Here is a 72,089-nt window from a genome sequence, read left to right as displayed (position 1 = left end):
ATTATTTGAAGCACTAAAGTGGTGTATTGATGATGACAACATTGGAAAAGGATTGATTGAACAAGTTATAATCAAGATAGAGAAAATACAAATTTGGCATACTGAGGAGAACTTTCATTCCTGAGGACAAAAAATTATGAGAAAGATTAAGGTGCCTCAAAGCATCCAATTCAGAAAACCACATGGGAATGTTCCCATGAATTTGAGTATTTGAAAGGTCTAGATATTCCAAGTTCTTCTGATATTGTTAATGTAAATAAGATTCTTAGAACTAATATTAGTAAACAATATCAAAAGTTGATTGTTATTGGAAATGTCTAAAGATGTTAGACTTTGAATTCTCAACAACATGTCTAAATCCAAAACTCCACTCAGATTGTTGGACCCCAATGCTAAATGTTTAAGATTGAGTTGCCTATAAATAGAATCAGAGACTCCACCTTCCAAGCTTAGACAGATATGATATTTCCATCGGAACATCTCCTGTGATCAAAGAAGAGGAAAGATCCAGAGCCCTCAAGTCTTTAAACGTTCCAAAATGAGGGTGAAAATTCAGATGAAAAAACATAGTTATGAGAAAGATTCAAGGTTTGAAGGTGAGAAAGGGAAAAAAGGGTGCTGTTGGGATGAAGAATTCCAGTAAGCCAACTGCAGCTGAGGTCAAGCCCCACGACATAACCTTCTCCTTCCTTGTCGCATTGCACGCCATCCCATGAACAGCAATCATTGGTTTGGTTCCATGTCTCTGTCTTTGGATAAGCTTGCTTCTTAAGCTCATCATTGCAAAAACTTGATGCAGATTCATCCAAGGAAAAGGCTTTCTTGAACTCCCAAAGGGCAAGGCTTTGTTTGGGATCACATAGATGATGAGAGTTGGCAAGAGAATGGAAAAGAAAGGTAAGGAAGATACCGCCGACTTGATAGACCATCATCAGCAATGCCATTTCCCTTTTTGAGCATCAAACACAAAGGTGTTGTAGGACTTTTGATGGGTTCGAAAAAAGGTTGAACTTAAAATACTATCGTAAACAAGATGGTTGGGGGCTTTTAATTCTTCACCAAATAACTGAAGTGTCATCCATTACAATTAATGGACTGAGTACTGGAATTTGAATTTTCGACGATGATTAAAAATAAACATTATGCTAATACTTAATCAAACCTATTGGAAGCAAGAACAAATTGATACCAAAAAGTATTCCAAATTGATACCAAAAGTATTCCAAATTGATACCAAAAGTATTCTATATTACCTACGAAAGTAAATAGGTAAACGATTCTAGGGCTTGAACATTTTGTCAAAAAGGAAAAAAGAAACTTAATTATGCTAATTAATTATATGTACATAATCAAACAACATTGTGGAAGTTAGGAATATATTTGGATGGTTTTAACTAGCTACATACATGCTTAATGTGAAACTTTGATTGCATAACAATCCTCTTTTCAAGGGACTCAAAGGTTTGATTGTGTAACAATCCTCTTTTCAAGGGACTCAAGCCACAAATTGTCTTATACTAACATAACTTAAAGTAACTCATTTTATGTGGAAATGTTTCATTAAAAAAAAAAAAAAACATAGTCTTGGTCTTGTTTTTCTAGAAGGTTTTCAATAAAATATTAAAATTGAAAATAACACAAAGTAAACAAAATGTCCCAACGAGAGACTTGGAACTACACATCGCGATTCCGTAGATAAGTCTTGGAGAGAGACTTGAGACTACACAGGAAACTTCCAAGATCAGTGCTTTTATTGAGCGTAGGAACAAGTCAAAGGTAGAAGTGGTGACATCATGGACCAATCCTGAAAGAGGACTTGCCTCTAATATATGTGGTAATGACCCTAGGCCCTAAAGAGTATGTGAAATGAAAGAGAACCACTCGAAGCTTTGAGGTCTTTCCAAAAGCTTAGATTTAGGCCCAAACTTTCTAGAATCCATAGAAAAGCAATGGAAACTTACCAAGATAACAATGCAATTAGAGCCTAGAAGTAGGATTTACTCACCTCTTTTTGCATTTCCCTTTTCAGGTAAGTGATGCTACTGGTCGAGGTAGTAGAGTGCTCGTGAGTTGAGCTGTCATAGATGAGTGTCAACATGGAGAGTCAATTTTAATCTGTATTTTTATGGATTGTCATTTGTACACATGTTATATCTCATTCTTGTTTTCCATTTGTAAATAACTTGAATGACATTTGTTTTGTAATGTTTTCATTTTTTATTTCGACTGGCGTTGTTTGACTTTAATTCTACAAAACTTTATAGTATTTCACTTTGTTTGCTATCATTTGTTTACTATTGTCTTATCTTTTTAGACTCGGTTCGAGATTTGAAGCCTAAAAAATTGAGTCGTAACAGATAAGCTAAGAACCAAAAGTTAAGGACTTAAACCAAATATTTTTCTCAAAATTCATGATCTTTAAAATAATCTACTAAATGACCTTTGATGCGAGGTCGCTGGTGAAAGTATATTGTAAAATGATATAAAATCCACGAGAATAAGTGCAAGTATACAAATAAACTATTGATGACAAGTATACACGAACCTTTCAATAACCATTCAGTATCATTGCAATAGAACTAGAGCATTAAAGAAAATTTACTTGCTATCTTTTTCCTTTCAAATAAGAGAACAACTAATGTAAATAAAAAATAACAACTCTTTAATAAACTAAAATCACACCGTCAACATGCTTAAACTACATAAAGCTAGTTTAGGTCTCTATGCACACTGATTTCAACCGAGGAATCAACAACTTAATCGTGTAAAATTATAGAATAAGAAAAAAAGGGTAAAAGATTAGAGTTATAAATTTTATTTGGGATATTGTGAATATATGTACTTGCATTATGTTTTAAACTCTCTTAATTCCTTTTATTTTAAAATGCAAATTTTAAATATGATCCATTTAGTCAAGTTAAATCATACTTGAATAAGGGGCTTTAAATATGATCCATAAAATAATGATATACTTTTAGATACTGTATTTAACTTCTAATTATCCAAGCCCGTTGGATATAGACATTAGAGTCTCCATTATCCTTATCTTAACAACCTAACCTAGTATGTTTATTAACAAGTCTTTAATGTCTAATGTTAAATCTCTATATATATTTTTAGATACTGTATTTAAATTCGTTGAAAATTTAAAGAGGAGCCCATTAATGCAATTGAAGAAATTAAAGTCCTCAACCGTTTATAATAGAATTAAATTCAACTAGCTATTGTTCAATTATCATATATGATCAAATGCCAACATGAACTTAAATAAGCTTCTTGTTGTACATAGTTTAAGCAGTTAATCTATATAGTTTTTACCCAATATTAAAAATTTGAATATAATTTTCTTCACCCATATTGTTCAATTAAAAAAAAAAAAAAAAAAAACAAAAAAATTCAAAAAATTCAAAAAATTCATACTAGCTTGTGAAAATTTCTATTTATTGTGTCATTGTTGGATAAGGAAATTAGTCCCAACAATTTAGGATGGAATTAATTCAACCAACTCTTTAAATTTTCAAACCCTAAGAAAAATGATACCTAGACAAAATATAATAAATATAATAAAAATAAAAAATAAGGAGAAGATAAGCGTTGAAACATAATTATTTGGATACCTTAAATTATTAATTGTCCATAACATCGTAATAAAAACTAATATAGGAAGAATATAACATGTTTTTAATAATTGTATCGAAAACTGCGTAAATGTATACACAATTTAGATTATTTATTTATATGTTTAATAAAATATTAGGTGAGTTCAAAACATAATGCTATGCAACATGAACACTACATAAAATTTCGTACATCATTTCCAAAACGAATGAAAAATCAAAATACATGTTCACATGTTCAGTTTGATCTTTTAAGAGTGAATGGATTCTGGTCGATACTCTTTCAATCGAATACATGTACGCCTTGGGTTGATACTCCTCTATGGTTACTAATCTCCTAAGCACTTCCTCCCCTAAACTAGTAGTATCAATTATCTGAAAAACAAATGTAGGAAGGGGTGAATATCAAATTATACTTTGTAAACAATCTACTTGTAAGCTCTCATTGCATCCTACATATATCGGGAGACCATAGACTTTACTCTTGGCTCTAGGTGAACAACTCTTTCCACTCACAGACTTAGGTAGCTAGCTTAGCCTATGCAGCAGTCGATAAGCATCTGGAGTTGAGGCGCTACCTTATAGAACTCACTCTCTGGTGGGGACAGTATGGTGGTGCTAGTTTGCTCATCGTTTGTGGGAGGTCAGCTGATGAGCTCGTCCCACAAAACCATATAGTCACTCAAAAGTCAAGGTGCAACCCCCATGCCTGCCAACTCCAACGACTATCCACATGATCCACACTATCCAATAGGACAAAATTTCCAATAGAACTATCAGGTCACACAGACAACGGTACTCATACAATAGTAGAAAGGGAAGTGGATGCTCCACAGACACCGCATCAATTACTATCGGCCTAGGAGGCTATATTTGTCTTCCTAGGTTGTCGTGGTGGTCTTTTAAGTCCCTAGAGCGGCTTGGCGACTCTGACTTGGATTCATGTCTCTAGGTTTCTCTATTGGCTCTTTGTCTCTAGTTTGGTCAGAGACACTAGGGATTGGACCCACTTGTCCTCGTTCACGTTTCTAAGATGCTTGAAAAATTAAAGGCATTTCATCCTAGATCATATCTAGCTAAACTAACTCTAACATCGTAGTCTTATTCCATTACAACTAATGACACTTAGGGGGAGATCACACAAATAGTAACCTTGAATTAATGTACATTAAATCATGCATACAGTCTTACATGCTCAACACGACGATAACATCCATCAAGCACTTAGACCGTAGATCACAAATTTCTCATTATCCTTTCTATCATAATCATGTATACAGCAGTAGTAACAATCCATACATCTTTTAGGCACAGTTCAATTATACCTATACATGCTAAAACTCCACCTAAGGATGGTTATGCGTGCATATCCAAGCGATTCCTACAAGTATTACTTGTCCAAAATATTTGCGGTTCTTTACATAACTTTTTGGGTGTCTTTCCGAGTTCATTTGCTTGCTAAAAAAGTCACAAATTTTTTTAGAAATTCTCTAGAGGATCGAAGTTCAAACAAAAATAAGATTAGCATTAGAATCAAAACGGAAAACTTATAAATGGAGGTTGGAGGTTGAACAACATAGAAAAAAGGGGACTCAAGCACCACACGAGTGCAAGAGCAATTTTGCGAATGTTTTCACACGCACGGATGAGAAGTACAATCGCGGGTCAACAAGTCAGATGCTAGTTTGGGTCAGGCATTGGATTGGCAGGTTGTTTGAAGTGAGTTCGCACGCATTGTTGTCTGTACGATCTTGAATAATGGAGTGGACAATATCATACCATTGTGGAGAGTCGTGTTCGTCTAACATCTTCTTCCATGCCATGGAAATGCTAGATTTTTTTATGAGTTTTATTCTAAAGAGCTTGAATTTTTTTTTTTAAAAAAAAAAATTGGTCCTTTTTTGGTCATTTTTCTTCCGGAGAAATTTCTTACCTATAAGGGGGATTTAAAATTTAGAAATTTCCTTAAAAATTTAAAAACTAATCTTTGTACCGTTTATACTTACGTTTTCATTTCTAAGATTTATCCAAAAACCTCAGCCCATATAATTCATTACTAGAGCATTGAAAACATCTTTATTTAGGTATTCACTATATTAAGCAATCCTTATAGCCCTAGATAGGCAATGCTTAAGAAAATTTATTTTGAAAAATTTTTACAATAAAGAATTCCACCCAAGCAATCATGACAATCATAGCCAGTAGATCGAAAGAAAATAGCAGGTGTAACGACCCAAATTTTTTAATTAAAAAATAAAATTTTCAACTATCAAGTGGGAAAAATCTTTTAAAACAACTTACTATAAACTTTTCCACTACTTAAATGTTCATGAAATTGATTTGAAATTGAAAAGTAGTAATGAATAGATAACAAAATTGAAAATTAAAAATAAAAATTTAAAAAAAAAAAAAAAAAAAAAAAAACCTCTACTATCAAATTAAGAAAATCAACCGATTTAAGTGTCTTACCGGCTATCGTCATCCGTACATAAGTGTCTTACCTGTATTTAAAAATATTCAGAGAGTAGCCTAATTATTGAGGTCAGAAAATGCAATCATGTTCATGGTGGGATCTATTTTTTTCGTAAACTTTTTGTTGGAGACTATTTTCTAGTTCAAGTACGATGGATGTGAGCACTTCTCTACCAACCGTCCACACACGCACACATGAACCTAATCTGGTAGGCTTCTCTAAAAACATGTAAATCACTAATAACAACTCTTTAATAAATTAAAATCACACCGTCAACATGCTTAAACTACATAAAACTCTCCCGCCTCACCTACAAGGTTTAACTCTCCATACAAACTGGTTTAAACAGAGAAATCAACATCTTAATCATGTGAAAGATCGAGAGTTATCAAGTTTTGTTGTTGTCCTTCCATGAAGGTGTCCCTCCTTTCAGCTCTCTCATCCACCTTTTTGCCTTAATCTGTCATTCTTGTTCTCCTTTTCCTTCTCCTCTCAATAGCTACTAAATTAGGGTTCTTCTTCCTCCTCTCTCTGGTTTTTACAATAGCATAACCCTGTGTTTTTCATTTTTTGGGTAATCTTTCCCTTTTATATTATTCATTGCGGTGCTAAAAAGGAGTAAGTCGTCCACCTAGAAAGTTCCTAATTGGGTAGTCAATGACCCACATGGTTTGCTGATTTGGATTATAATTTCCATGTCATTCCCGAAAAATTTTCTTTTCGAATTTATAAAGCATCAAGATCAGCAATTTGTACAAACATGTAATCACTAACAGCATTATTTCTAGATTTGCTACATCATCATGGTTCAACATAAATGTTTTGAAAATTTACCAAATAACTCAATTAAATGTACAACTAAACTCAATTTATGCAAATTGATTTTCTTTTCACGTTAAACCATAATGAACTATTTCATGCTTACTAATTAGAATAAATGGAGCCATTAATGAGAAAACAATGAGTATGAGTACAAAATTAACTACAAAAAAAAAACTTGGTATAGCTCTAGTTTTGGAGAGTTCTGCTTATGAAATTTTAATGGATAGTCTAGTATCACATAATAAGGATTTATGTGAAGTTTGATAGACATAGGAGCATGTTTAGAGCTTAAACCAAGGAAATTGATAAAATGATCAAAATGTTCCTACTATGTTCATAAGTTATCTCATGGTCTAAATGAACTTTAAATGATTAAAAGTTTTATATGATGTCTATTTGTAAGGATATGAATGACTATACAAGTAATCGAAGCAAGTTTGGAGCCTAAAACAAGATTGGGGTGAAAAAAAAAAGATCAAAATACCAAAAATTTTATAATGTTCCAAATGATATGGAATTTTATATTAGACTCATTTATAATAACATGAATGACAATAAGTTATTTCAAAAGTATTACAATATGTTTGGGTATAATACCAAGATTTAGATGGAAAAGGATCGAAATGCCTATAATGAACATTTTTATGAGAATTCATGGTTTTTATGAAGTTTTTGTAAGTCATTTTTTTAACCGGTTCCCGACTTAAACTTTATTTTGGATATTGTGAATATATATACTTGCTTTATGTTTTAAACTCTCTTAATTCCTTTATTGTAAAATGTACTTTTATCTCGTTGAGTCAGCCCATCCTAATCCATGTTCCAAACAAGCTTTAAAATTGGACGGTGACAGAAATCATAATTGAGATAGTAACGGTTTATATTTAGTTAAAGTTAAATCATACTTGAATAAGGAGCTTTAAATATGAGCTATAAAATAATGATAAGTCAAAAATGAATGAGTTCAACAAGGCTATACATTTTTTAGAATCATTATTTTTATTATTTAGTTCAAAATATTTGATAAACAACTTAAATTCTAATGATCGTATAATATAGTATCTATTTAAATCTGTTGAAAATTAAAAAAGGAGCTCATTAGTGCGATTGAAGAAATTTCCATTGTTGGGTAAAGAAATTAAAGTCCTCAACGGCTTATCATTAGAATTAAATTCAACTAGTTCTTGCCCAATCATCATATATGATCAAATGTCAATATGAACTTAAATAATAATTCTGATCGCCCAACTTCCTGCTGTACATAGTTGAAACAGTTAACCTATACATTTTTTTTATACTATATTAGAAAATTGAATATAATTTTCTTCACCTATATTGTTGAATTAAAAAAAAAACGTTCATAGAAGTTTGTGAAAAACAGTTCATTTCTATGACTCAGTTGAAATTTTCAAATAGAAGACCATTTATTATAATGAATGATATTGACATCCTTTGATAAGGAAATTAGTCCCAACAATTTATGATGCTATTAAATTCAACCAACTCTTTGAATTTTTCATACCCTAAGAAAAATGGTATCCTCACAAAAAAAAAAAGAAATAATAGAAAGAAGATAAGTGTTGAAAAATAATTATTTGAATATCTTAAATTATTAATTGTCCCTAATATAGAAGGAATAAAACATGTTTTTAATAATCATATGAGAAAACGGCGTAAATGTATACACAATTTAGATTATTTATTTATGTATTTAATAGAATATTAGGTAAGAATCCAATTTAAGATAAGCATGTGTAAAGCAATTAAGGAAAGTTAAGATCGATGGACAAGAAATAAAAAACCAAGTGTCAAACTCCTCATACGAGGTTGAGACCAAAACATAATGCTATGCAACATGAATGTACGTTAAAAACATAGGAGAACTACCATAAAATTTCCTATGATTTTAAATTATTCCATGTCATTTCTAGAACCAATGAAAAATCGAATACATGTACATATGTTTAGTTTGATCTTTTGAGAGGGAATGTGCCACGACCAAATTTTCGAGGCTTCAAAATTTGGATCGTAAATAAAAGGACGAAAGCGAAAGAAATTAAAAGAGAGGTAGAACAAAAGATAAAAATACGGCTCAATTAAAATAGAAAAACTCCACCTTAGGGTTACAAACATAAAAGGAAAGACTCCAAAACAACTTAAAATGGCACCGGAACAACCCCTTTTGTGACCGCACAACTATTTAACGCTCCTCCACCTTGACCGGCAGCCTGTGAACACTTGAAAAAGATAGGAAAATAGGGATGAGTATAAACATTATATCCAATAAACCACCTACTTGTAGGCTGTCACTAGGCTTAATAGATTCCCACCGACTTCTCATTGTCTCTAAGATGTCTGGTTCTCGTCTTATCCCCTTGGGGCTAGCTGCTTGGAGCTTCTTTGATTCTCTATTCTTTCATTTAAGCCCTAAGAGTTCCCTTATGTCGAGCTGTGAATCCCACGAAGCTATGACATTGTTCATACACTTGCCGCCGCGTAAGAGTGCTCCTAAGGAGGTTCGTATGTTGTGGTGGTCCTTTAGATTTCTAAGGGAAATGTTAGGTCTATATTTAGTGACTTGTCACTTTAACCACAAGTCCATAGACTTATCATAAGTGTGGGTCATGGAAATTAACTAAATGTGCACAGAACTATCATCTAACATCGGGTGTTGAGCAGCGATTTTGAGTTGGACCAGTCGGTTGCTTCGCTAGGTCTCGAATCAGAGCGGGTCTGTACACGGGTTTGTGGGTCGGGTCTGTTAAACGAACACGACTCTCCACAATGGTATGATATTGTCCACTTTGAGCATAAGCTCTTATGGCTTTGCTTTGGGCTTCCCCAAAAAGCCTCGTACCAATGAAGTTAGTATTCCTCACTTATAAACCCATGATCATTTCCTAAATTAGCCGATGTGGGACTTCCATCATCCAACAGGGTCAACCGCGTGTCACGAAAAGGACGAAGCTGCATTGCTCCCGTAAGGCTCCACCCAAAGTCGACGTGTGTCCCTCTCTGGCTGAGACACGTTTCTCCTATCGTCGGTGGACACGTGGCTAGTCGGAAAACCCAAGAACTCACCTCATGGACCTAAATTAGATTAGCATTGGAATGCGGACGAAAAACTGACCAACAGAGCTTGAATAACATAGAAAAAGGGGACGCACGCACCACACATGCGTGCAACAGCAATTTTACGAATGTTTTTACACGCACGGATGAGAAGTACAATCGCGGGTCAACAATTCAGATTCTAGTTTGGGTCTGGCGTTGGATTCGCGGGTCGTGTGCGAATCTTGGATCGAGTATTGAGTAGGTCGGGTCGACCTGCAGCACGCATTGTTGTCTGAAGTTGAACTCACATCTCCCCTGTTCGCTCAAGATGTGTTAATCCCAGGCCAGATGTGCGCTGCCACTAGCCGCTCAACACACATCTCCTCTTCTTCCTCCCTACAATGGAAATGCTACATTTTTTATAAATTTTTTTTTTTTTTTTATGATTTTTCTGATTTTTTTTTTTTTTTTTTTTTCTCTAGTTCTTTACATTATCATAACTTTTTATTCTTAACTCAAAAGATTTGAATAAAAAACTCAAAAGATTTGGTTCATTCACGAGTGTTGTAGAGTTTTTATCCATCGCAGTAGAGTTTAACCACCAAGTTCGGGATGGATTGGTGCAGTTCCTCTATGCCTAGGACACCAGAATATCGAACCATGAACGAAAAAGGCACGAGAGAAAAACATTGGCTAGTGATTGTGAGGCCCCAATTCTTGACTAGAGAGGACACTAAAGGCCTCTCCCCTTCTATCCCTTGATAGATAGGGAGGGAGGGCAGAGTTTTTTTTGCTTTTTTCATGTTGTCAAGGGTTGAACAATGGTTGTTCGTGTTGTCAAAAAGTTAACAATGAAAAATAGATGGCGAGTGCCTAATCGAATTGATCGGGTCATGTAGGAACAAGGTTCAAGTCTATCAGTCTGTTAGGATGTCTCAGCTGCATACATCACTCCACTTCCAATTGACACTCGTGAACGAACCACCATAGAACATGAGACTTCTCGAAACTCTTGTTTACGTATTGAATCTTAGCCACATTTCTCCATAGAACATGTGAGGAATCACACATAGGGAAGCATATCAAAATTTCATGTTTCTAACTCTCAAGATTACTTGATTCTTGGCAGAAAAGATCACCTCAACCAGCCTGATTGAACCTCCTCAGCAAGGCACAGACTCTTGTTGCACAAATCCGAACCAGAATTGTTACCTATGGAGATTTAAGAAAATAAATAAATAAAATAAAAAAAGAGAGAAAATGAAGAAAAGCGGAATGACATCCATGCAAGTTGGAAAAGATGACCGTACAGTCAACGGTTAGTTTCTTGACCTATATTTCTTTTTTAACGAACTTGAAGCTCCTTGGAGTCCATTATTCTAATCATTTTCATCTGTTTTATTTTTTTAACTTTGACAAATTTTAGAGAAATTAAAATTTTTGAAGACATGAACCAAGCTCGGTCAACAAATAAGTAAATAACCAAATAAAGCAAGCTTTAAGGAACATCTACACGAGTCAATTAGGACCATGGACAAATAATTAGAAAGCATGTATAGAAGCCTAGTTAAACTAGTTTCATAATAGTTTAGCATTAGCACAATACTTAGTTTTACCGCTTTCGCAAACTCTAATAGAGTTAATATGTTTATAAGTTTTCCAACCAGACTTGGTTGCTTTACTGCCCCTTCTACGAGCATGTAGAGTATGATGTATATGCTCTGAAATACTGTTATGAGCATATTAGACCACTGCTCTGAAATACATGTTATGAGTAATAGTAAGTCTTATTTCATGAGAAAATAAGGTTAGTATCAAAACTAGAACGAAAAACAGTCGAACAAACGAAAAAGTAAAATTCACGCATATCACATGCATCTACAAGTTTATGGAGAGAGTCTTACATGCGAACTCGCAATCGGATTCCCTTGCATGTCACGCATGCAATAATGATGTACTCACGAGTTGACCCTTCAGTTTGGGTCAGCGGCTCAAGTTGGTTCAACATCAATGGGTCAAGGTGCGTGGTTTGCAGTTCAAACGAACGATTCAGGTTGAGCCGCAGATCAGTTCACTCTATTGATCAACACGCACTAATTAAATGTCAACATGTATCCTTCGCTCGGCCAAACGCTTAGTGCCCCTCCTTGCCAGACACATGTCCCAATCGTAGCGGACATGTGTTTGAGGAAGTGTCTTAGAATTTTACTTAGTTTTCAATTTTTTTGTATTTTCTTTGGATTTTTGTATTTTTTTTCTATGTAACTCAATGAAATTATAGTTCCTCTAACAAAGTTATACAATTTTAATCCCTCGTGTAAAAACTGTTTTCATTCTATTTAGAATTAATAGGATAAAAAATTGACATAACTATGGTTAGAACTCTGACTAAATTTTTTTAATTTAATTCTTCGGAAATCTTACCTATGTGGAGAAAAACGAAACTAAAAAGTTGAAATCTTCCTCTTATTCTTCCTTGTTTCTTTATGGTTTGGACGATTCAAATATCGGATTGAATCCTCATGATTTTGAGTAAGTTTTGTGAAGGAAGTTTGACTAAAATCGAACTCGAGGTGGTCAAAGAATGTCCCATGGTAGCCCTCTTTACCAACTTTCCTTTCTCTCCCCTTCCCTTTTCTTTTTGTCTTTTCCTTTTGTTCCTTATTAATCCCCTAATTAGACATTCACTAGATAGCTAATTAGTTTAGGGGACCAAAATTACCAAAATACCTCTCCAAGGGTAATTTCGGTATTTTGTAAGTATGTTTTCTGAAATTTGGCCTCTAAGTTCTCAATAAAATACCGAAGTTAGATTTTTAAACAATAAAACAAGAAATTATTTATTGTTTGGGCACGAGCATTATAGGTCGGGGATATGACTTACGGTGATGACTTCTTTAGGCAACGACTCTCCTTTCTATGGAAGTGAATCCTTGGAGGGTTGATTGAGAGCATTGTGAGAGACTTGAGGAAATGGTAGGATATGTGGTTAAGGATAGATTTTAAGGAAGAGGGTAAAGTGTTGTAAGGGAGTGGAACCATTTCTGATTTTTTAAGGTTGTTAGAGAAAGATTGGGACCTCATTGTTCAATCCCAAAACCATTAGGTAAGATAGCCACTCATCTACTTTTATAAGAAATGAATATCATCTACTAAAATTATGTTACCAACTCTTTGGTCAAATCCCATGTTGGGCTTGTAATAGAACTTCGATAACTAGTAGGACACGACCCATTCCTCGTGGTTGAGCTATCTTCTGGTTTGAAAACCAATGGCCTTTCTTCGTCGAAGTTTTTATGAAAAAAAGTTGAATCATGTCATTTTCATTCAGATAAGTCCTCTCAAATAGTAGTTCGTGAGATCGAATAGCATAATATCATCATGTGAAATATTAATTTTTTTCGATTAACAAATTTAGTTATTTTGTGAGGAAAATTAAATATATATCATTATAGTTATAGAGGTGTTAAAAAAATGATGAGTTAAAAAAAAAAACCATTAACCCAACCAAACTTACTTAGATTAGGTTTGATTCAAATAAATAAAAATTTTATGATTGAGTTGGTTCATAAATTCCCCTAAAACTAGATTAGGTTGAATGGAATAATTTATTATTAATTTTTAAATATATATTTTTATTTACAATACAATAGTATATACATTTATTTATTTACTTTTATTTAATTTCATAATTATTTTTTATTATTTATTCTCGGGTCACACTTAAAAATAACTTTTAACCCTTTGAAAGATAAATTTTTAAAATATACATTGAAATTGAGTTGCAAATTTTAAGTACATGTTTGAAAATAAATAAATTAATATTTTACGAACTAATATATTACTTATTAAAAATAATTTGGAATAAATAACTTGAACCACTCGAATTAAGCCAATCCAAAAAAATTATGATTGAGTAGAGATGGGTTTATTGTTTAATAAGGGTGGCTTGAGATAATATATATATATATATAGATATAAATTTTCATTACCCAACTCAACTCAAACTTGGATCCTACTAATTCTCTATCGCCCACTTCATCCGAGCATAATCTGAATCTATACCAGTTTTCATATAAGGTCTCGAATGGTGTCATCCTAAAGTTTGCCTAGAAACTGTTATTGTACAAAAATTTCATCAGGTGTAGATTTGAATCCTAGGTTCCTTTGAAATCTAGTACGCAAGCACGTAGCATGTTCTCTAGAATATGATTTAAACCTCCGTTTGACTATCCATTTGAGGGTGGAAAGAAGTGCTGAAGTCAAGGCGAGTGCCCAACACTTTCTGGAGGCTATGCCAAAATGTCGACGTAAAGCGTTGGTCTCGATCCGACACTACCGACACGGGAACTCCATGTAACCTCACTATCTCTTTTGCATACAGCTAAACCCAATTATCGACTGTATATGTTGCTTTTCCTTGTAGGAAATGTGCCGACTTTGTCAATCTATCGACAATTACCCAAATTACCGTATAGCCTTCAGCGTTCTGGGTAGTTCTACTATGAAGTCCATGACTATATTTTCCTACGTCCACTCAAGTATATTCAAGGGTTGTAACATCCCCACCGTCTTTTTTTTCTGGGAATTTTTACTTGTTGACATTCTAAGCACTTGCTCACAAACTTTGCTACGTCTTTCTTCAAACTTCGCCACCACAAGCATTGTTTTAAATCTTGGTACATCTGTACCACTTGGATGTATACAAAATGGCGAGTTATCAGCCTCCGTCAATATCTCTTTCCTTAACTTCTCTATTGCTGGGACACATCAGTTCGTCATCTGAGGATTTTGAGAATCCGTCCACTCGACCCTCTCCTACCTGGCTCATAGTCTTATGTAGGCTAAGGTTCTCTTGTTGGGAATCAATAATGGTTTGTCTAAGAGTGGGTTGTACTGTGAGTCGAGCCATCTGTGCTATGACTCCTTCAGTCACTACAGCTATGTTAGCTTGCTCAAAATCTTTTTGTACTCGTACTTCGCTACTAATGAGGGTCGACTAGTGTGTTGCCTTTCAACTTAGGGCATCAACAACCATGTTTGCCTTTCTAGGTGGTATTGGATGTCTATATTATAATCCTTCACCAGTTCCAACCACCGTTGTTGCCTCATGTTCAACTCTTTCTAGGGGAATAAATATGTCAAACTCTTATGGTCAGTGTAAATTTGGGTTTTCTCTCCATACAGGTAGTGTCGCCAAATTTTTAATGGGAACACTACTGCGGCCAACTCTAGGTCGTGTGTGGGATAGTTCTTCTCGTATTTCTTTAATTAACGGAGAGTTTATGCAACAATCTTGTCATATTGCATCAACATACACCCTAGTCCTTTCTTAGAAGCATCATTGTAGATCACGTACCCCTATGAACTCTCTGGTACCGTGAGCATTGGGGCTGTTACCAACCTTTGTTTTAGGTCTTGGAAGCTTGCATTTTTAGGACATTCTATTTTTTTTTTTCTTGAATACAGAATGAATTAGAGACTCCAAAGATAACGAAAAACTCACGTTTTCTATTTTTGACCGGTTCACTCGAACTCCGATTAAACTCTGGTTTTCGTCCTGGAATCCTTCAAGAAACCTGTGTGAATCCTTTTTAGTTATGCACGTCAAAACTCTAGTTCTATCATTCAAGGAACTCCTCAAATCTAGGTAAAATCGAAACGACAAGTCGAGAACCTTACCTTGTTCGTTATCAGATTTTCTTATCGGAATGGGCGAATCCACCACACAAACTCTTCCTTGACATGTTTTTTTTCTAGGTTCCCTCGTGATGTCCCGAACATTTTCTTCTCCGGAATAAATCTGGAAAGCTTGAGTTTTTTAAACATAAAATCGACTTAAAGGAGAAATTCAAACCTGTTAGGTCTAGGTGTTACAGTATTCATGTCATTCACAATGTTCTTTTTACAAACTTAAAGATCATGTATATATAATTAATTAGTATAATTAAGTTTCTTTTCATTTAGTACAACATGTTCAAGCCCTACTTAAAGATTATGTATATATAATTAATTAGTATAATTAAGTTTCTTTTCATTTAGTACTACATGTTCAAGCCCTCAACGTAGAATTTGTTAGATAAAAGCTTCGATTTTATTCACACGTTTCCTTACATTTCGTTAGTTGTTTTTGGATTTGGATATCTGAATTAACTCTCACCGTTTGATGGAAGAGCGTATTTTTTGCTGGCAATTTGGCCGGTTGGGCACGCCACTACTGCTAAATTTAGGATAGGTTAGTTATTTAAATATGTCAAATCAAATAACAACCATTAGGTCTTCAGCACAAATATTTTTCTCTCCCTTTCTTTCTCGTTATTTTGTTGTTCGAGGAAGTTTTCCTTCGGCCGTTTTTTACTCCGACGTTTTTCTCTAAATTGACAGAATTCAACCATTGGTATCAGAGCCTGGTTTAATCCACCGATGGTATATCATTGCAGAGGAGCTGATTTTTTCAATAGCTAAGTTGAATAGCTCAAGTGGTTAGAGCGTCAACTTAATAACACACAGGTCTTTAGGGTCAAGTAGAAGAAAATGCAAAGTGCGAAAATATACACATTGTGGGGTGGGGTCCACTTGGGCAATACAAAAGGAGCTCTCGGAGATTCGTTTTAAGGACGACGAATCCATCAATGACTTTTTTCAATGCGGATCATGGGGCTCGCCAACAACATCAGCGAGACAGAAATCGTGAAGAAGATGAAGATGCTGCAGGTCGCCCCCGATCACCTCGAGCAAGTCGCGATTTCAATCAAGACATTACTTGACGTGAACAACCTAACGGTGGAAGAGGTGACCGGAAGATTGCGTAACGTCGAGCAGCATATTACAGTCGTGCCCCCAGAGATGCTGGCATCTCTCTCCACATTAGGGAGACGTGGCACGCTGTCGAGCTGGAGGAAGGAGAAACGATCGAGTACCGGGAGGATCATATTACGGTCGTGCCAACATCTCTCTCCACCAAGTGCACTACGCAATCGCTCGGGAGGGTATCAAATCTCGTCGGGTTGGTGTGCAGCGAGTGTAGGAATCCAACATCGAGCAGCTACGAAAGGAGCTCTCGGAGATTTGTTTTAAGGACGGCGAATCCATCAATGACTTTTTTCGATGCGAATCACGGGGCTCACAAACAGCATCACCACTCTCGAGGGGAGCATTAGCGAGACAGAAATCGTGAAGAAGATGCTGCAGGTCGCCCCCGATCACCTCGAGCAAGTTGCAATTTCAATCGAGACATTACTTGACGTGAAAGACCTAACGATGGAAGAGGTGACTGGAAGACTGCGTAACGTCGAGCAGCGAAAGAATAATGCCGCTTTAGTTGTCGACAAGGGAGTCGTCTACTCCTCACTGAGGAGGAATGACTTGCACGCCTAAAGCTCCTGACAACACTAGCGAGAGCAACGGGTCCTCCAGCTGCAAAGGCGGTAAGAAGCCATGGAAATCTCGCGGGCGCACGCGCGGAAAAGAGGGGGATCAAAAGAAGGAGTCGACCGATGGCGGGCCAATCCAGTGCTCGAACTACGGGAAGAAGGACCACCTGAGCAAGAATTGCTAGAGCAAGCTCTGGAACAAAGAGAAGGCCCATGTGGCTCGATCCGAGGAGGAAGAGCCGACTCTTTTCATGGTAAGTTCATCAATCTTATCCGACATCCTCAATTTTGATTCCAAATCCTCGGAGGTGGAGGTAATCGACGACAGCGTAACTGCTCCTCCAGTGAGCGTCAAACCCAAGGAAGAGCTCCAGTTGGGCGTAACAAAGGCACCTGCTGGGGAGCCAATTCAACTGAAGGAGGAGCGAGTATTTGTTCAGATCGGCGAGAGGGGCCGAGCAGCATGAACACCAGCGATGGGTCCTTAACACAGGGGCAACAATCCATATGACCAGGGCTAGATACACGTTCTCCGAGCTCGACTCAGGGATCCGCGGGATGGTGAAATTCGGCGACGGCTCCATTGTCGAGATCGAAGGGCGTGGCACCATCTTGTTCGTCGGCAAGGGAAGCTGACCGGCGTCTACTTCATCCCTAGGCTCAAGGCTAACTTTGTGAGCTTTGGTCAACTCGATGAGGCCAGCTGCTTCATTTCCATCGAGAGCGGGCTACTCAAAATATGCGATGATCGACGACGGTTGCTCATGCAAGTTCGGTGCAGGACAAACCGTCTTTACATCCTGGAGCTGGAGATAGAGCAACCGGTCAGCCTCTCGGCTAGGACCGAAGAAGTATCTTGGAGGTGGCACGTAAGGTATGGGCACCTGAACTTTCCTGCTCTACAAAAATTACACAAGGAGGAGATGGTGCACGATTTGCCAGCAATTGAAAGCGTGAATAAGCTGTGCGACGGGTGTCTCATCGGCAAGCAGAGGTACACCCCCTTCTCGTCTTAGGCATCCTACTGCGCCGGTGAGCCATTAAAGCTCGTGCACGACGATATCTGCGAGCCCATCAAGCCAGCGACCCTAGGCGGCAAGACCGTCTTTCTCTTGCTGGTCGATGACAAAAGCCACTTCATGTGGCTGATCCTGCTGCAAGCGAGAATTGAGGCGATAGAGGCAATTAAGCGTGAGCAAAAATCGAATGCGGTAAGAAGATGTGAATGCTGTGCATGGACCGAGGTAGAGAATTCACCTCAGCGAGCTTCGGTAAGTACTATGACGAGCTCGGCATGCAGCGACAATGACGGCAATCTAGCCCTAGCAGAATGGGGTGGTGAAACGCCGAAATCAGACCATCATCAGGACAGCAAGGTCATTGCTGATGAAGGTCGGGATGCCTAGGAGGTTCTAGGGAGAGGCGGTAATGACGGTAATCTACGAGAGGCGGTAATGACGGCAATCTACCTCCTCAATCATTCACCAACGCGAAGCCTCGACGGAAAGACGCCACATGAGGCCTGGTGGCGAAGGGCATCATCCAGAAGCAAGGAGTGGATTTCGAGGAGGTATTCGCGCCGGTCGCAAAGCTGGAATCTGTCCGCCAATGGCTGGCAATCGTGGCACATCATTCCTGGGAGGTCCACCACATGAACGTGAAATCCGCGTTCTTGAACAGAGAGCTGAAGGAGACCGTCTATGTCCGACAACCACCGAACTTCCTGGACAACGACAACCCTGACAAGATATTGCGCTTGCACAAGGCACTCTATGGGCTTCGGCAAGCACCACGAGCCTGGAATGCGAAGCTCGACAGTACCCTACTGTCGCTGAAGTTCAAGCATTGTGCCTCTAAGCATGGCATGTACATGCACGACCACGACTGATCATGGGAGTGTACGTCGACGACCTCATAATCATTGGAGGCGACATGGAAGTCCACGGAAGATTCAAGAGGGAGATGTCAAAGAAATTCAAGATGAGCGATCTCGGCGTCGAAGTGCAACAGAGTACTACCGGTATCACCATCTGCCAAAGTGCGTACGCGAAGAAGCTGCTCGGCACAACTGGGCTTGTGGACAACAACCCTACAAGGACGCCAATGGAGGCCCGACTCCAGCTAAGGAAGGCCGGCACTACGACGGCAGTCAACGCCACCAATTATCGTAACATTGTCGGGAGCCTGCGCTATCTGGTAAACACACGCCCTGATCTTGCTTACTCAGTTGGATACGTGAGTAGATTCATGGAAGCACCTAAGGAGGAGCATCTTGCGGCTGTCAAGCGCATCCTGCGCTATGTGGCTGGAACCAGAGGCTGGGGTGTGAGATACTACGCAGGGAGAGGAAAGAAGAAGCTTGAGTTGGTCGGCTACAGTGATAGTGACATGGCCGATGACGTTGATGATCGTAAGAGCACCAACAGGATAATTTACTTCCTCTCAGACGGTGCAATCTGCTGGCAATCAACAAAACAAAAGGTAGTTGCTTTGTCTTCCTGCGAAGCAGAATACATCGCCGCTTCGACGGCATCAACATAGGGGGTCTGGCTTGCGTGACTGATGGAAGAACTCATCGGAAGAGAAGACGATCCACCAATGCTATACGTGGACTACAAAGCTACGATCTCCTAATAAAAAATTCAGTTTTGCACGACCAGAGCAAGCACATAGAAATCAGATTCCACTACATCCAAGAATGTGCAGATCAGGGGCTCATCAAGATTGATTTAATCCAAACAGAAGAACAGTTTGGAGACATTTTCACCAAGTCCTTGACACGGGTAAAATTTGAAGAATTACGCTAAAAGATCGGAGTTCAAATAATAAGGTAGAGATACCATAGCTTTTAAGAGGAGGTTGTTAGATAAAAGCTCGGGTTTTATTCACAGGTTTTCTTAAATTTAGTTAGTTGTTTTTGGCTTTCGAATATCTCAATTAACGCTCCGGTTGAATGGAGTAGCCTATCTTTTGCTAGCCATTTTGTACTTTGTGCACAATGTTTGTGCCGCTACTCTAAATTTAGGATAGGTTAGTTATTTAAACAAGACAAACTAAATGAAATACCAACCATCGGTCCTTTCACCCAAATATTTCTCTCCTCTCTTTTAAGTTATTTTCTTCTTCGAAGAATTTTCCTTCGGCAGTTTTTTACTCCGTTACGTTTTCCTCTCAATTACCAGAAGTCAACTGAATTTCTGACATATTTACTTTCGTATGTAGTATAGGATACTTTTGATATCAATTTGTTTTGGCTTCCAATACCTTCAATGAACTTTTAGTTTGTTCACTAATAATTTGCCAATGTTTATTAATCACCGTTGAAAATTCAAATTCTACTACTCTGTCCATTAATTGTGATTGATGACATTTCAGATATTTGGTGAAGAATTAAAAGCCCTCAACCATCTTGTTTATGATAGAATTTTAAGTTCAACCTTTTTTCGAACCCATCAAAAGTCCTACAACACCTTTGTCTTTGATACTCAAAAAGGGAAATGGCATTGCTGATGATGCTCTATCAAGTCGGCGGCATCTTCCTCATCTTTCTTTTCAATTCTCTTGCCAACTCTCATCATCTATGTGATCCCAAACAAAGCCTTGCCCTTTGGGAGTTCAAGAAAGCCTTTTCCTTGAATGAATCTGCATCAAGTAGTTGCAATGATGAGCTTAAGAAGCAAGCTTATGCAAAGACAGAGACATGGAACCAAACCAATGATTGCTGTTCATGGGATGGCGTGAAATGCGACGAGGAAGGAGAAGGTCATGTCGTGGGGCTTGACCTCAGCTGCAGTCGGCTTCTTGGAGTTCTTCATCCCAACAGCTCCCTTTTTTCCCTTTCTCACCTTCAAACCTTGAATCTTTCTCATAACTCTATTTTATCTGAATTTTCACCCTCATTTGGAACGTTTAAAGACTTGAGGGCTTTGGATCTTTCCTGGTCTTACCTCATAGGAGATGTTCCAATAGAAATATCATACTTGTCTAAGCTTGTTTCTCTTGACCTATCCGGGAATTATCTCAGTTTCTCAGACATAGTTATGAATCAGCTTGTTCATAATCTAACTAATCTAAGGGATCTTGCACTTTCTCATGTATTCCTCCATGACATCACACCCACTTCTTTCATCAACATTTCTCTTTCTTTAGCTTCTCTTTCTCTTTCTTCATGTGGGTTGAGAGGGAATTTTCCACCGTATATTTTCAGTCTTCCAAATTTGCGTGTGTTACAACTTGATTATAATTATGAATTGAAGGGGCGTTTGCCCATGTCTAATTTGAGTGAATCACTTCAAATCTTGAGTCTTAGTTCGACTAATTTTTCAGGAGAGATCCCTTATTCCATTGGTAATGCAAAGTCCTTGATATCTTTAGACCTTTCATTCTCCAATTTCACGGGTGGACTTCCAAAATCAATAGGAAACCTTACCCAACTCACTAACATTGATCTCTCTGTAAATAAGTTCAATGGTCAACTGCCCAATACATGGAACAAACTTCAAAAGCTAACTAATTTCAGAATTCATATGAATTCTTTCATGGGTCACCTACCCAATTCTCTTTTCAACCTCACCCACCTCTCCAACATGACATTTTCATCTAACTTATTTTCGGGTCATTTACCCACAAATGTTGATTCAGATGCACTTTCAAATCTAATTCATTTGAACTTGGAACGCAACTCACTCACTGGTGCCATACCCTCTTGGCTGTATGCATTACCTCGTTTAAACTACTTGGATCTCTCTCATAATCATTTCTCTTCTTTGATGAGGGATTTCAGATCCAACTCCTTGGAGTTTCTTGATTTAAGTAACAACAACTTGCATGGTGGAGTCTCTGATTCTATTTATAGGCAACTCAATCTTACATATTTAGCATTGGGGTCCAACAATCTGAGTGGAGTTTTGGATTTAGACATGTTGTTGAGAATTCGAAGTCTAACATCTTTAGACATTTCCAATAACAATCAACTTTTGATAGAGTCTACTAGTATTAGTTCTATGAATCTTGTTCGAGTTGAAATGGGTTCTTGTAAATTGGGAAAATTTCCCTACTTTTTGAGATATCAGAAGAACTTGGACTATCTAGACCTTTCAAATACTCGAATTCATGGGAACATTCCCAAGTGGTTTTCTGAATTGGGTGCTTTGAGGCACCTTAATCTTTCTCATAACTTGTTGTCCTCAGGAATGCAGGTTCTCCTCAATTTGCCAAATTTGAAAATTCTCTGTCTTGATTCTAACTTGTTCAATCTATCCTTTCCAATGTTGCCATCATCAATACAACAATTTAGTGCTTCAAATAATCAACTCAGTGGAAATATCCATCCTTCAATTTGCAAAGCCACCAACCTTAGTTTCCTGGATTTGTCAAATAATAGGTTGAATGGTGCAATCCCATCTTGTTTCTCTAACCTCACTATCCTTGGGTTGTTGGAGTTGAAAAGGAATAATTTTTCTGGTTCTATTCCCATGCTATTACCAAAGATTGTAATCTACGTTGCTTCAGAAAATCAGTTCACGGGAGAAATCCCTTCTTCAATCTGCAACGCCACCGTCCTTAAGGTCCTTAGTCTATCCAACAATCACTTGAGTGGTATAATTCCGCCATGTCTCGCCAACTTGTATCCTCTTGAAGTGTTGGATTTGAAAAACAACCATTTTTCTGGTAATGTTCCAATGATTTTTCCAATAGGAAGTGAATTGAGAAGCCTTGATTTGAACGACAATCAAATAGAAGGAGAATTGCCACCATCCCTGCTAAACTGCAACAATCTTCAAGTCTTGGATCTTGGGAATAACATCATAACAGGTTACCTTTGGTTATTGCTATGATAAATTTAATTTTTAATCCAAATTTTAATATTTTATTGGTTCTCTTATCAGGTCTGTTCCCCCATTGGCTAGAAGCTGCATCAAGTTTGCGAGTTCTTATCCTACGATCCAATCGATTTTATGGTCCAATCAACAACTCCATGAACAAAGACTCTTTTCCAAATCTACGTATCATTGATTTATCTCGCAATCATTTCAGTGGGTTGCTTCCATCAAACTTATTCAAAAACATGAGAGCCATGAAGGAAGTTGAAGTGGGCAACCAAAAACCCAACTCTTCTTCGCTTGAATCTGACATACTCCCTTTCTATAAGGACTCAGTGGTGGTATCAATAAAAGGGTCTGATCTAAAATTGGAAAGCATTCTATTGATATTCAAGGCTATCGATTTCTCATGTAATGAATTTAGTGGAGAGATACCAGAGGCGATTGGAAGGCTCTTGTCCTTGAAAGGTCTCAACTTTTCTCATAATAAGCTTAGAGGTATGATTCCCATAACTTTTGGGAATCTAAAAAATCTCGAATGGTTGGATCTTTCTTCAAATGAACTGTTGGGTAAAATTCCACCTCAGTTGGCTGCTCTTACATTTCTCTCCCGTTTGAACCTCTCACACAATCATCTTTCTGGGCCAATCCCTCAAGGGAATCAGTTTGCAACTTTTGAAAGTTCTTCGTATGTTGGGAATCTTGGGCTTTGTGGGTTTCCTCTACCAAATTGCTACTCACAAAAGGCCCATGAATCTCAAATGGCACATGAAGAAAGTGAGAGTTTGGACAAAGGGTTTTGGTTGAAAGTTGTGTTCATGGGATATGGATGTGGAATGGTGTTTGGAGTATTTGTTGGGTATCTTGTTTTTCGAATTGGAAAACCTTTATGGATTGTGGCGATGGTTGAAGGAAGAAGAGCTTCAAAGAAACCAAGGCCAAAGAGGAAGAATTATTGGCCTAAGAAAACAAATGAATAGGCATGTCTTTCATATTTAAGCTTGTGTACCGTCCATTATTCTCTTTCTAATTACATTATTATAATCACATTTGACATAATCTATACATCATCTTAAAATTCATTTCAAATATTAAAGTTTTTCCATTAATTTTAGTGTTGAAGCTTAATGATATTTTGACGATATCTTAGCTAAGTTATTTTTTTCTTTTGGGTCAAATTTTGATGTTTAACCAGTGGCATTTGTCACAGTCATCCTAAATTATTCTACTGAACTAAGTATAAGTTTTACACCTAATTATTAAGAGTTCGAATCTTAAACAGTGACGAAAAAATGATGACTTAAGAAAATAAAATAAATACAAAAACAAGGGAAATATTCAATCTTACTATAGTGTTATTTAGTAAATAGAGATTTATTTAAATTTATCTTTACCTTATTATGATTTAGATTTAGTTAACTTTCTCCTTTTACTCTTAAAAAAAAAAAAAAAAAAAAAAAAAAAAAAAAAAAAAAAAAAACTCATGGTACACTAGTGAAGTCCATTATTTTTACTGTACCTAGAATATACTTCATCAATTCTTTCAAACCGCAAGCCAATTTTCCATCAACCCATATCTAATTCTCAATAAGCCCATATCCAAATTACTGGAAGTCTATATCCTCCATATCCATTCTGCCCTCTCTATATTCGCATAGAATAGAGTACCACAAGTGCTTCTACCCAATGCATATCAATTGAAGAGTGACAAAGATAATTTATGGTGTATTCACGCTAAGAAACCAAGACACGCGAAGAAGAGTTGTTGAAAGTTGATGGAAAACCTCCCAGCCATGAATGTAGAAATCAAGGAGGCTTATTAAACCGTGGTTGGAGAAACAAGAGAGACATGTCGAAGACACGAGCGTACATCACAAAGGAGTCCAAATCAGAACAAAAGCTACCAATTGTGTAGATTAGCGGATTCAATAGTGAAGAGATTGAGAGGTTGAGGGTATTATTGCACTCCCTCAACAAAAACATCAAGCTCCAACGCCTTGACAATCTCAGGTAATTCTTCATTCGCCTTTTGTATAATGAAGATGCAACAAAGGTACTAATATGGCACAACCCAAAATTTTAGACTCAAAATCAAGGTATTGATGGACTAACCGACAATGCAATGAAAGCACGTAAAAAGAGATAGACGAGAAGAAATTATAGAATTTTTTTTGCAATAAAGTAGAAGAATTAAAACCAAAACAAAGTTTTCAAGTAGTATATGTATCTCATGAAAAAGTATGTGTATGGGGTACAAAAACGTATGACATATTTATGCATGAAAATGTACAAACTCCTAGACACCCTGGGAAACTCCTTTGTGGCTTTAAGATTCTGCACGTGCCCCCACCTTGAATCATGGCATCACTCACCTGAAAAAGAAGAGTAGAAAGAGATGAGTATAAAAATATTCAGTAAGCAACCTACTTGTAGGCTTTTTCGCATCCTTATCTTAGTAGGTATCCACTGCCTTGTCTTGGTGTTCTAGGGAGTGCGAACTAAGCTGCAACTCTCTTCTCGAGAGGCTTGCCCTTCTTATCCAGTGGATAATCAATGTCCTAGGATGAGGCACGACCTCACAAGTAAAACTGAGGGGACAGTATGGCTGGATCTGAATCAGTACTGCTCTTTGAACATCATCCGTGGAGGTTAGTTGACAACCCTCCCATGGGACCATACTTCCACTAAAATTGGGGGGTTGCGATCCCCTGTGTGTCGGTTAGCTACTAAGTCATGCTATGTGGTACCACGCTCCCCCACTCAGAGATGGATTTCTATGGCTCAAAGGTCCTGGTCAACAGACCTCTTAGCTAACACCAATAGGTCGAGGCACAAATCACATATCTCTATCCGGCTCTTCCTAGCTCAACGATCTTAGTACCGGAGTTTAGTCTCGATGGTACGACATCGGAGAAGAGAGGAAAATGGAGGTTCTGGTGACACTATCCACATTGCTTCAGTCTGGGGGGCTACCTCGGTTGTCGACAATTATTGTGGTTTTCTACTAGGTCTTTCTAGGGTAGATCTTGGTGGCTTAGACTTGGGTTCATTCATCTCTAGGATTCTCGTTCAAGGTCTCTAAAACCTGTCATGGTGTGGAATACTGGGGTCTAGAGGTATCCCATTATAGGTCTTTATCTAGCCAACTCAGTTTCAAGCGCCCTAGTCTAAGCTCGTAGTTTCTTCCTATTATCAATAAGAAATACAACACAAGAAAAAATGCACTAGAGTTAACATGCAGCAGTTCATGCAATATTAACAAACAATCTCAACGGGAAGATAACATCCATCTTCACCGGAGCGCAAGTTTCACAGATTTTCCTTCCTCCTTTCACATGCATACAATATCATAGTTACATGCTTGAGTGAATTCCTAGTCAATCGATTCTAGATACCATTGATTTTCTTTATTGATTCATTTTCATGGCTTTCATGCTAATATACTAGGTCCCGCTAGCCAAGTTTATCAATTTGACAGCATGCATGCATATTCCAAGTGGTTCCTACAAGTACTACTCGTAAGAATCTAAATGGTTACTTTTGTTGAAATAAACTTAAAATGCCAAATGAAGTTAATTTGTTATGTTAGGAAACTTAATTTGAAAAGGCGAGGAGAAAAAAAAAATGGAGTTTTTTTTTAGGGAATGATGGTGGGGTTTATGAGTGTTTCTCTCAACCTATTATTAGTGTTAGAAAACGTATAAATACCTGATCCCGTTCTTGTAAAGTCAATGCAAAAAAACAGAGAGCAAAGAAGTATAGAGCAATTGAAAAGATTTTTTAAGTATTCTTTGTCTCCTTGTCTCTCCCCTCTCGACATCTCCTTCACAAATACGCGAGTAGTATTTTCACAAAGCGGTATCGGAGCGTTCTATCGTTAGTGAGTGTGAGATTACTTCACAGATTAGTGAGTCTTATTTTAACAAATTGGTATCAGAACCGATGGCGAATGTGATGGGTCAAATGCCGCTACCGCGATTAACGAAGACGAATTACGAGAATTTGAGCATCCAAATGAAAGCTCTTCTTGGTTCTCAAAACGCATGGGAGGTGGTCGAAGAAGGTTTCGAAGAACCAAAGGATACCACGGGTTATACGGCGGCACAAAACAAGGCGTTAAAAGAATTGCGATCAAAGGATAAGGCAGCGTTATACATGTTGTTCCGGGCCGTTGACGAGTCGGGCTTTGAGAAGATTGCTAGGGCAACTACTTCAAAAGAAGCGTGGGACACTTTAGAAAAGGTGTTCAAGGGAACCGACCGAGTCAAGCAAGTGCATCTCCAAACTCTTCGTGGCGAGTTGGAGAGCATGAAGATGAAGGAGTAGAAAGGAATGAGTATAAAAATACTCAGTAAGTAGCCTACTTGTAGGCTCTTTTCGCATCCTTATCTTGGTAGGTATCCACGGTCTTTCTCGGGTTTCTAAGGAGAGTGATCTAAGCTATAACTCTCTTTTCTATATCTTAAAAGGCTTGCCCATCTTATCAGTGGAATGATCAGTGTCCTGAGGTGAGGCGCGACCTCATAAGTACATTTGAGGGCATCGTATGGCTGGATCTGAATACGTGACTCTCTCTGAACATCATCCGTGGAGGTTAGCTGACAACCCTCACAGGGGACCATACATCCACTAAATACGGGGTGCGACCCCCTGTGTGTCGGTCAGCTACTAAGTCATCCTAGTGGTTCCACGTCCCCCGCTCAGGGACGAGTTTCTACGGCACAGGAGTCCTGTTCAGAAGACCCCTTAGCTATCACCACTAGGTCTGGGCACATGTCACACTTCCCTATCTGGATCTACCAAGCTCAACGATTTTCGTATCGGAGCTCTGTCTTGACGGTACGGTATCGGAGCAGAGAGGGAAGCGGAGGTTCTAATGACACTACCCACACTGCTCAACTCTAGTGGGCTACCTACAGTTACCATGGTATCCTACTATCCTTTTTAGGGTGGAACTTGGTGGCTTAGACTTGGATTCATACCTCTCTAGGATTCTCGTGCCTGGTCTCACAAACCTATCGGGTTTGGAATTCTGGGCTCTGGATCCGCCAGTAATCGTTTCGCGGGTCTATATGCACGGTATTCTAGAGATCTCCCAATCTAGGATCTTGTCTAGCCTACTTAGTCACAAGCACCCTAATCTACGCTCATAATTTCTTCCTATTCAACAAGAAAGATAACACAAGCAATCATCATGCATAGGAGTTCACACACAATAGTTCATGCAATATTAACAAACATGCTCAACGGGAAGATAACGTCCATCTTCACCCAAAAGCAGATTTCACAAGTTTCCCATCCTCCTCATGCATACATACTTTATCAGAAATCTCAATCAAAACAGATTTAATAAACATTTCATATCTAGCTTTCCTTAATCATTTCATTTTCTCGGTTTCCATACTAATATGCTAGGTCCGGCTAGCTAAGTTTATGGGTGGTAGCATGCATGCTTGTTCCTAGCGGTTCCTACAAGTACTGCTCGTGGGAATCCAAATGGCTACTTACTTGGTTGACGCGTGTCTTCCCAAGCTCGAATTTTCATGATGGAAAGAGTTCCAAAAATTCTGGAATTTTCTTGACAGGTCCTAATTCACATAATAATAGGGTCAGTATCAAAATTGGGACGAAAAACAAGCAAACGGAGACCGAACGGTAAGAAAACAGTGACTCACGCGCCTACACGCGCCCTGGAGAGATTCTACGTGCAGCTTTTACGCACGCGTGCCCACGCGCAGCTTCCCAAGCAGTCGCGGGTCGGGGCAATTTATGGGCAGAGTAGTTCGCGTGCGGTGCCAGGTCGGGCCGGCCCGGATCCGCGTGCCTGATGCGTGTCCGCTACTGCGTGAGGACGCGCCTCACCAGTCGGTGATCACCACGTGTCGATCACCGATTCTGCCGTGCTCCTCCGTATGCTGGCCGATGCGTGGCGGCGTCTCCTCCCTCTCTCCTGCGTGTTTTCAATTTTCCAATGTTAGCCTCTTTCACGTTTCGATCTATTTTCTTCCAATTTTTTTATCTTCTAATCTGTAATCCGATTCAACAAATTTTCTTCACAAACCTTGTAGATATCATATTCTACTCCTTCGAAACAATTTTCTTAAATTTTTCTGATAATCACAGATCTTAATATTTGAGTTCGAATTTGGAGAAAACACGGGTTCTTACCAAAAATCACGTTTTCTTGAAACTCCAATTTGAACGCCAATCTTGGCCGCCTTCACTCCGGAACTTAACCAAATCAGGCTGTTGAGGGTAAGATTCCAAGGATCAACACAAAACGTCGCTAACACACGAAAATCTTAATGACTTCTCAATCTAGACACTCGTGGACTAACCTGAAGTTCTTGGACGTTTTTGTTAGATAAAACCTGAGTTAAACACATCGAGTGGATTAACAAAGTTTTAGACGTCAATTTTGTAGGAAGTGGCACAGATTTAGTTGGCCACTCTCCAGCCATTTTTAGGATAGGTTATATTTAAATAGGAAATCTGTTGAGAAGATTTCAGAACCTGATTTTAAGCGCAATCAAAATTTCAGTCATTCTCTCTCTTTGTTATTTTACGCATTTTATTTTTCTTCCAACAACCTCCTGTCGACAATTTCCTCTCACCGAAAAGAAAGGATTTCCCTGGCCGATTATCGAAAAACAACAAGTGGTATCAGAGCCAAGTTGAAGCCATCGGTGTATATCATTGCGGAGGAGCCAACCTATCAACAATCAAGTTGAATAGCTCAAGTGGTTAGAGTGTCGACGTAACAACACACAGGTCTCAGGTTTCGAGTAGAAGAAAATACAAAGTGCGAAAATAAGCACATCGTGGGGTCCATCCCGAGCAGGCTCGCTCACTCCTCCATGTCGCCGCCAAGTGCCGGCATCTCATCTCCATCACCCCACCACGAAGAGGCCGACGTCGTGATGACGGGCGTTGAGTTGTCGTTGAGTGAGTGATCAGGGAGGGAGACAACAACCGCAATCGTTCAGTATCCGATATTGACAAGGTCCAACTATAACGAGTGGACTTTGTTGATGTGCGTCAACCTACAGGCGCAAGGGTTATGGCACGACTGGCATCTCTCTCCACCAAGCGCACCGCGCCTGGGAGGGAATCAAATCCCGTCGGGTCGGTGTACAGCGAGTGCGGGAATCCAACATCGAGCAGCTGCAGAAGGAGCTCTTGGAGATCCACTTTTAAGGACAACAACCTAACGGTGGAAGAGGTGACCGGGAAGACTGCGTAAACGTCGAACCTAACGGTGGAAGAGGTGACTGGGAAGACTGCGTAAACATCGAGCGAGCAGCGGAAGAAAAATACCATTTCAGCTGTCGACAATGAGGGTCGTCTACTCCTCACTGAGGAGGAATGGCTTGCACGCCTAAAGCTCCGTGACGACACCGGCGAGAGCAATAGACCCTCCAGCCACAACGGCGGTAAGAAGCTCACCTGAGCAAGAATTGCTGGAGCAAGCTCAAGAACAGGGAGATGACCGAGAAGGCCCATGTGGCTCAATCCGAGGAGGACGAGCCAGCCCTTTTCATGGTGACTGCATCAGTCCTACCTGACGTCCCTATTCCCGAGGAAGAGCTCCCCAAAAGAGAGGTCACCTGAGCAAGAATTGCTAGAACAAAGAGACGACCGAGAAGGCCCATGTGGCTCAATCCGAGGAGGATGAGCCGCGGCCCTTTTCATGGTGACTGCATCAGTCCTACCTGACGTCCCTAATCTCGAGGAAGAGCTCCCCAAAAGAGAGGTCACCTGAGCAAGAATTGCTGGAGAAAGCTCAAGAACAAGGAGACAACCGAGAAGGCCCATGTGGCTCAATTCGAGGAGGACGAGCCGGCCCTTTTCATGGTGACTACATCAGTCCTACCTGACGTCCCTAATCCCGAGGAAGAGCTCCCCAAATCCACAGAGGTAATCGGCGACGGCATAACTGCTCCGGTGAGCGTCGAACCTGAGGAAGAGTTCCAATTGTGCATAACAAAAGCACCGGCTAGGGAGCAAATTCAACTGAAGGAGGAGCGAGTGTTCGCTCACTTCAGTGAAAGAGGTGAGCAGCGAGAGCACCGGCGATGGGTCCTCAACACGGGGGCAACAAAGCATATGACTGGGGCCAAGTCTGCGTTCTCCGAGCTTGACTCGAGGATTCGCGGGATGGTGAAATTCAGTGACGGCTCCGTCGTCGAGATCGAAGGACACGGCACCATCCTGTTCGTCGGCAAGGGAGGCAATTATCACAAGCTGACCAGCGTCTACTTCATCCCGAGACTCGAGGCTAATATTGTGAGCCTCGGTCAACTCGATAAGGCCGGCTGCCACATTTCCATCAAGCGCGGGCTACTTAGGATCCGCGATGATCGACGATGGTTGCTCACGCAAGTTCGGTGCACGACAAACCGCCTTTACATCCTAAAGTTGGAGATAGAGCAACCAGACAACCTCTCGGCCAAGTACCGGAAGATGGAAGACCTATTAGGAAGAGAGGTGAACCACCTGGACTGGCGGCGCGCCAACTCGAAGAAGAGGCGACCAGGTACCGGAGGATGGAAGACCTATTAGGAAGAGGTGAACCACCTGGACTGGCGGCGCGCCAACTCGAAGAAGAGGTGGCCGAACAAGACGTGGAGTCTGGAGGACATGCCACCAGGGACACCGAGCCATAGGGCTCAAAACGAAGTTCAAACGAAATAAGGTAGATATACCACAGGTTTTAGGAGGAGATTGTTAGATAAAACCTGAGTTAAACACGTCGAATGGATTAACAAAGTTTTAGACGGCAAATAGGAAGATTCGATTCGTGAGAGCACCTTGCCTCGGTCTGTTGATGGTTTAGATTGGGGACTCGAATCTCCGACGTTGGTTCTGATCCGATCTCCTCCTTCTACCTCAAAAACCCTAATCTTCTTCCCCTCTTCTTTCTTCTCTTTCTTCTCTTTCTTCTCTTTCTTCTCTTTCTCCCCCTTCTTCTTTCTCTTTTCAGAGTATGACTCAACCAAATCAGACCCCTCAAGTAATAATAGGGCAAAATGACTAGTTTGCCCCTATTGTGACCAATTTTTTTTTTTTTTAAAAAAAAAAAACTCGGGCGCTACAATCCTCCCCACCTTAGGAACTTTCGTCCTCGAAAATTGATCCTCCCCGGAAGAGTTCGGGGTAAGATCTCCTCATGTCGTCCTCACATTTCCAGGTGGCCTCGTTGTCTCGATGATTTTCCATAAAACCTTGACTAAGGGAATCTCCCTTCTTCGTAGTCTCCTCACATCACGTGTCATTATCCCTATGGGTTTCTTCTCATATGATAGGTCCTTCCGGATGGGAAGCGTCTCTAAGATCCAATCGATTTTATGGTCCAATCAACAACTCCATGAACAAAGACTCTTTTCCAAATCTACATATCATTGATTTATCTCGCAATCATTTGAGTGGGTTGCTGCCATCAAACTTATTCAAAAACATGAGAGACATGAAGGAAGTTGAAGTGGGCAACCAAAAACCCAACTCTTCTTCGCTTGAATCTGGCATACTCCCTTTCTATAAGGACTCAGTGGTGGTATCAATCAAAGGGTTGTTAGTTTATTTAATCTTGTATTAACCGTAATTTATTTGTATTTACTGTTTGTATTTCAAATTATGTCGGTTAAGGGTAGTTACTAGCGGTTAAGGGTAGTTACTAGCGGTTAGTGTGGCTATTCTGTCTATATATGTATTCTGTAACAAGTTGAATAAAAAAAAAGTTGGTTTATTGCCTCTCTTAGTTGTACGAGTGTTGTCTAACATTCGGTATCAGAGCTTGGTTACATGCCAAAGATCATGCCGAGAAATAATAACAACACTGGAGAGAGAGGAGAGTCGTTGAAGACTGCAACAAAGGAAGGTCTGGTATCACTCCAATACTCGACGTTATCGAGAACCAACTACGCAGCATGGGCTATGAAGATGAAGGTCTATTTGCGTGCTCAAGGGGTGTGGGACGCAATCGAATCAACTGAGCCTCTGGATAGTCTTGATGAAAGGAAGGATCAAATGGCCTTAGCAGCTATCTATCAAGCAATCCCTGAAGAGATGTTGTTTTTGTTAGCAGAGAAAGAGACAGCAAAAGAAGCATGGCAGACGTTAAAAACTATTCATGTCGGTGCTGAACGTGTAAAGGAGGCAAAGATCCAAACTCTGAAGATTGAGTTTGAAATTATGAATATGAAGGAGTCCGAGACTATTGATGATTATGCAGCAAGGTTGACAGAAGTTGTTAATAAAATACGTACTTTTGGAGACAAGTTTGAAGAGGCATACTTGGTGAAAAAATTTCTACGCTCAGTACCTCCTAAGTTTCTTCATATCGCATCGGCAATAGAGCAATTTGCCGATTTAAAGGTGATGACCATGGAGGAAGTCATCGGTCGTCTTAAAGCATACGAGGAACGGATCGGTGGCAACAAAGAGAATGCTGAGCACGTCTTATTGACTCAAGGAGAATGGAAAGCAAAAGAACGTAGCGACAATGGAGGCCATAGCCGAGGGCGAGGTCGCAGTGGTCGCTGGAGAGGGAGAGGCCATGGTCGTGGAAACGACTCGTTTCATCAAGAGAAGAAGGCTGACAAGAGCAAGGTAAGATGCTACAATTGTCAAGGCCTAGGCCACTATGCCTCAGAATGTCGGAAGGTGAAGTGTTATAATTGCCAAAAGATTGGCCATTATGCACCCGACTGTAGATCGAAGAAAAGGGAGGACCATTATGCATCCGACTGTAGATCAAAGAAATGGGAGGATCAGGCGCACTTGGCTGAGACGCAAAGTGATGAGGATGAGCCAGCCTTACTTACAGCACAAGTTTGTGAAGTCCGAACTCTCGGTTCACCAGAGTTGACGGAGATGGCTCTTTATGAAGAGAAGGTTGTCCCGGAAGAAATTGAGAAGGTAAACAACATTTGGTTCCTAGATACGGGAGCCAGCAATCACATGACTGGTTGTCGAAGTTGGTTCTCGGAATTGAACGAGTCAGTGACCGGCACGGTGAAGTTCGGAGATGGATCACTTGTAGAGATAAAAGGACGTGGAGATGTGAAGGCTGCGTCTGTGAAAAAAATAGAGAAGATGATCGATGAGGAGAAAATCGATGGCACTGTGAAGTTTGAATCCGAGGAGAAGAGCGATGGCGTTGTGGCGGAGGTCCAGAATGTGGCAACGGAGGTAGGGAAAGTAAAGGAGATAAAAGAGAAGGACTGTGACGGCGAGAAGAAGGAGAAGGAGGACGGAAACAATGGCGGTGCTATTGAAAAACAGGTCGCCGGAGAAACGAAAGCGGAGAAGGAGAAGGAGGCCATTGTTTCCGGCAGTGCAATTGAGGTGGCACAGGTAATTAAACCTGTTGAGGAAAAGCCATTGGCCGGACAAGTAGAACAGGTAATTAAGACTGTCGATGAAAAGCAGTTGCCCATTGAAAGGAAGACAGAGAAGAAGGAAGGCGGAGATAATGGCGGCAGCTTTCATCCTGGGAAGCGGAGTATATTGTGGCGACGTCAGCTGCTTGTCAAGGAATATGGTTAGGACGTTTACGGAAAGAATTGATTTGAAGAATGTAAGAATGTGAAGATCGAAATACAAGATTAAGGGGATGATTTGTTAGTTTATTTAATCTTGTATTAACCGTAATTTATTTGTATTTACTGTTTGTATTTCAAATTATGTCGGTTAAGGGTAGTTACTAGCGGTTAAGGGTAGTTACTAGCGGTTAGTGTGGCTATTCTGTCTATATATGTATTCTGTAACAAGTTGAATAAAAAAAAAAGTTGGTTTATTGCCTCTCTTAGGTGTACGAGTGTTTTCTAACAAGGGTCTGATCTAAAATTGGAAAGCATTCTAATTGATATTCAAGGCTATTGATTTTTCAAGTAATGAATTCAGTGGAGAAATACCAGAGGTGATTGGGACGCTCTTGTCCTTGAAAGGTCTCAACTTTTCTCACAATAAGCTTAGAGGTTGGATTCCCCCAACTTTTGGGAATCTAAAAAATGTTGAATGGTTGGATCTTTCTTCAAATGAACTGTTGGGTGAAATTCCACCTCAGTTGGCTGCTCTTACATTTCTCTCCCGTTTGAACCTCTCACACAATCATCTTTCTGGGCCAATCCCTCAAGGGAATCAGTTTGCAACTTTTGAAAGTTCTTTGTATGTTGGGAATCTTGGGCTTTGTGGGTTTCCTCTACCAAATTGCTACTCAGAAAAGGCCCATGAATCTCAAATGGCACATGAAGAAAGTGAGAGTTTGGACAAAGGGTTTTGGTTGAAAGTTGTGTTCATGGGATATGGATTTGGAATGGTGTTTGGAGTATTTGTTGGGTATCTTGTTTTTCGAATTGGAAAACCTTTATGGATCGTGGCAATGGTTGAAAGAAGAAGAAATTCAAAGAAACGAAGGTGAAAGAGGAAGAATTATTGGCCTAACGAATTATTGGCCTAAGTAAAGAAAAGAAATGAATAGGGTATGTCTTTCATCAATTAATAGTTGTACGATGTATATGAATATGGTCGCATTATTCTCTTTATAATTACATTATTATAATCACGTTTGAGATAACCTATACATCATCTTAAAATACATTCCAAATGTTAAAGCTCTGCAAATGACTTTAGTGCTTGACCATATTTTGAAGGTGACTATTGTTATCTACTGTCGCACACCTAAGTAGTTTTTGTTTTAGCCAATCTTTCTGCTCCTGCCTGCTTCCATTATCGCAAGTCCATTATTTTTACGGTACCAATAATTCTATCCTTGATATCCAATTTTCCACCAATACACTTGTCAATTCTTTCTAACCGCAAGCCCAATGCAAGCCAGTTTTCCATCAATCCATATCTAATTTTCCATTGGCCCATATCCAAATTGCTCGAAGCCTATATATCCTCCATATCCATTTGGCCTTCTCTATATTTTTCCATGCACCGACCACCTGACTTCTTACTCTAATATTTTTCTACAACTCACATGATTAATCGTCTTCCATCTCTTGTCTTGAATAATCTAAGCCAATAGAAGCCATCAACTAAATTTATCCTCACTTTCGAACATCAAATGGCCTCACACCCTCCAAATGGGTGCATTGTCACTAACGATTCATATTTTATTTTTTTAGATTTTATGTTGGAAAGATATTATGCTATGCATTTATTATCACCGGAAAAGATGCGCGATTTCTGATAAGAAAATTATTACCTTAATGGAAACGTTATGAGACCCTCTATATTCATATGTTCAACCCTTCTCTTTCCTTAAAAATGATTTTTCTCCAAACTTTTCTCTCATAACATTAGGGTTACTATTTCGGAGAAAGGTTTCGAGTGGCAGTAAGATATAGACGTCGGGATCGTCGTACTTGTGTCGAACACGCTGCTTGACTGGCGGAAGCAAGAAGTTGTGTCGGGGGTCGTCGGTGACGGAAAGGCGTCGAAATAGGTGAAGGTGTCGTGCGTCGTCGAAATTGGGGCTGTGAGAAGATGGCTGCGTCGTCATCGTCGGTGCTTCGTCAGAATTGGGGAGGCAGAAATTAGGGTTTCGCTTTCTGGGGGTAAGGAAGACGTGGGTTGGAATCAGGTCGGGTGCCTCTGAACCAGCCAACGGACAAACGCGGGCCGTGTGCGTTTCGGCCCAACACAAATGTGCACCTCGGCTTATCGGCTCAGTATCACTATAATATATCGATTCCAAGGTTTTTGGCCCTCTCGAAGCCGTTTCTGCTCTTATTTTTACCATCTGAGTCAGTATGGTTCCTAACCGTCAAAGACATATTGTATTGGAAGTTTATTTTGATAAATAGCATGAGATTTAGCTAGAGTATGTTATGAAAGGTTCCTAAATTTTTATGTCGTTATTATAGGACGTAATTAACCGTTGAAATTAGCTTGTTATGAGTGACTTCGACCAAGGCCATTGAGGTAATTGATCTTACTGTTGGAGTTAGCTTACTACGTATTGTATGATGGTGCGTGCCTTGTGGCCCCTGCATGCACCATATTTTATGTGATATGACTACATGATGTATGGATTACGTGATTGTTTAAGATATGAAAAGTCATGAATTATGTTGAGTGTTGAGTGTTTACGCTATGAAAAGTTATGGATTATGTTGACTGTTGACTGTTTACCCTATGAAAAAATATAGATTATGTTGAATGTTGATCGTTGACTGTTTATGCAATGAAAAGTTATGAATGATGTTGACTGTTGACTGTTTATGTTGTGAAAAAATTGTTGATCAATATTATATGCCATGAAAATGTTGATTGATGTGTTGAGATATAATATTTGGAGAAATATATTAGTTATGGAATATATGTCAGATATTATATCTTAATATTCTTTCTTTTATGATTTGATTTAGAGTATATTTTATTTTATTAGAAATATTTAATTAGTTTATATTTTCTCTATCTAGGGTATTAATTACTGGCCTTGTATCCTATTTAAAGCTTATAAATATCAATGAAAACACATCTTCGATTCCAATTCTATTTCTATTTCTCATTGTGTGTCAGAGCACAGATTTTGATATTCTTAAATATCAAAATTTTCCTCTTGAGTTAGGGTTTGGTATTCCTAATACTCCCCACACCTAAAGTCAAACCCTAACTCAATGAGTCTTTACCGCCGCAGTTCATCAATTAACTCAATCAGTGAAGCCTTTACAGCTGCAGATCATCCAATATTAAGAATACGTTATAAGCATCTTCAAATTTCTCACCAAGCTCAAAGGTGGCATATTCAAGATGTTCGTATTTTCTTTCACAACCTCTCAAGTGATCTAGAGCACCGATCTTGGTGTTATTATCCAACTTCAAAACTTCGGATGTTTATTTAACACATCCTTATTATATTCATCACTCTGATCAATCAGGGTATTCTTTTTGTTCCAATCAAATTAAATGGGACAAATTATCAACCCTAAAGTAAATCATTTATGCATAAATCAAGAAAGCAGCTCTTCAAGTTCTGAGATACATCAAAGGCTGTCTATTTCTGAGTTTTGCATCTTTTTGGGAAATTCAATAATTTATTGAGAAGTCCAAAAACGCAAACCAATCAAAGGGGTCTATTTATGAGTTTTGCATCTTGGTAAGAAATTCAATAATTTCTTGAGAAGTCTAAAAATGCAAACCAATCAAAGACTTTTTTTGGTTTTGATATTTCTTTGAAATTCAATAATTTCTTGAAAGTCTAAAAATGCAAACCAATTAAAGGTGGTTTATTTTTTGGTTTTCCATCTTTCTTGTAAATTCAATAATTTCTTGAAAGTCTAAAATGAAAACCAATGTGTCCAGATCATCATCAAATACTTGTTTAGAGTCAACTTGACGAATATTTTCACTACTGGGAAGACAAAGTGTTATTGACCTGCACTCTCCTCTCAAAGACAAGTTAAGTGTTATTGACCTACACTCTCTTCTCAAAGATAACTTAGGTGTTATTGACCTACACTTGTAAAGACAACTTGGGTGTTATTGACCTATAGTTGTAAATACAAGTTGGATGTGATTGATATACACTCTCCAACTTGAGAGGATATAATATTTGGAGAATATATTAGTTATGGAATATATTTCAGATAGTATCTCTTAATATTCTTTACTTTATGATTTGATTTATAATATATTTTATTTTATTCTAAATATTTAATTAGTTTATATTTTCCTTACTTAGAGGTATTAGTTACTAGCTTGTATCCTATTTAAAACTTATGAATATCAATGAAAACACACCTTCGATTCCAATTTCTATTTCTCATTCTTAACACGATGCCATGGATACACGTAGTATTATCGAGTCATGTCATGAGATGTTTATGGAACTGGAATGTATTTTCATGTTATGTAATATGCCATGTAATGCAAGTTATGTGACATGCCATGTAATGTAAGAAACGTATATGTGATGTTAGCAATGCTTATCTAATGTCATGTTAGGTATGTTAAGGGACCTCATGCATATATATGTCACTTGCATCGGGATACTTTCCCTTTATGTTACGAAAGAATGAAATACAATATTTATGTTCGCCATGATATGATGTGGGCTCTTTTCTATTCTGTGGTGTTTGACGACTTGTATTACGTTGTGACCGACCAAGCCAGGCCTAGGGGGTACGTACACGAGCCTGCCTGGTGGGTCCATGTGCGCATACATGGGATGTGTGTTAAGGAGTACCACACATCCAACCCTACCCGAAATAGAAAAGCGCCCAAGCCATGTAAAGTTTACAAAAAGTTAGGTCTCGCTCATATGTTGCATGTGTTTGCATTTCTAACCCCAACAGTGGGGTGACTTATTGAGTATTTCATAAAATACTCAGGCCATGTGCTACCTACATTTTTCGGGTAAAGGCAAGGCGCCAATGTATGGTTGACGGTGGAGCTGAGGACACCATGGAAGTGGACGAGGGGCATTTTTAGTAGTTTATGTTTATTTGACTGATTTAAGTTAAAGCATTGAACATTGTTTTATTTATATTTGTTTTGAATTCAGTTATGGAACGTTTTATTTTCAGTGATAGGTTTGTTTTGGATTTTTGGACCTTTATGAAAGACTTTGCTGTGTTTTCCAAGGTTATTTATGATCAGCTTCCACTTAATGTGTTATGTATGCATGAGTGACGTCACTAATTAGGTCTATTCATGTTCACAACACCCAGAGAGATAAACTTGATCCAAGGGCAATAAAATGTGTCTTTTTAGGATATTCTTCGACCACAAAGAGGTACAAATGTTATAATCCCACATTTAGAAAGTCCTACACTTCAATTGAAGTAACTTTCACCGAACACAAACCATTCTTCTCTAGAGCCTCTCTTCAGATTGAAGAGAGTTCTTCGGAAACTATTTAACCCCTAGACCCACCAAAAAAAACCATCATGCACAACCATTTATTGAGTCCACACCCACTACCGATGAGTCGTTTCTGTTGGAAAAAGGGATAGTGAAAGAGATAAGAATAGATAAAATAGATGAAAACTGGAGTGCTTTATTATTGTCTACTGACTCGATGCTTAGAGGGTTACACAATTCCAGTATTTATAGCTTATACACCGACCAGAAATAGTAAATCATGGAAATCTACAATAAATTCAAATCTACTAACAATTTCCTAAAATCTCCTAAAAGCCTAGTAGTTTGAATATTTGAATCATATCTCAACTACTTTAAATCATATATTAATTTTGAATACTTTGAATCATATCTCAACACTCCCCTTGATTCAAAGTTGCAGATGTCAAGTACAGAGCTTTTCTTTTGACAAGGCCTGCGTAAGTATGTCTACTTTAACTCGTGCAATGTCTGTCTCAGCTTGTATACCTTTGTTTCTTTGTCGTCTTCTACGAATTTCTCTGGCGGTGTTACATAAACCTCTTCTTGTAAATCTCCATCAAATTGAATAAGCCACCGTAATGGGCTGCATGTCCCATGTAAATCTACATAGAACTTTTCATTTGGCAAGTCAACCATATCCCATGTTCCATTTTTCTCAATGGACTGCATCTCTTCTACCATAGCTTTCTCTCGCTCTTCTTTTTCAGCTGCTTCTTCATAATTCATAGGGTCTGAAATAGTAAGAGCAAACTGACATGATGCATATATGTATCTAAAGATTTATTCTTCCTTGGAGGTGTCTCATCTAAAAGTTCTTCAAGAGAAGAATTGTTGTTCAGTGATGCTGAAAATGATGAATTTGCACACTTTGTGTTGCAGTGGATGCACGCACTGGGAGATGCACTGGAGTTGACCCTTATCTCTTCATTTGGGGAAACTTCAACTGTAATCTCTTTTGTATCACTATCAAAGAGTTTTATCTTACCATGGTTTTGACTTTCATTGTGTCTTTTTCCTCAACTTGCATCTCTTTTTTATTTTCAAGTTGCACCTTGATTCTTTGCGTCTCATCAAGCTCTTGGAATAAAGATTTGATGTCTGTCATATGGTTCGAGCATCCGCTATCAACAAACCATAAGTCTTCTTCTTTTGCATTAATATCAGTACACGCCATAAAAAGCTTTTCTTCTTCTTCTTCATTTTCTGCTGCAAAATTCATTTGTTGATATTTATACCAACAATCAGATTTTGTGTGCCCATACCTTCTGCAATGGTAACATTATACCACATTCCTTATATTGCTTTGCTCATTGAACTGTCTTTGTCCATCATTTATCCATCTACCCCTGTTATCACGACCACTATGGAAGCTCCGAAATTCTCCTCTTCCATGACTTCTACTTGGTAAACAAATATTTTCTTTTTCGTTGCCTTCGTTGTTGGTTTTGTTATCACGACCACTATGGAAGCTGCGAAATTCTCCTCTTCCATGACTTCTACTTGCTAAACAAATATTTTCTTTTTCGTTGCCTTCGTTGTTGGTTGTCTCCTTCACTTGTAGTGCCTTTTCTATATTTTCTCTTTCGTTGCTTTCGTTGTTGGCTGTCTCCTTCACTTGTAATGTCTTTTCTTCATTCTTTTCTGATGATCTATTGATTCTTGCCTCATGAGCCTGAAGCAAAGCCATCAGTTCATCAACAGAGAGTATTGATAGATCCTTAGCTTCTTCTATTGCAGTCACCACATGGTCAAACATTGGAGTTAAGCTTCTCAACACCTTTGCAACAATTGTTTCGTCTGAAATTTTCTCTCCATAGGTATGCATCTGACTGAGTCTTTCCATTGCTCTTGACAAAAAATCAGTAATTGATTCACCATTCATCATGAGTAGAGTTTCAAAATCAGTTCTTAGATATTGCAATTTCATTGTTATGACTTTTGAATTTCCCTGAAACTCATTCTGCAGAATTGACCATGCTTGCTTTGATGTGGTTGCTGCTGCAATTTGTGAAAAAATAGTCTCATGAATTGCTTGCTGAATAATGCATAAAGCGTTGACATCATTTTTCTTGGTTTCTCTTAGTCTCCTTTTCTTCTATTGTAGGTTCTAATACATCAACGAACCCGTACTCCACAAAGTCCCATAGCTCCTGCGATCTGAGTAAGGTCTTCATCTTGATGCTCCACCACTCATATTTCTCACCATTAAAAATTGGCAACAATGGTGCAAAGAAAGAAAAATCAGCTACTGCCATTTTCGTTTTGTGAAAAATAAAAATAATCACTCACTCTCGTGTTGCCAAGAACTTGGCTCTGATACCAAAATTGTTGGAAAAAGGGATAGTGAAAGAGATAGGAATATATAAAATAGATGAAAACTAGAGTGCTTTATTATTGTCTATTGACGGATGCTTAGACGGTTACACAATTCCAGTATTTATAGCATATACACTGGACTAGAAATAGTAAATCATGGAAATCTACCTCAATTCAAATCTACTGACAATCTCCTAAAATCTGTTAAATGCCTGTAGTTTGAATATTTGAATCATATCTCAACTACTTTAAATCATATCTTAATTTTGAATACTTTAAATCATATCTCAATAGTTTCCTACTAATATAGAGCTACGAACTAAACAAGATGTTTCACTTCCATTGCCAGATCAATATCCTCTCAAGTATATATCAGAAGAAATTTATTTAAAAAATAATACAAGTCCAAACATCTAACTATACCCACAATGAAGATGCAACACTGGTACCTGTAGATGATAGAGCAACATTGGACTCTACACATATTGAAGATGTAACACATGTACCAATAGATGACAGACGCATAGCTCTTTAAATACCCACTAGAGAATGCACACAATGACCCTTATACCCCTTATCAAAGTATATCTCTCTTGAAAGGCTATCCTCGTTACACAAAAGTTTTATTGCGAGTCTAAATTCATTTGATATACCTAAAACTTTCCGAAGGTTTAGCCAAAAGAGAATGAGAGGATGCTATGAAAGAAGAAATTTATACTCTAGAAAAGAATAGCACATGGGAAATTGTGGACAAGCCAAAAAAAATATAGTTGGGTGTAGATTACAATGAACACCGTAAGAATATTGTTATACTTAGCTGCCAACTTAAATTGGTAGCTCGCACAATATGATGTGAAAAATGCATTTATTCATGGCGATCTAAATAAGGAAATTTATATGGACATTCCTCCACCATTTGAAAGCACAAAGGATAAAGTATGCAAATTGAGAAAGGCCTTGTATGAACTAAAACAGTCACCAACGACATGGTTCGAAAGATTCACAAAAGTAATGAAAAACTGTGTATAAAGTTCACATTATCTTTATCAAGCACTCAGATAAAAAGAGAGTTACAGTGCTTCTATATGTAGATGATATCATAGTTATTAGAGATAATGAAGAAGAAAATAGTGAACTCAGAAGGAGATTTATGAAAATAACCTGGAAGGCTAAATTACTTTCTAGATATTGAAGTAACGTACTCAGCTTAGGGTATTTTCATATCACAAGAAAAGTACGTGATGGATTTATTATGGAAATAGGGAAAAACATATGTAAACCTGCACCAACATCAATGGATCCACATCAGAAATTGGGTAAGTCAAAAGAAGAATCTGCCGTGAACAGAGAAATGTTCTAGAGACTAATGGGAAAGCTAATATATCTAGCTCACACTTAACCAGACATAGCATACTCAGTAAGTATAATCGTCAATTCATGAATAATCTGCAGGAGCCTCACTTTCATGCAACATACAAAGTGTTACGTTATCGAAAATGCAACATACAAAGTGTTACGTTATCGAAAAGAAACTTGAAGAAAAGAAATTTTGTTCGATTGAAGCAATTTCATTACATTGGAAGCTTACACTGATGTGGACTATGCTGGATCAATAGTAGATAGAAGATCTACTACGGGATATTGTACCTTTCTTGAATATAATTTGGTGACATGGAGTTGTAAGAAGCAAAATGTAAGAGCTATGTGAACTCTTATGGTTGAGATAATTATTGATGACTTCGAAAGTAAGGGAGAAGGTCTGATAAAGTTGTACTAGTTTTACTGCGATCACTAATCAGCCATCAATACTGCACGTAACCCTATCTAACATGATAGGACAAGACATTTTATCAAGGAGAAAATAGAGGAGGGAATATTAGGCATGTCATTCATGTAGTGACGTCTCTAAAATATGTCACGATTAATAACCTTATCATACTAAAATATCTCAATAAAAATGGGAAAATGTCAACAAAATAATATATTTATGGTTAGTAAGTCTCAACAATTATATTATCGTTGACCGTATAAATAATGTCAACGTTACTCTAAGTTGATGACTAAAAACGATTAACAAAGAGTTTATAGTTGGCGATCTTTTGGTACCGTTACGATTAAAATGTTATTATTTATACGAATGGCTACAAATGGATTATTACTATAAATATGCTAGAAAGGATGATGAGAAATTTGTTATCAGACATCTAAGTACTTGATGGATGTTATGGCCCTGGTGAGCATGTGAGACTGTATGCATGATTTAATGTGCATTAATTCTAGGTTATTGAATGTGTGATCTCCCTTTAAGTGTAAGTAGTTGTAATGGAATAAGACTACGACGTTAGAGTCAGTTTAGTTAGATATGATCTAAGATGAAATGCCTCCAGTTTTTCGAGCTTCTTAGAAACGTGAGCGAGGACTAGTGGGTCCAATCCCTAGTGCCCTTGACCAAACTAGACCCAAAGAGTATGAATAGAGAAACCTAGAGACATGAATCCAAGTCAGAGTCGCCAGGCTGCCCTAGGGACTTCAAAGAAACCATGACAACCTAGGAAGATAAATAGCCTCCTAGGCCGATAGTAGTTGATGCGGTGTCTGTGGAGCATCCACTTTCCTTTCTACTATTGTATGAGGACCGTTGAGCCAGACATGGGCCGATTAGAGATGTGTGACCTGATAGTTCTATTTCATTACTCAGTATGGAAAATCTGTCCTATTGGAGTTGGCAGGCCTTGGGCGTCGCACCTTGGCTTTGAGTGACTATATGGTTTTGTGGGACAAGCTCGTTAGCTGACCTCCCACGGACGATGAGCAGACTAGCACCACCATACTGTCCCCACTAGAGACTGAGTTCTAAGGTAGCGCGTCAACTCCAAACACTGATTGACTGCTATGTAGGCTAAGCTAACTAACTAAGTCTGTGAGTAGAAGAAGTTGTTCACCTAGAGCCAAGATTAAAGTTTGTTGTCTCCCGATAGGTGTAGAATGCAATGAAAGCCTACAAGAAGGTTGTTTACAGGGTATAATTTGATACTCACTCGTTCTTACATTTGTTTTTCAAGTAATTGATGCTACTGGTTTAGGGGAGGGAGTACTCGGGAGCATAGTAACCATAGAGGAATGTTGACCCAGGGCGTACATGTATTCGATTGGAGGAGTATCGACCAGAATCCACTCCCGCAGAATATGTGTATATGTATTTTGATTTTTCATTTGTTTCGAAAATGATGTTGAATAGTTTAAAATTGTACGAAATTTTGTAGTTCTGTTCATGTTGGATAGCATTATGTTCTGAACTCAACCTTTAACGAGTTTGACACGTGATTTTTATTTCTTGTCCTAGTTGTAGTTGCATGAAAAATCTTAAGTTACTATGTATATTTCCTAATTTTAGAGATACTATTTTGTTTGAATCTTGAAAATTGTCGTGATCTTTTAACTTTTCTTAGTTGCTTTACCCACCCTTATCTTGTATGGACAATTAATATTTTTATTTCGTGTTCGCTTACAATTATTAAAAACATGTTTTATTTTTTCTATACTATGTATGGACAATTAATAATTAGTAATTTAAGGTATCTAAATACTTATTTTTCAACACTTTTCTTCTTCGTTTTGTCACGGTATCATTTGTTGGTTGAATTTAATACTATCCTAATTTATTGGGACTAAGGAATAATGGCAATACCATTCATTATAATAAACATAGAAGTAAACACTTTTTCACAAGCTAGTATGAACTTTTTGAGTTTTATTTTTATTTTTATTTTTATTTTTTTATTTTAATTCAACCATATGGGTGAAGAAAATTACATTCAAATTTCGAATATCCTGCTGCTTAAACTATGTACAGCAGGAAGCTTAGAGATCGTAATTATTATTTAAGTTCATGTTGGCATTTGATCATATATGATGATTGGACAAGAGCCAGTTGAATTTAATTCTATCATAAACAGCTTTTAGGAATCCTGAGTTGACTCTCGACTCTACCTTCTAGAACTGTAAAGCATCTTATTATAGTATGATTTAACTTGACTAAATATTGACCGTTGATTTTTTATTATAGCTCCATTTTCCTCCATCTCAATTATGATTTTTGTCACCATCCGATTTTAGAGCTTGTTTGAGACATGGATTAGAATGGGGCAAACTCAACGAGATAAAAATTCGATAAAAAAATTTGCGTTTTAAAATAAAGGAATTAAGAAAGTTTTAAATATAAAGCAAGTATATATATTCACAATATCCAAAATAAAGTTTATACTTAAATAACCGATTACAAAATGACTTACAAAAAGTTCATAAAAACCATGAATTCTAATATAAAAGTTCATTATAGGAATTTTGATCCTTTTCCATCTAAATCTTGGTATTATACCCGGAACATATTGTAGTACTTTTGAAATAATTTATAGTCATTCATATTATTATAAATGAGTCTAATATAAAATTCCTTACTATCAAGGGTTCATTTAGACCTTGAAAATATCATAAAATCTTAAAAGGGGTATTTTGCTTCGATTATCTTGAAACCGTGTTCAGTCATTCATATCCTTAAAAATAGACCTCATATAAAATTTTTAGTAAAGCTCATTTAGGCCAAGAAATAACTTATGACATAGTACGGGCATTTTGATCATTTTATCAATTACTTGGTTTAAGCTTTAAACATGCTTCTATGTCTATCAAACTTCACCTAAGTTGTTATTACGTGATATTAGACTATCCATTAAAATTTCATAAGTTGCTGAGTAGAGTTATACCAAGCTTTTTTTTTTTTTTAAAGTTAATTTTGAACTCATATTCACCCTTTTTTTCATTAATTGCTCCATTGAAGTTCAACATGAGAAAAAAAAAAATCAACATTTTTGTTGAACCATGATGTTGATAGCAAATTTGAAAACATTCTTATGGGCGATGACATGTTTGTACAAATTTTGACCTTGATGCTGAAGCAATTCGGAGAAAAAAAAAATCGCGAATGATATGAAAATTATAATTCAAATCAGCAAGCCATGTGCATCGTTTACTATCCAATTAGGAACTTCATACGTGGACGACTTACTTCTTAATACTAAATGGGAAACAATGAATAATATAAAAGGGAAGGTTACCTAAAAAGGAAAGGGAGCCATGAAAGAGAAAAATAATGAAAAACACACAACAAAGGGTAAAAACTAGAGAGAAGAGGAAGAAGAGCCCTAATTCAGTGGTTGACAGCAGTAGAAAAAGGAGATCAAGAAGATAGATTAAGTTAAAGAGGTGAACGAGAGAGCTCAAAGGAGAGGAATTTCCATTGAAAAACAACAACAAAATTTGATGAATTTCTAATCTTTTACCCTTTTTTTCTTATTCTATAATTTTACCGATTAAGATGTTGATTCCTCTGTTATAAGCTAAATCTTGTAGGGGAGGCAGAAAAGCTTTATGCAGTTTAAGCATGTTGACGGTGTTATTTTAATTTTACGAAAGAGTTATTATTAGTGATTTGCAAGTTTATTTAGTTGTTCTCTTGAAAGAAAAATTATAACAATTAAATTTTCTTTTATTTGCAATAATACTTGATGGTTATGGAAGGGTTAGGATAATTCTTCTTCCACAGCCTTGTTAATAGAAGTTACAAAATGATTATGGAAGTAATCACCATATACGACCTGCAAAAGTGAGCTTGAGAATCTATTAGGAAGAGCTAAAATCGAGTGCAAAATTAAAAAATTTATCTATTTAATCCCTTTGAGCCAAACCTTCGTCATTATTGTTGAGTTTTTCATTATTTTTCATACTAATGTGCATAAATTTCATTTAGATAGTTTAAACTCATCAACCCACGTTTGAATGGTACAAAAAAATCACTTCAATTTTCAACAACAAGTAAAAGTTAAAAAGAAAAAAAAAGTTCTATATGAGATCGATAATTTACTTATTACTTTTATTTGTGATAGTGTATACTTGCATTTATTTTTGTGAATTTTACATCATCTTACAATATACTTTCACAAGCGACCAAGCAATAAAAGTCATTTAGTACATTATTTTAAAAGAGATGATTTCCGAGAAAAATATTTGGTTCAAGTCCTTTAACTTTTGGTTCTTAGCTTATCTGTCACAATTCAATTTTTTAGGTTTCGAATCTCGAACCGAGTCTAAAAAGATAACACAACAATATACAAATGAAAGCAAACAAAGTGAAAATACTGTTAATAAGATACAACATGTGTACAAATGACAACCCATAAAAATACAAACTAAATTGACTCTCCAAGTTGACACCCCTCTATGACACCTCAACTCACGAGCACTCCCCTACCTCGACCAGTAGCATCACTTACATGAAAAGGGAAATGCAAAAAGAGGTGAGTATAAAAATACTTAATAAGCATCCTACTTATAAATTCTGATTGCATCGTTATCATGGTAAGTTTCCATTGCTTTTCTCTAGGCTCTAAAAAGTTTGAGCCTAAATCTATAGCTATCTAAGCTTTTGGAAACACCTCAAAGCCCGAGTAGTTCTCTTTCATTTCACAGACTCTTTAGGGGCCTAGGGTCATTACCACATTTATTAGAGGCAAGTCATCTTTCAGGATTGGTCCACGATGTCACGATTTTGACCTTTGACTCGTTCCTACGCTCAATAAAAGCACTCATCCTGGAAACTACCTGTGTAGTCCCAAGCCACTATCCAAGACTTGTTTACGGAATCGCGACGTGTAGTTTGAAGTCTCACGTTAGGATTGGTTTGCAGATTTGCAACATCAACCTTGATTCGTTTCTACACTCAATAGAAACGCTTACCCTTGGACAACTACCTCTTGTAATTCCATGTCCCCTTCATAACCAATTTAAGGAATTACAACCTCTCTATTCGTGCACTGAATAGGAGTACTCTCTTGAAGCATGTGCCTATGGCTTCACACGTGTCATATGCTCGTATATGCAAACTGTTATGAAATGATATGTGAATATTATGTTTTATGTGATGAATTAATATGTTTATAGTATAATATGTTAAGTTAAGATGTGTTTGACGACATACTTGTGATAGGATATGTGAATGTTATGATATATGATATGGTATGTTATGTGTATGATATGAATTGATACATTCAAAGACATGATAAGTTTATGATATGACATATGTTCGACATGAATGATAAAATGATATGATATGATTGACATGCAAATGAGGAATTGGCTTAATGCACAACCCCGGTGCACGCATGAAAGCTATGATAAAATGATATGATATAAAGTAAAATGCTAGAGGGGTTGTCATACATGATAATGAAAAACGAAAAATGTGTGGGACCTCATGTATCATTGTGTTCATACATCGGGGGATACCCCTTCTCCTTTTACGATGGTACGGACGTGTATGTTACGAAGTAGAAAAACGATCATTGTATTTACTATAATGCTTGCCCGACAAGAAAAGGGGCCCATGAGGTGGGCAAACCCACTGGTGGGTCCATACTCGCACGAGTATGTAGAAAAGTAAATGCACATCTAATTACCAGCTTAAGATAGTCACCATAAGAAAATAGACTGATATGATATATCCCACTTATGATTGTATGTGCTTGCATCTAACCCCGGGGGTCACTTACTCAAGTCATGTGCTACTTTTTTTTAGGCAAAGGCAAGACACCCCTATATGGATGACAATGACATGACAACTAAAGAGACTGTGGTACATGCATAAGGTAGTTTGCAATTTGAAATTAGTAGACTATAGGTTAGTATAGGTTTGTTGCATCTTCTAGAAAATTGGTAAGACCAAGACTATGTTTTTTTTTAATCAAGTATTTTCACATAAAATGTTTATGATATGTATATAGTAGCGATTTTAGGTTAAGTAGAAATCTAGGGTCGTTACATCTCATGTTAGTATATGACAATTTGTGGCTTGAGTCCTTTGAAAAGCGAGTCGTTACGCAATCAAAGTTTCACATTAAGCATGTATGCAGCTAATTAAAACGATCAAAATATATGCGTAACGTTCACAATGTTATTTTTACCAAGCTTATGTATATATAATTAATTAGCATAACTACGTTTCTTTTCATTTATGACAAAATGTTCAAGCCCTCAACATAACTTCTCCCGTACTTGCTTTCTTATGTAATCTAGGATACTTTTGATATCAATTTGTTCTGGCTTCCAATAAGTTTAATTAACTATTAGTATGTTCACTAATAATTGGCCAATGTTTATTTTTAATCGGGGTTGAAACCTCAAAGCCCTCGACTATTAATTATGATGGATGACACTTCAGTTATTTGGTGAAGAATTAAAAGCCCCCAACCATCTTGTTTATGATGGTATTTTAAGTTCAACCTTTTTCCAACCCATCAAAAGTCCTACAATGCCTTTGTCTTCAAGTTCGAATTTGGAGAAAAACACGAGTTCTTACTGAAAATCGCATTTTCTTGAAACTATGAATCGAACACAAATCTTGGCCACCTTCACTCCGAAACTTGAGGAGATCACATTGCTGAGGGTAAAAGTCCAAGAATCAACACAAAAATGCCGCTAACACACAAAGATCTCGATAAACATCTCGATCTAGACATTCACAGATTAACCGTAAGTTCTTGAACGTTTTTGACGAAATAGGAAGGTGCGATTCGTGAGAGAACCTTGCCTCGGATTGCTGAATGTTGCCTCAAAACCCTAATTTCTTTTCTTTCTTCTTTCTCCTCTCTTCTTTCTTTCTCTTTCTTGTTATGACCCACCTAACCGACCCCTCAAGTAAGAGTAGGGGGCAAAATGACCATTTTGCCCCTACATTGACCTTGACCGTTTTTTTTTTCTTCTTATCTTATAACTATCCCGAGCATAATTTTTTTCTTCGTCGAAACTTAATCACTTATTTTTTTCAATTCTCTCTCTTTTTTTTTTTTTGGTAAGAAAATAGCATATATATCTAATGAGTATTTATGTAGAGAAAGTACGGACTAATTTCCTAAACTTTCTCCTCAAGTTAAAAACAACAATCTTCGCACTAAACTTGGTCCACCATGGGCAACTACTAACAATTCTAAGTTACTCCTTAAGTTATAATTTATTCTATAAGTCAAGTTTATTAACTCACAGAAACTAGCTTTTGTTACGGGCACCAAATGTCAACTATCACTATAGTTATCATAGTTATCAGATAAAAAAACATCAACCATTTACTTTTTAAGTTCCACACCTTGATCATCTTTTAAATAGGAGAAGGAAACCTATTAGGAAGAAGAATATATATTAACAAAATGAAAGAAAGGAAATAGTAGAACTTTACCCCTAAATAAGTATTGATTCTAAGTAGTAATGTGTCGATTACAATACAACACTATTGTAGGCATACCTTCCATCTTTATTCTTTTACATAGAGATAATACAAACCAAACTCAAATACAAGATATTAAGCTGTAACCCATGCAATAACATTATTATTTAATAGTGGTGGCAGATATTAAGCTGTAATTGGTTTGCTTTTAGTTTCATACTTAAAATTATAGCTATTAACTCCCTTGTAAACACCGTCATCCATTTGGTAGCTTTTTATTTCTCCATTAATGAGTGTGTCACGTTGAGTATAGGAGTAGGGAACATCACTCGTACCCTTTGTCGCCAACAAACTCACAATCACAGTGGTCATTGGTGGAACAGTTACTTGATACGAGGTTTCCACTGTCTTCGTTGTTGTTTTCGTTTCTCCCCATTGATATTGTCCAGAAAACTCAGCTGATATCTCAACCTTCCCTTCAAAAATAAACGGAATTCCAGTTTGAATGGTCGTTTTCACACCCAATTTCATAGAAACCGAAGAATTCCACATGCTTGACTTAGTTTCAGTGTATGTGAACTTCAAGTTCATAGTGTGTGATTCTTTTGTTGTATTAGTAGCAGTCTCAGTGGCCATCACAAGCGTACTTTGATCATAGATCCTCGAATCAGAAGGACGAAACTTTACATTATAGATTTCCCGCGAAAGAACCGCCTCTTCAAACTGTAATCTTGCAGTTACGTCAATTGTTCTAACAGCCGCATTGAGACAACTCGTTTTTCCTTCAGTAGTGAGCCTCTTGATGAAGTTGTTGTTTCCCATGTTACGAAGAGCAACAACGTTTTTATCGACTTTTGTCGGCAAAAACAGAGTATCAGGATTGTTGGTCGTGGTGTCGGTTGAATCAGCCCAAATCCAATTAGGACTGCGCCTCCAAAATTTTCCAAACTGCTTTGACTTCAATCGAATATGTCCATCTTTTGTAATGAATGTTTCCATTCCAACGGTGGGATCTCCAATATCATTAGATGCAAATTGCAAATATTGATGCTCTTCGATCCACTGAGCACTGAGGTAGTAACCATTGTCTCCTTTGAAAACTATATGTTTTGGTAACGATAGTAGAGTTCCCCAATTGATGGGTGTGCTAAGATCACAAAGATCGCCATCAGGGGTTGACCATTGCGCTCGCAAGCAGTTTACATAAGGAGCAGAGCCTCTCCACAAGCACACATTGAAACCAAGATAGACATGACGAAATCGAAATGCTTGATTATTGCTATCATAAATAGGTTGAAATAACGTGCAATTCCATTTGGATTTGTCTTCCTCTATATTGTCAGCCTGAGCAACAATGAAGTGATGATCTGAAGGCCAACTTACCCAATATTTGTTGTTGTAAGCACATCTTATGTTGACTAATGAAGGGTCGCATTTGGCTTGCTCCAATTCATACACTGTGTATGGAGTTAGAACGCTCTCTCCTGAGTACTGCAAAAACTTTTGCACCTGTGAGGTTTCGTTCACATAACGCAAGTAATTGTTGTTATATTTTGATTTGAGGGCCACGTATCTTGGAAGGTTCACCATTTTCTCTTGTTCTTCTTGTTCTTGAGTTTTCCCTATATTGGTTGTTTCTTGAGCTATCCAATTTATAGAAGCTAAAAGGAGGAAGTCCCACTTGGTCTAACTTTTCCTCTAGGCATATACGATTCCATTATCTTTTTATCTACTTCTTAAAGAAAAGAATACGAAGAAGAATATATCTTATGCTCTTGTTATGGAATTGACCGAATTCCATTTCCCCTATATTTATATGTCATGTGCATCAGGATACTTTTTCGTTAGGATTGGTACTGACGCATACATTATAATATCTACGTACAACATAATATTATGCAGACTCCTTCCCTGCGATGGCTCTAACAATATGAGCACGCACATATGATGGGTCTATGCGTGCGTGTGTGGGTCATGTGTAAAGAAGTATGACACATCTAATTTCGCTTGGACTAGAAAGTAGAGTTGAAGGCCATTATGTGTTTTTATTTATAGAAAGATAGATCCCACGTACGTGATTGCATTTTCCGATTCTAACTATTGGGTTAGTTACTGAGTATTTTAAAATATTCAAGCCACATACTGCCTTTCAATAAGGTTTGTGCAAATACGGCTCGTGCTGTCTATTGTAATTGCTCAGAAGAAAATTTTGGAATGGAATTAGGTGACTGTTCTTCTGTATTCAGGTGAGAAGCATCAACCGTATTTGCAAATGATCAATATTCACAATTGATGCATTAGTTGACTTGTACTGCCTTTCGAGAATTATTTTTTTGTCGACATCGATCTTTTGTATGTCCCCCTTTTATCACAAAATTTACACTGAAACTTAAGGATTCGACACTCATCAATTGTATGACAAGTTTTATTGCAATGTTCACATGATTCGTCCTTGGTAAATTTTGATTATGTTGTCTTCTTCTGCACTGCGGTTGCAATTGAGAAATTCTCAGCAGGTTCAGAAGTTACCTAACATTGCATCTCTTCTTGTACAAGTAATGAATAGGCTTGTCTCACATTAGGCAGTGGAGTTATCATCAATATGTTAGATCTCATGGTTTTATAGGACTCATTGAGCCCCATGAGTAGTTACATCAACTTGTCTTCTTCTCGTTGATCAACATGTGGTTGAAGTTGATTATAGGTAAATTGTGTGCGTGCGCATCCAATTCATCCTAGAGTGCTTTGAGCTTACATTGTCATGGTTCCCAGTGACATCATTGCTATCGACTTTTGTATCTGAAAAACTATTGGACATTGTTCGGCATTGTTTAAATCACTTTTTTCATTCATTAGAAATATAGCTATAATGTGAAATGACAAAGTAGGGCATTGTTTAAATCGGAATAATTTGTGAATCCACAATGAAGGAGATATATTGGAATATTTTGTGAATCCACAATAAATAAGGATGAAAAAGTATGGGTTAGGATGATCTCACACACAAGATTCTTATTTTGGCCACCGTCTTCATATCTCTCTTAAATATCGGAGATTTCAAAACTTAGATAAATAATATGTGATATGAACCAAGAGACATCAATCATACAATATATTTCAATTCATGTCATATTGAAGAGGAATTTTTATTGTTATAAATTTTGGTGGATTACACTTTAGAGTAATTTAGACTTATTATTTCATTAATGTATTTTAAGACTTTTTAATGGTTAATTATGTTCATAAAGTATGAATATTACAAACTCTTAAATGTCTAAGTAAACTGAAGAGTTTTATTTTGAGGCTATATAATGCCATGTATGTTATTTTTGTAGGAGAGACTTGAAAAATGTATAAAAGAAGCATTTGTGCTTTCCTTTAGCCAAATGGCTAAGTTTCTTTGCAATTCTATGTAGTTTAGGTTGCATGTATAATCATTCAAGCTCGACATGATCAATCTTGCTTGTGGAGTGATTTGAATCTCAAACAAGTGTTCTTGTCTTGAGATATTTGATCATCAAGAACCATTCAAACTAGATATGATGGATTTTGCTTGTGGAGTGATTCAAATTTCAAGCAAGTGTTCTTGGCTTAAGATATTCGAGCAACAACGTAATCTGAATCCCCCTCTGTAGTGATTCCTTATCATTTGGCATTAGAATTTTCTATTGAATTAATTCCATATCAATATATTTTTAATAAGATGAACTATATTTAATTGAATGAAGTTTTTTTTTTTTTTTTTTTTCTTATGTGAAGTTTAACAAGTAGATATTTATATAGATAAGTTTTTTGAATCTACCCACAAATTAACAAGTAGATATTTATATAGATAAGTTTTTTGAATCTACATTTTGTGGGTGGTATTCATTTCAAAGATAATGACAAAAACTAGAGTTGGCTGCACATTTAGAATCTTTTATCTTTTGAAAATTTTGATTGAATTAAAAAGTTGGGTGGAAAGGAGATTCTAGCTTTCACATGTAATCATTACGCTCCTTTGTTGGGTATAGGTTGGAGTTTACCTAAAGCAACAATGTACAAAGTAAGAAGCTGATTCAAACTAGATCCAAGAATAATTAGTAATTTCGACTTAGGTCAATCAAGTAAGTGGCTCTATTGTTGACTTAGTTGGATAACTTGTTTGTTGAATGAATAATGCATCCATGTGGGCACATGTCGTGTTTTATGATTGAATGACGTGTACAACGTTATGTTGACACTATGATATATATGTTATGACATGTTACAAAATATGTTGCATTATCTACTATAATATAATATGATTATACTATGATGCATGAATCTCCATGTGTCATACCATGTGAACTAAGTTAGTAGGAATAATCTATACTTATGAGACTTTAGAAAGCCATGTATGAGATTATGAAAGTTATGAAAAGTAACATATATGTATGTCTCATAGTAATGATATGATATGAAAAGAATGGAGTTATGCCTTGCATACATTAGATGATCCCGTGATTTAAAGCTATTAGGGCCTTTTGTATTTTTGTATGTCACGTGCATGAGAATACTTATTGTGATTAATACGGACACATATATTACGATATTATGACTATCATGGTATTATGTGGGCTCCTTTCCCTGGGTGACTTTTGACGACGTGAACATGCATTAACTAAAGGGAAGGCCGAGGAGGTACATACCGTCTAGTGGATCCATCATGCGCACGTGTGAGGACCGTGTATAGAGAAGTACTACATACTCAATTTTCGCTTGAGATGCAAAGCAAAGTTCAAAGCTATGAAATGTTTTTATGAAAGGATAGGTCTTACCATGATGGCTTGAGTATGCATTTTCCAACCTCAACAATGGGTTAATTACTAAGTATTTCTTAAAATACTCAATTCCCGTGCTACTCTTATTGTAATGACCCTAGATTTCTACTTACCTAGAGTTGCTACCGTCGTCATAGCTTAATCATTTCTATGTGGAAATAAACGTTTAAACTTTATCATAAAACATAAGATTCATCTTAAAACACTGCAATAGACTTACGTATTCCAGAACATCTTTAAAATGACACAACAAAATACTAAATCAAATAAATAAACATTAGAAGTAAACACCCTATTCTAACCTAACACCCTATTCTAATTTTAGTTTAAGAAAATAAATATAACCACCCTAAGCATGTGTCATGTTCTCGAGTTGCGATATTGTCGTTAGCCATACAGGAATGTTTACCTTTACTTGAAATATAAGTAGCACGCGGCTTGACTATTTTAAGAAATACTCATTAAGCGACCAACCCCCCCCCCCCCTATCGGGGTTAAATGCAAACACATACAATTCATGAGTGAGACCTATCATAACAGTCTACGATGGCTATCCTAATGGGCAACTTGGATATGTACTTAATTTCCATGCACACGGTCCACACGTGCGAGTATGAACCCACCAGTTGGTTCGCACACCTATTTTCAGGTAAAGATAAGACACCCTTATAAGGATGACAACGATGTTGTGGAAGCCATAGAATTGAAGTGAGGGTAGTTGCATTTATGTTTAAATTGTAGCCATTAGGGTAGATTAAGGCGTTTCCACCCTAAGAGTGATATACTAAATCACACCTTTACATCTCGGACACTATTATGGTCATAATAGTGAAATTACAATCTCTAAGACGTGATTTTGAAACTCTACTCATGACGAATGACGAATCAATTGCTGACTTTTTGTCAAGAGCAATAGCAATAGTCAGTCAGATGCGTACCTATGGAGAGAAAATTTAAGACGAAACAATTGTTGCAAAGGTGTGAAGCTTGACTCCAAAGTTTGACCATGTGGTGGCTGCCATAGAAAAAGCTAAGGATCTATCCACACTCTCCGTTGATGAACTGATGGGCTTGCTTCAGGCTCATGAGGCAAGAATCAATAGAGCATCAGAAAGGAACGAAGAAAAGGCACTACAAGTGAAGGAGACAACCAACAACGAAAACAACGAAAGAGAAAATATTCATTTAGCAGGTAGAAGTGGTGGAAGAGGAGGATTTCGCAGCTTCCATGGTGGTCGTGATAACAGGGGTAGATGGAGGAATGATGGACAGAGACAATCCAATGAACAAAGGAATGTCATACAATGTTACCATTGCAAAAGGTATGGGCATACAAAATCTGATTGTTGGTATAAAAATCAACGAATGAATTTTGCAGCAGAGAATGAAGAAGAAGAAGAAAAGCTGTTTATGGCGTTCATGGATACTAATCCGAAAAAAGGTGACTTATGGTTTGTTGATAACAGATGCTCGAACCATATGACAGGCACCAAATCCTTATTCAAAGAGCTTGATGAGACGCAAAAAAAATTAAGGTGCAACTTGGAAATACAAAAGAGATACAAGTTGAAGGAAAAGATATAGTGAAAGTCGAAACCAGTCTGGTAAGTAAAACAATTAGATAATGTTCAATTTGTACCTGATTTAAGATACAATTTATTGAGTGTTGGACAATTGATGACGAGAAGACATTCTGTTCTATTTGATGACAACACATGTGTCATCACACATAAGAATCAGGTCATAAAGTTCAAATTGTCATGACTTCAAATAAGATGTTTCCACTAGATGTTTCTAACATGGAGGATTTTGCTCTTACTGCTGGCACGAAAGATGACTCAACATTATGGCATCTCAGAATGGACATCTTCATATGAAAGGCCTGAAAATACTCCGGAATAAATGTATGGTTTTCGGATTACCAAGAATTGACTCAACTAATTTATGTGAAGGATGCATTTATGGCAAGCAGACTAGGAAGTTCTTTCCAGTTGAAAAGCTAAAAGAGCTTCACATTGTCTAGAACTAATTCAGGTCGATTTATGTGGGCCAATGCAAATGAAGTTCTTGGGTGGGAGTATATACTTTTTACTATTCATTGATGATTATAGTCGCATGAGCTGGGTTTACTTCCTACAACATAAGTTCGAAACTTTTCAGAAGTTCCAGATTTTTAAAGCTATGGTGGAGAACCAAAGTGGTTGTCACATTAAAGTTCTTCGCATAAACACAGGTGGCGAGTTCATATCTAAAGAGTTCAATTTGTTTTGTGAAGAAGTGGGCATCCAAAGAGAGTTAACAGCTTCCTACACTCTAGAATAAAATGGAATCGCTGAATGAAAAAATCTAACTATTGTGCAGATGGCAAGAAGTATGTTACAAGACTTCCAAACCAATTTTGGGCAGAAGCTGTATCAACATTTGTTTATCTATTAAACCTCTCGCCAACAAAGTTGTTATGAATCGAACTCCTTATGAAGCATGGCATGGAAGGAAACCATCGGTAAGTCATTTACAAATCTTTGGTTGTGTTGCTTATGCTTTGAAACATCTTCAAATTCGTCAAAAGCTGGATGAAAAATCAGAAAAATGCATTTTCATTGGCTATTGTACTCCATCAAAGGCATATAAATTATACAACCCCTTAGTGAAAAGATTTTAGTTAGAAGGGATGTAATATTTAATGAAAACTTGAGTTGAGATTGGAATAAAGAACCGGAGCAGCAAAAGATTACTGTTGAAGTTCCCCAAATGAAGAGACAAGGGTCAACTCCAGTGCATCCATTGCAACGCAAAATGTGTCAAATTCATCATCTTCAACATCACTGAACAACAATTCTTCTCTTGAAGAATTTTCGGATGAGACACCTCCAAGGAAGTATAAATCATGTCAATTTGCTCTTACTGTTTCAGATCCTATGAATTATGAAGAAGCAACTGAAAAAGAAGACCGGAAGCCATGACAGTAGAGGCACAATCCGTTAAGAAAAATGGAACAAGGGATATGGTTGACTTGCCAAACGAAAAGTTCTATAGAGATTTACATGGGACATATAGCCCATTGTGGTGGTCTGTTTATCAGTTTGATAGAGATTTACAAGAAGAGGTTTATGTAACACCGTCAGATGGATTCATAAAGGAAGACAAAGAAACAAAGGTATACAAGCTAAGACAGACATTGTATGGGTTAAAGCAGACATACTTACAAAGGCCTTATCAAAAGAAAAGCTCTGCATCTGCAACTTTGAATCAAGGGGAGTATTTAGATATGATTCAAAGTATTCAAAATGAAGATATGATTTGAAGTAGTTGAGATATGATTCAAATATTCAAACTACCACGATTTTAGGAGATTGGTAGTAGATTTGAATTTATCTACATTTCCATATTTTACCATGGTGTAGTGTATAAGCCTATAAATAGTAGAATGGTGTAATTGTGTTAAGTATAGAGTCAAAAATCAATAATAAAGCACAGCTTTATCTATTTCATCTATTTTATCTTTTTCATATCTCTTTTCCTATCCCTTTTACCAACACTAACCCAAATCCGACCCGATGGACTTCGTCTTCCTCACCCGGTTTCACGCGATTTTCGACAGTATTTTCTCTCTCCTTCTAGAGCCATTTTCTGACGTTCTTACCAGTATTTTTCCTGTATTGTGACCTCATGCTCTATCTGTCTTCCATCCCACAGTGTGACAAAGTCCTGTAATTGCCTACACCCATAGATCCAACTACCTCTTACTTTACCAACCTATAGATCTTGCCGGCGACCAAGGAAACGCGACATAGTAACTCCCATTGCTAGTGACTTACGTTATGGGTGTTCTTAGCCATCGATTTTCGTTATGGCAGAATTTTCTAGCATCTGGCCGGAATTTTCTGTCATTTCTAGACTCCGGTAGTTTTTTTTTTAGATTTTCAGGTTGTGTCAGGTTCACTCAATCATTTTCTTTTAGAACCCAAAATAGATCAAGTTCAAGAAAAAAAAAAAAAAAAAAAAAAAAAAAAAAACCAACTCAAACCCAAAATTCATTCCAACCAATTCGAGTTCGATCAGATTGGATTCTCAGATTATCAAGTTAGATGTACTCGGTTATTGAGAGGGAAAGCACTTAAGTAGTGTCCAAATTTCTTTTAATAACAACCACTTGATATTTCAAAGGGGGAGAATTTGTTAATCATAATAATTAAAATATATACATATATTAGAAAAGTCCCACCGGAGACCTTACGACAAAAAAACTAAAGTATCTGTAAACTTCGACCCAACTCAACTCACGAACAGGATGAGAGATTTCCAAAATGTTAATATCGTAGAATCTTGAAAAGTTATTATAGAATTTCCTTTCCACCTTACTTTTTAATTCAATCAAATTGTTCAAAAGTAAATATTCTAAAGGAATACTTGTCTATATAAATATCTACCGGTTAGACTTCACATAAATGAACAAAATAAGCATCCAAAATCTCTTTAAATTAGTTGTTTGTTATAAAATGATTTTTAAAAACTTGAAAAATGGGAATAGGTCCAAATTTGATAACTCGGCACATAGTCTTATCTCTATAAGGCATAGGCATACCTAAACTCCTTACCCTCCTACTATAGGTGTATACTTTATAGGCTCTACGATCGGCTCTAATTTAGTTGACCCTTGTGACAGGCTCTTAAAGTACGAGGCTCTGATGTCGGGCTCTAAGATACATGGCCGTTATGATAGGCTTTGTAACACGTGGCCCTTATGACGAGCTTTGAAGTACGTGGCCCTCATAACAGGCTTTGTGCTTTACGTTTTATTAGGTCCCTCATCAACCTTGCGCTAACTGTGCCTTAAGTTACTGTGGCATCTGAAAAAGGCCTAGGATAAATCTCACAAGTATGGAGTGCTTTCACTCTTAAAAAAATAATTGTACTCCAGACGTGTATGCCTACTAGGTTTTAAGATTAGTAAACTACCTGTTCCATCGTCTTTTTCAGGAGAAAATAGTAAACTACCTATTCATTCACTATCCTTGGATTAGAACAGTAAAATACTTGTCATATTACCTTTCGAGGCTAAGATAATAAACTACCTATTCATTCCATTTCTTGTCATATTACCTTTTCAGGCTAAGATAATAAACTACCTGTTCATTCCATTTCTCGGGTATAATAATATAAGACCATGGCTCTTTACTGGGCATAACCATAGTTACTTCAATAATGTACCCTCTGTGACTTCTGAGATCTACTGTGGTTGACAATTGAACTTTGTGTATCAAGTAGACTTTAACCCCTCTTGGCTAATCCACGAATAAGGATTACGCCCTAATTGTCCTTATGACATACCTAGTCAACCCAATGTTCTGCTGAATCCAAATCTAGGTTCTAGGACCTGTACAACATAAAATAGCAGTTCATGATCTAACATAATCATAACGTGTATTCTAGAGCACATAGCATCATCCAATAGCAATACTAGACATAAACGGGTTCCCTTACCCTAAATTATGAATTTATAAACGTGAATATAGATACATCATGCTCAACATGCTCAGATGGCAAGACATAATAAATAAACCAAGGTATGGTGAAAAACTTATAAATATATTAACTCTATCATAGTTCTCAAATATGCACTTGTGAAGCTTTAAAATGGAACATCGTACTAAACCTCAAACCAAGATGTTTTTAGCCTTAGCTATCATGTAACTTGGTCAATTAGGCTTTTAAACATGATTTCTAATCATTTTTCATTGTACTGATCGATTTTCATGAGTGTTACTCGAATCTTTCTCCATATGGTTACTTACTTGTTTGGGTGTGTTAAGGCTCTCAATTCCCAAACTTCCCGAAACTAAACTTCTATATCTCGAGTAGGTGGAAAATTGAATCTAGTTCTTGGAGCAATACATTTTTTTATGAAAACAAAACTAAAATAGGTGAACCAGTCCAAACATGAGCAAAGAGAGCAAAGATCATTCAATGTAGTTGTTTACTTGCTTGGCCATGTTTGGGATCACTTTTCACGACCTTTCGAAGGTGTTTTTTTCTCAAATTTTTTTGGATATATCCTAAATTGAGTCTATTTTCTCGAACATCAAGAAATATTGTGAGAACCTATCTCAAAAGGGGTGAACTGATCAACTTACCAAGCAAGGGTCAATTTGGTGATGTGGCCAATTCAAGTGAACCACCATGTTATCATCCCCTACCTCTAGCCCTCTCGAAAATGCGCCATGGCTAGCTTTAACTCCTATGAAACTCACCATTTTTAGTTGATCCAATGGCCATCTTCTCATAGTTTCTCATCAATCTTGTAGTCTTGCCCACCATGAATAGTTTGGTTAAAGTTTCAGCTTATTTGGTTTAAATACCAACAAAATAGAGGCAAAATAGACAGTACAGAATGAACTTACTCAGATCTTCAAGCTCAAGTTACTCTCGATATGAATGATATTTCCCTTGAATCTATTGGTATAAGACCCGACACAACTCAAGCTATGGATATGAGTATAATGGTCAAAGTTTAGAAATTTCATCAACTTTATTGTTCTTGTATTCTAGTGACTTTTACCCTTTTGTTTCTTCACCAAAGTTGCTCTTCTCCTTGCCAAGAAGCGGTAAAAATAAGTTTTAAGGAATGATATTGAGGAGAAATTTCTCTAAGTTTCTAAACATTGAGGGCCTTCCTTTGATTATTTTTCTTCTATATCTCGATGAAAATCTTCTAATTTGAGCTCAATATCTTCCTAAGTTCTAGATTTCTTACTAAGGGGCTTGAATGATGCTTTGTGTTTCTTGCATTTTCAAGTTTAGTTCTCATCATAAGACTTATAGATCTCCTTCTTATGAACGTGAGATCTTATGAACGTGAGAGACCAAAATCAACAATTGTACGGGAGAAAACTCAAACATCCCTCTTTCATCCGGATGTCTATTGAGATATTGTCAGATCCGATGTTTGAGGATTTGAATCTTAAACTAGGACTAAAAGATGAGATGAAAATAAATAAAAGTAAAAATGAAAACAAAATTACAAAAAATACATAAGATGTCACACGATTTTAGTCATACAACACCATAGACAAGATAAAAAATTTCAAAATGAAAAAACAATACATAAAATGTATTGTTCAAGTTATTTACAAATGGGGAACAAGAACATGATACAAAATGAATACAAATGACAACCCACAAAAATACAGTTTAAATTGATGTCCTGGTTTAACACTCCGCTATGACTATGCAGTTTTCAAGCACCTCTCCACCTTGACCCGTATAAGAAAAAGAAAAGAAGGATGAGTTTAATAGTGCTCAATAAGCAATCTACCTGTAGGCTCTCATTGCGTCCTTAACCTTGTAAGTAACCACAAACTTTTCTTAGGGTCCTAAGAGTATCAGAACAAGTTTCGAAATTTCCGGTCATTCATGTTACCTACTTATGTAGACCCTCCTCCCCTTCAAGGTTGGTTTATTCTACCCATAATAGTGGTTCTTCATGTCATTTACTTATGTAGTCCCTCCACCTCTCTCAAGGTAGGTTATATTTTACACACAATAGTGGTTTCTCATGTAATCTACTTATGTAGCCACCTTAATTGCTCCTCATGTTGCCTACTTATGCAGTCTTTCGTCTCCTCTCAAAGTGGCTTTCATTCTACACACGATAGCAGTTACTTATGCCATCTACTTATGTAGTCCCTCGTCCCTCTCAAGGTCGGTTAATTCGCACACAGTAATAACTCTTCAAGTGAACTATTTATGCAGTCCCTCGTTCATCCTACACACAAAAGTAACTCCTCAAAATTGATCCGTTCATGTTGCTAGCGGTCTCATAAGTTCTCGTAATTTTTCTCGGGGGCCGTCAAGATTTACTAGGTTCTTAGGACTTCTAGACAATTTAGATCTCATCTCGTGTTTCCTATCGTTCACCTAATGCACATAAATCATACATTCAAGCGTGCTTAACAGGGAGATAATTTCTAACAATCATTCGAATCGGAGACCACAATATCCCATAACAAAGGCGAAATGGAATCCGGTCAATTCCATAACAAAGGCGAAAGATATATTCTTCTTCTAATTCTTTTCTTTAAGAAGTAGATAAAAAGATAATGGAATCGTATATACCTAGAGGAAAAGTTAGACCAAGTGGGACTTCCTTCTTTTAGCTTCTATAAATTGGATAGCTCAAGAAAGGAACCAATATAGCAAAAACTCAAGAACAAGAAGAACAAGAGAAAATGGTGAACCTTCCAAGATACGTAGCCCTCAAATCCAAATACAACAACAATTACTTGCGTTATGTGAATGAAGGCTCACAGGTGCAAAAGTTTTTGCAGTACTCGGGAGAGAGCATTCTAACTCCATACACAATGTATGAATTGGAGCAAGCCAAATGCGACCCTTCATTAGTCAACATAAGATGTGCTTACAACAACAAATATTGGGTAAGTTGGCCTTCAGATCATCACTTCATTGTTGCTCAGGCTGACAATAAAGAGGAAGACAAATCCAAATGGAATTGCACATTATTCCAACCTATTTATGATAGCAATCATCAAGCATTTCGATTTCGTCATATCTATCTTGGTTTCAATGTGTGCTTGTGGAGAGGCTCTGCTCCTTATGTAAACTGCTTGCGAGCCCAATGGTCAAGCCCTGATCGAGATCTTTGTGATCTTAGCACACCCATCGATTGGGGAACTCTACAATCGTTACCAAAACATATAGTTTTCAAAGGAGACAATGGCTACTACCTCAGCGCTCGGTGGATCGAAGGGCATCAATATTTGCAATTTGCATCTAATGATATTGGAGATCCCACCGTTGGAATGGAAACCTTCGTTACAAAAGATGGACATATTCGATTGAAGTCAAAGCAGTTTGGAAAATTTTGGAGGCGCAGTCCTAATTGGATTTGGGCTGATTCAACCGACACCACGACCAACAATCCTGATACTCTGTTTTTGCCGACAAAAGTCGATAAAAACGTTGTTGCTCTTCGTAACATGGGAAACAACAACTTCATCAAGAGGCTCACTACTGAAGGAAAAACGAGTTGTCTCAATGCGGCTGTTAGAACAATTGACGTAACTGCAAGATTACAGTTTGAAGAGGCGGTTCTTTCGCGGGAAATCTATAATGTAAAGTTTCGTCCTTCTGATTCGAGGATCTATGATCAAAGTACGCTTGTGATGGCCACTGAGACTGCTACTAATACAACAAAAGAATCACACACTATGAACTTGAAGTTCACATACACTGAAACTAAGTCAAGCATGTGGAATTCTTCGGTTTCTATGAAATTGGGTGTGAAAACGACCATTCAAACTGGAATTCCGTTTATTTTTGAAGGGAAGGTTGAGATATCAGCTGAGTTTTCTGGACAATATCAATGGGGAGAAACGAAAACAACAACGAAGACAGTGGAAACCTCGTATCAAGTAACTGTTCCACCAATGACCACTGTGATTGTGAGTTTGTTGGCGACAAAGGGTACGAGTGATGTTCCCTACTCCTATACTCAACGTGACACACTCATTAATGGAGACACAAAAACTTGTCAAATGGATGACGGTGTTTACAAGGGAGTTAATAGCTATAATTTTAAGTATGAAACTAAAAGCAAGCCAATTACAGCTTAATATCTGCCCCCACTATTAAATAAATAACATATGTTATTGCATGGGGCTCCTATAAAAGTGGCATGCTCTTGTATTTGAGTTTGGTTTGTATTATCTCTATGTAAAAGAATAAAATATTGTAGCTATGCCTACAATAGTGTTGTCTTGTAATGGACACATTGCTACTAAGAATCAATATAAGTATGCTTTATTTATGGGTACAGTTTTTTGTATTTCCTTTCTTTCATTTTCTAAATATATTCTTCTTCCTAATGGGTTTCCTTCTCCTATTTAAAAGATGATCATGGAGTAGAACTTAAAAAATAAATGGGTGATGTTTTTTTCTCTAATCAACTAGAGTGATGGTGAGCTAATGAACTTAACTTCATAGAATAAGTTACTAACTTTAGGATTGGGACCAAGTTTAGTGCTAGAAAGATTGTCAATGATTTTAAATTCAGGAAAAAGTTCAAGAAACTAGTTAGGATTGGGACCAACTAGAGTGATGTTTTTTGCTTCAGTTGTTTGTTTCAACATATTTCGATCATGAGCCATATCCAGTATTTGGTATCAGAGCCAGGATTTCGATCAGAGCCATATCCAGTATTTGATAAGGAACGAAAAGGAGGGAAGTGTAACGCTCTAGTACCCGTTATTTATGAAGAGTAACTATGCAGCATAGTGATAAATATACGTGTTAACTTACAGGTACAAGGCGTGTGAGACGCCATCGAACATGATGACGTTGAGGAGCGCAAGAACAGGATGGCTCTTGCTGCCATCTTCCAAGCAGTCCCGAAGGACGTTCTTCTCATGTTGGTAAAGGACGTAGCAAAGTCAGTCTGGGAGATGCTACAAATGATGCATGTGGGTGTGGAATGATGTCTTTTGACTAAGCAAATAAGAGGAAATATTTGAAGGAGGAGAAATAGCCGAAGAAAATTTGTTGAAGAAAAAAAAAAAAAAGAAAGCAAGAAAATAACAGAGAACGAAAGCTTGGGATTTGATTTGATTGAGTTACTTAAATTAGATTTGATTTAAACGGATTTAATCAATGTGATTGAGTTACTTAAAAAAGAAAGCACAATTTCATTCTCAAACTCTTTTTTTCTTTCTTAGTTTGGAATTTAAACCGTTGGGTGCAATTCAGCTATAAAGAATCTCTATGTTTTCTTTCGTTCATTAATAAAAAAAATAAAAATTGAGCTCAACAACCACAACCCACATCCCGTAAATAGAGGGTTGGATTGGGTTGTTAAACATATCTACAATATGAGATACATCACATATTATAATATAAAGTTTTGTATCCACTTTCCACATGCTCCATAATTGGCATCTACATAATAATGTCACATCTGAATTATCCATTTTTTATTTGGTAGTCCCAATTTTGTAGATTAAATTCAACATGTGTTATTAGAATTCGAACCTAACTTCTTCATTCAGAAAATGATATAGATGGTAGAAAAAATAAGATGTAATCCAAACGTAAAAGGCAAATTAGATTCATTTGTAAATCCAAACCTACGAATAATAAACGGAAGAATTTTAAATTCATTTGTAAAAGGCAAATTAGAAACTAAACTGAACTGAACCGAACCAAAACGTAAAAGGATTTCTATGGAGAAGCCTTGATCAAAGCTGCAACGTCTGCCTCGGATGGAAGAGCTGGGATTGCTCCCTTCTTAGTTGTTGTAATGGCTCCACAAGCATTCGCAAACGTTAGTATTTCCCTCAATTTCTTCTCGTCCTACAACAACCAACAACAATCCCAATTAAGATCTCGTTTGATAATCATTTTAATAAACACAACAAGAAATTAAGTACCTGGAGCACAGATTGGTCGTCCACAATCTTGCAAAGAAGAGCACCCACAAATGAGTCACCAGCACCAGTAGTGTCCACTGCCTTGACCTTGAATGGATCCACAGACCCCCGGAAGTTCTGTAATGAAGAATGTGGGGTCAAAAGTGGCAAAAATGTCAAAAGAATGGAGTGTTTTGGAAACAAACAATGGGGCCAAGTATGTGAGGTAATGACAACAGGTAAGAGATTTGATATGACGACCCTACGAATCAAGACCCACATCGACAACTCCGCTAAGAAAACAGTGTCCACACATTTTAAAAAAAAAAGGTGCGTTACTAATAGTACCTTAGTGTAGTATCTGCACCCATTCTCGCCAAGAGTGACCAGCAGGAGCTTCAACCCATCGTGCCACAGAGACATGGCGGTTTCATCATCCACCTTCTCGCTTTGCGTCAGGAATTTCAGCTCATCATCGCTCACCTTGATGATGTCGGCCTTGTTCCAAATGCTCTTGATCTGTTCACGGGCCTCATTTGCTGACGGCCACAGTGGCAGCCTCAGATTTGGATCGTATGAAAGCAGAACACCTGCTTTCTTCGCTTCCTCCATCGCCTTCATATGGGCCGATCTGCACGGCTCCACGATCAAGCTTATCGATCCATAGTGAAAGATCTTCGCCTAAAATCAATACCCATTTAAATTATTTCTCAATTTGACTGTAAATTTCACGCCTAAAAAACAGGGGATCACGGCGGCTTGCTCGGAAAACCACCATTAATCGGTGAGGGATTGAAGGGTATAATCGAGAATTCACACATGAAAAGAGCGAAATCTCGAAACTACCCATTAATATCACTACTTGTGTACTACAGATCTAAGAGTGGGGCCCACTTACTCTTAGTCAATTTCCGTGAAAATTCGATTTAAATAAAAAAAAAAAAAAAAAAAAAAAAAAAAAAAAAAAAACTTACGGATCTGATGAGATCGAGATCCAACTCCTCCGGCTTGAGAAGCATATCGGCACTAGGGTTCCGGTAGAACATAAACTCACGTTCACCGTCGGCGCGTAGAGTGACAAAAGCCAAAGCAGTTCTTGCGCCTTGATCGAATCGGATCCCGGCGGCGGAAACGCCGTTTTCCTTAACGATTCCTTCCAACATACGTCCAAACTCATCTTCGCCAAGCTTACCAACGAAAGCAGCGCGTCCGCCGAGTCGGCTAACAGCGATCGCGACGTTTGCCGGAGCGCCGCCGGGAGCCTTAAGAAATCCAGGCGCCTCTGCCAAAGACACGCCGGAAACCGTCGGAACAAAATCGATCAGCATCTCGCCGAAACTGACGATCAAGCCAGAGCCGGTGGGTAACGCGCCGCGGCTAGAACCGTGGTTAGAAGCCATCCGAGCAAAAGAGTGAAATTAAAGTAAAGAAAAAGAAAATAATAGGTAGAAAAAGAAGAAATAATGAATGAGACGATTAAGGTGAGGGAAGATGGTATTTATAGATTCAAATCTAATCTGTAGAGCAAATTAGTCGGAGGATAATACGAATTCAAATATAAATAAATTTTAAATTCTAATTACTTTTTCCCCCAAAAAGATAATTATTTGCTTTTTTTTTTTTTTTTTTCTCTCTTAATTTAGTCAAAATCTTAATTTGGAATTATTATTAATTTTTGTTTGGTAAGGGCGCCCACCAACGATAAAATGGAATGGATTTTTTTAATTAAAAATATCTGGATAATGACGTTCTGAAAAAATAATAATAAAAATAATTAAAATGACAAATTGATTTTGTTTCCTAATTTTAATTTATTTATTGAATTATGTATTTTTTTTAATATTTTAAAATAATTAAGATGACGAAAGTATTTTAATTTTTTATGTTCAACTTGTGTATCAGCTATTTAGAAATCACCCATTCCATAATTGGATTTACTATAAGATAAGTATGAATATGATTCTAACTTTATAATTTATATATTTTGTCGTGTATTTCGTCGTTTTTCAATAACTTTAATGAATGGAAAATATGTGATTTAAAGCAATAATATTTTATTTTAGTTAAATTTTAATGTTAAATATTTAATTTCTTCGGTTTGTATTTTAAATTTGAATTAATACCAAAATGAATGTCATAAACGGAATTAAAAAATGTTGAGTCAACCAATTAATTAATTGATCGAAATTTAATCAACAAGACGTCTAAAATCAAGCAATTAACACGTCAAAATCCAATTAACAAACAAATCTAAACTCCTAAAATCAAGGCGGTAAAAAAAAATTAAATTTAATCCCAGAATATTTATCTAAATGAATAAAATTAAAAATATCTCTATAAAGAAATAAATAAAGCCTTTTAATAGTAAAAACCCAACGGTATCATTTTACTCTTACCATAAATTTAACTTCCACAAATTCAGTAAAGAAAACATAATAGCAAATTCAATCATTTAAATAATATTTTAAAAAATCACCAAATTTGAGTGAAATTTAGTAAAATGAAAAACTAAAAATGAAAATTAGGGCCATTTAATTAAAAAAAAAAAAAAAGTAAATTATATATATATATATTATTTATTTATTTATTTATTTATGTGACTCCACTGGAGTAATGATTACAAATGACATTTGTATTATATGGTAGTTTTAGAATTATTTTTGGAAAAAAAGGAAATATAATTATTTTATGAATAGAAAGTTGGATAATAATCTATTATTTGATGGAAACTGGTGACGTCCAGGTGGCTGGCTACTACGGGCGCTCTTTGTCTAGCCCAAGGTTTATTGGTTAAATATATAATTTTTTTATTAAATATTTTTAAATTGTTTTATTTTATTATTTTAAAATTAATCTATTATTTGATGTAATAGGTCTCTCCACTTTTAAAATAATTTAATAGGGCTAAGGAGTTGAATTTAAAATTTCATTTGTGTTTTATAATATATTAATGTTCACATAAAATTTAATTTAAACTTTTAATAATAGATTAGTTATGTTTTTTAAAAATATTGGAAATGTCATATTATTTAAAGATGTAGATTCGAGGGAGAGTTTGTCAACCCTGGGTGGGTTACTTGATAAATCCGTGGGAGTCACTTGAGTTTGTCATTAAATTTGGAATTTGTTTAATTAATTTCATAAAAATTCAACTTCCTATGAATTCAACATGCTTTGTCACAATTTAGTGCAACTTATTTTAGTTTGACTTAGTTATGGAATATATGATATTCGTAATCTTCCCGAATATATTAGTTAGAAAATATATCTTAAATATCGTAATCAGTTGAATTTGAATAGTAGTATATTTTATTTTATTATCAGGATTTAGTTAGTTTATATTTTCTTCGTAAATATTATTTAGTATCTTGTATCCTATTTAAAGGTCGTGAATATCAATGAAGATTGAACATTTTTCGATCCCAATTCTTTTTCTTATTCTTAAATCTGTATTCTTTCGTTGAGTAATAATATTTTCATATCTATGCACACTTTTGAGTGGTAGATATTGCGTCAGTTGGTATCAGAGCCAAGTTGGTACGGTTTGATATTATTACTCAACGAGATGAATAGTGGGAGTGCTTCTATGGGTGTAGCTATGGAGAAGCTCGTTGGCAATAACTATAGTTATTGGAAGTTATGCATGAAAGCTTATCTACAAGGGCAAAATCTGTGGGATTTAATTGAAGGTGATGACACAGAAATTCCAGCCGATACTCCACAGAATGCAAAATTACGCCAACAATGGAAGATCAAATGCGGAAAAGCCTTGTTTACTTTGCGGACTTTGATTAGCAAGGAGTATATTGATCATGTTCGTGATTTAAAGTCACCAAAGCAAGTATGGGATACACTTCAAAAGTTGTTCACTAAGAAAAATACCGCTCGACTGCAATTTTTAGAGAATGAACTAGCTATGGTAACTCAAGGTAATTTTTCTGTTGAAGAATATTTTTTGAAAGTGAAAAATCTGTGTTCTGAAATCTCAGAATTAGATGCTGAGGAGCCAGTGAGTGAGGCTCGATTACGGCGTTATCTTATTCGTGGATTACGAAAAGAGTTTATGCCATTTGTTTCCTCAATACAAGGGTGGGCAAATCAGCCTACAGTTATTGAACTGGAGAATCTTCTTTCCAATCAGGAAGCATTGATTAAGCAAATGACTAGCAGCAACGAATTTTCCCGAAAGTCAGAAGATGTGTTGTATGTCAAAGATCAAAGGAGACAGAATTTTCATTCAAAGCCTTCATCTAGCAGTGGGA

The 72,089-nt window shown here is 37.1% G+C and overlaps 5 protein-coding genes across 5 annotated transcripts in view; 2 read left to right on the top strand and 3 right to left on the bottom strand.

The window, feature by feature from the left end:
* The window catches only part of LOC111784381 (receptor like protein 22-like), a 2,532-nt gene extending 1,550 nt beyond the window's left edge, over positions 1 to 982 (bottom strand). The window contains 5 exon segments of the mRNA XM_023665088.2: positions 1 to 52; positions 54 to 249; positions 252 to 447; positions 449 to 538; positions 540 to 982. The exon segment at positions 1 to 52 is cut by the window's left edge and continues 15 nt beyond it. Coding sequence (XP_023520856.2) covers positions 1 to 52; positions 54 to 249; positions 252 to 447; positions 449 to 538; positions 540 to 944 — 939 coding nt within the window. The 5' untranslated portion in view covers positions 945 to 982.
* A 19,797-nt stretch (positions 983 to 20,779) lies between these two features.
* Positions 20,780 to 24,270, top strand: LOC111784390 (receptor-like protein 7). The gene is made up of 2 exons (XM_087129378.1): positions 20,780 to 23,153; positions 23,228 to 24,270. The coding sequence occupies exons 1-2, from the start codon at positions 20,837 to 20,839 to the stop codon at positions 24,139 to 24,141; spliced, it is 3,231 nt and encodes a 1,076-aa protein (XP_086985504.1). The 5' UTR covers positions 20,780 to 20,836; the 3' UTR covers positions 24,142 to 24,270.
* Positions 24,271 to 51,791: 27,521 nt separating this feature from the next.
* Positions 51,792 to 53,195, bottom strand: LOC111784384 (uncharacterized). The gene has a single exon (XM_023665090.2). The coding sequence runs from the start codon at positions 53,193 to 53,195 to the stop codon at positions 51,792 to 51,794; it is 1,404 nt and encodes a 467-aa protein (XP_023520858.2).
* Positions 53,196 to 64,635: 11,440 nt separating this feature from the next.
* LOC147790005 (uncharacterized) lies at positions 64,636 to 66,039 on the top strand. The gene has a single exon (XM_087129432.1). The coding sequence runs from the start codon at positions 64,636 to 64,638 to the stop codon at positions 66,037 to 66,039; it is 1,404 nt and encodes a 467-aa protein (XP_086985558.1).
* A 1,460-nt stretch (positions 66,040 to 67,499) lies between these two features.
* Positions 67,500 to 69,302, bottom strand: LOC111806509 (putative fructokinase-4). The gene is made up of 4 exons (XM_023691856.2): positions 68,802 to 69,302; positions 68,176 to 68,508; positions 67,849 to 67,965; positions 67,500 to 67,771 (listed from the first exon to the last, which is right to left on the bottom strand). The coding sequence occupies exons 1-4, from the start codon at positions 69,225 to 69,227 to the stop codon at positions 67,640 to 67,642; spliced, it is 1,008 nt and encodes a 335-aa protein (XP_023547624.1). The 5' UTR covers positions 69,228 to 69,302; the 3' UTR covers positions 67,500 to 67,639.
* Positions 69,303 to 72,089: the final 2,787 nt, after the last annotated feature.

Source organism: Cucurbita pepo, chromosome 12 (genome assembly GCF_057944985.1).
Source record: "Cucurbita pepo subsp. pepo isolate OVF chromosome 12, ASM5794498v1, whole genome shotgun sequence".
NCBI classification, from domain to species: domain Eukaryota; kingdom Viridiplantae; phylum Streptophyta; class Magnoliopsida; order Cucurbitales; family Cucurbitaceae; genus Cucurbita; species Cucurbita pepo.
The sequence above is the reverse complement of the archived record's forward strand: the minus strand, read 5'-3'. Positions and strand labels throughout refer to the sequence as shown.

What these genes read in the sequence shown, in the direction of transcription:
- LOC111784390 (XM_087129378.1), top strand. Translation starts at nt 20,837, where the DNA reads ATGGCATTGCTGATGATGCTCTATCAAGTCGGCGGCATCTTCCTCATC. An exon ending in TGGGAATAACATCATAACAG is followed by an intron (nt 23,154 to 23,227) that starts GTTACCTTTGGT and finishes TTCTCTTATCAG; the next exon opens with GTCTGTTCCCCCATTGGCTA.
- LOC111784384 (XM_023665090.2), bottom strand. Translation starts at nt 53,195, where the DNA reads ATGGTGAACCTTCCAAGATACGTGGCCCTCAAATCAAAATATAACAAC.
- LOC147790005 (XM_087129432.1), top strand. Translation starts at nt 64,636, where the DNA reads ATGGTGAACCTTCCAAGATACGTAGCCCTCAAATCCAAATACAACAAC.
- LOC111806509 (XM_023691856.2), bottom strand. Translation starts at nt 69,227, where the DNA reads ATGGCTTCTAACCACGGTTCTAGCCGCGGCGCGTTACCCACCGGCTCT. An exon ending in ATCTCGATCTCATCAGATCC is followed by an intron (nt 68,509 to 68,801) that starts GTAAGTTTTTTT and finishes TATTGATTTTAG; the next exon opens with GCGAAGATCTTTCACTATGG. An exon ending in GGTGCAGATACTACACTAAG is followed by an intron (nt 67,966 to 68,175) that starts GTACTATTAGTA and finishes TCTTCATTACAG; the next exon opens with AACTTCCGGGGGTCTGTGGA.